The sequence below is a fragment of the Miniopterus natalensis genome, chromosome 6 (genome assembly GCF_054644295.1).
Source record: "Miniopterus natalensis isolate mMinNat1 chromosome 6, mMinNat1.hap1, whole genome shotgun sequence".
In the NCBI taxonomy this organism is placed as follows: domain Eukaryota; kingdom Metazoa; phylum Chordata; class Mammalia; order Chiroptera; family Miniopteridae; genus Miniopterus; species Miniopterus natalensis.
Window position 1 is genome coordinate 54,058,065 of NC_142086.1, and position 71,387 is coordinate 54,129,451.

The window sequence follows — 71,387 nt, forward strand, 5'->3', positions numbered from 1 at the left end:
AAGGCGTGACCTGAATGGAGAATGCCAGCCAATTCCAGAGACACACAGGGACCTCAGAACAAAGATAAGGCATCGCTGACACCACATCGGGGACGAGCTCCCAGACAACTCAGGCCGGGGAGACCAAGGCCAGGCAGCCAGGAGCACCCAAGGCAGGAAAATGAGGTGAGTGCCAGGGCAGGAGTGGGCAGGGGTGTCCCTTCAGGTGTCAGGTAGCCCTGCAGGGTCTGACCTTGCCTCTGGGCTGACTCACCTTTGTGTCCTGCGGGTGGTACAAAGGGTTTCTTATCAATCCTTGGGGCTCTGAGAGGGAGACGTGGGCTGGGCGCCTTCCCGGGACTCCGGAGACATGCAACTTGAAACGGGAGACTTTGTGCAAATCCTGCCCAGGGCTGCTGAGGCTCAGATTTCCCCCTCTGCCCGCGTAGGGTGCTGCCTGCTGGAGAATGTGATTTTCTCCTGTTGCCCACAGGCTCATTTTTTGCTTTCCTCCTCAGCAAAGAGCAACGGTTTATCTCTCCCAACACTTTGTGAGTTAGATATGTGTTTGTGTGTTTATTTGTTCTGACCGGAAAAGAAACCAGCTTCCCACAGCTCAGCTCTGTGGTTTCTTAAACCTTCAGAACTTGGCCAGTTAAAAACCTCAATTTAAAAAACTAAAAATCTGTCCCTGTTTTACAGTTTTCTATAAATTTCTGAATTTCTCACTGAAATCAGAGGCAGCTGGTGGCATGAATCAGGCTACCAATTGCACCAAATGGTTCTTACAGGGAGATCACAATTTTAAAAAAAATTTTTTAAGGAGCCTTTGGAGTTCTGAGCCTAGGACTTTAAATTCTAGTTGTTTTTATGCTCTTCAACATTTCCTGTTCCTCAGCTTATAGTTAGAATTACTTGAGCCTTGTAAATTTCCTCTGCAAGTCTCAAAACCCCACTACCGTAATTATCTTTACTACTTATAAGTGTTAATGCTGTTAAGAATACCAAAAGAAAGAAGACGGGAAAGCAAGACACTGCAAGATGTTAAGTCCCTAAACCCCTCTGCTCCCATTAATTTCCTTCTCAATTGAAAAAAGGGAGTTCTATTTGTATCTCTTTAGCAAAGTCACCTAGCAACTTTTCTGGGTCTGGGGTCAATAAGGGGCTTCCGACAGTTAACTCTTTGAACTCAGATTACCTGTGGTTCAGAGAGGTAATCAGGTCTTTAAGGTGAATTCAATCATTCTGTTCTTTTTAAACCCATTGTAATTTTAGATCTGCCATTTAACTTCATGTTTCTTTCTCCTAAAAGAGATGAAATGTATGCCATCTACATGCAATGACAATTTGATTGATCTGTCACTCTTTGAATCCCATCCTCCACCCAAATGCCCCAGTCATACCAAACTGCAGGGCTGATGAACAGTTCTGTGTCTTTGCCTTTACTCGTTCCTTAACCCAGAGCATCCCTTCCCTTTATTTTCTACCGAGGGGACCCTTTTGCTCCAGCCAGCTCAAACATCACCTCTTCTTCCCTAGCCAACATCCCCAAAGTTAAGCATCCCGACCTTTGCACTGCCTCTGTCCTCTGGGGCTACATCTCTTCTTGTCTTTGTAACATTTCCTTGTTTAAATGTCTACCTCCTCTTCCAAGACTGAATGTTTCTTAAGATACAGAATCTATGTCTTGTTCATATCTGTGTGCCCAGTATCTAGGGGAATATCTGTTTCCTGTTAGCCATTCAATAAATATTGGCTGAATTGAATTCAGTTGTTAAAGAGCACAAGTACTATTGGAAAAGTGCTCCACTAGAAGTTTTCAGAGTCTTGCCTCATACAGAAGGGCGCTTTAGAGTTTGCAAAAACACTTTTATGGGCACTGCCTCTTCTGGTCTTCAGATTTTGGATAAGGTAAGGATTTATGGATAAGTGAGAATAAAAGCACTTAACAATTTACCCAAAGACACACATGGTTTTTGAAAGACTCAGACTTAAACTTGGGTCTTTGGGCTCCAAATCCAGGATTTTTTCTACTATAGTCTACCAGACACTTCACCAAGTAACATTCTGCATGGGCAGGGCTCAGTCCTCACTGCACAGTAGAATCATCTGCAGTGCTTTAGTGCCGAGGACCAGAGCTCACTCCAGACCAATTAAACTAGAATCTGTTGAGGAGGGTCTATGATATTAGTATCTTTAAAATTTTTTTTTTTTTTTCACATAAAGCCGTGGGTTTTTGAATTATTTTCCACAGGATTAATTGCTTTGGCTAGATGCCTGGAGATATGGGCATGGACCCAGCTTCCTCTGAGAGCTTCAGTTATTCCTCTCTTCTGTTGAAGCTAATTCACCATATGGCGTTGGCTATGACATGTCACCTCTTGGGGTATCCTTTTCATCATGCGTCAAATAAGGGTGTTGTCAAAGGGATCTATACAGCCTCTCTCAACTCTTCCACTCAGAAACAGTCTGGGTGTCATGTGGGGAGTGAGTGGAGAGGGTAGAAACTACTGCTCTTTGCACAGGCACTGATCTATGTGGGCATTTGTGTCATTCCCAGTCGCCTGCTCCCACACTGGAGCCTCTGAAATCCCAGCTTTCGACATTACTTTTGACATTTTGAGCAAATGTAGCTCAACTTTTTTGATTAGCTAGAAAATAGATAGCAGGTGCCTGGAATTGTACAGCCGGTGCCTGGTGTATAAGAAGCCAAAAACACTCAGAGAGTGTGAAGGGGAATGAAAGCCGCCACTTACATCTTCTGATTTGCAGCCCCTAAAGCAAGCAAGCATATGCTCAAGCCCATTATGTGCAAGGAGATATTTGTTTCATATGTTCGACTGTTTTGAGATGCAAACAAAATAGAACAGAAAGCTTCGCAGGCCTTCCTCCCACACTAACCAGTTGTCTACCCCACATGGTCCTGGGCCTCTGGGCTGTCAGCAGCCGGCCCTTGACAGCCCCGCAGTAGGAGGCTCAGAGGCTCCTCCATGTGCTCTGGAAAAAGCAGACATGGAGAAAGTTGACCTTTGAGCCTTGCAGAGTCTGGATGTGCTATTGCAGGAAAGTTTGATTTGGGAGCCAACGCTCTCTCCTAAACCCCCTGCTTTTCGGGAAGCAGCATGATGGAGTAATCATAACTAATGTTTGCCTAGGGCTGGGCAGTTAACAAAGCACTTCCCAACCCGCCTTTTTTCTGAGGGCAGCTCTGTGGGAAGTCATTATTATCACCGAATGGATGAAGAAACGGAAACCTTATATGACATCCCCAAGATGGGTCAGATAAATGAAGTCAAAATCTGGACTTGAACCTAGTTCTTCTGACTCAGGACTAGCACTCTCCCCTCCCCAAGCAGCACTGAACTAGAACTCCCTGCCCTTGAAAGTGGGGCTGCCTGGGCCCTGTGAATGAGAGTTTCTGGACTCAACTTTCCTACGAATTCACTAGAGACTGGGACTTATGCCTTCCCTTCTCTCTGCCTCAGAGGCCCTTCCTCTAACAGATTGGTTTAAAAAAATATTGACCCTGGCAATTGGATTAAAATGTTTGGTTTCCTTAGTTGCATCCCACAAGTTGCTATTGTAAGGGCCTTGGGGAAAAAAAATTAAATAATTTTATTGTTTTCTTTTTATTGAAAAAAAGTACAAGTCCTTCTAGACAAATTTGGACATTTGGTATAAATAAATATAAAATTTAAAACACTCATATTTCCACTTCAGTGATAACCACTGTTAACACCCTGCTGATATCCTTCTAGGCCGTTTTACACTTACCTATTTACCTTTTATGTAAATATTATATGAAAAGGCTAGATAATTTATGTTTAAAGTTATCTTGTCTTTACACACTCAAAAATTTATGTATATGCATATATACACATATATGCATCTGTATACTAGGACAGAAGGTTGGGGAGAAATAGCTTCCTGATTAGCAAAGATATAACTATTAATCCTAAAATGCTGGTATAATTTCCCAGCATTAACTTTTTGGGCTATACAAGACTGTGACCCCATTTTCATTCATTCATTCATCCATTCAGTCATTCAGTCATCATCTAGTATATATTATCCTCTAACTAGGCCTTTTATATATGTCATCTTGAATGCTCATGTGAGTCTTATAATTAGAGATTATAATCCTCATTTTACATATGGGGAAACTGGAACTCAGAGAGACTAATTACCCAAGATTTCGTCACCAGTAAGCAGAAGAACTGGGATTTGAACCCAAATGCATCTGACATCAGAGGCTGTGACTCTAAAGCAGTGCAGTGTGATACTTGCTCTAATAGAAGCATGTACCGTGGAGATCTGTGAAGTGAAGGGTACTCCATAGCCTGGGAAGCTTTGAGCTGGATGACAGGGGAGAAATAAGACAATCAGGTGAGGAATGATCATGGCATATGCAAGGGGACTGAGGTATGGATGGGCATGACGTGCTCCCAGAATGACATGCCAGAGCATGGCTGGCACTGAGACGAAGCTGGGCAGGCAGATCAGCACTAGATCAAAAAGGGCTCATCAGCCATTCCAGGAGCAGATGCTTTTCTCCACAGGCACAGTAGAGCAGCATGGTTACATCTGTGTTTTAGAAAATCAACTTTAGAGGAAGATTACTGAATGGTACAAAATGGGGGCAGGAAGATCACTTAGGATGCAATAGCAGTCGTCCATACAAGAACTTTTAAATTAATTGAACATGGGAAGCAGAATAAATAAGACTTCTGGGAGAACTTGATGAGCCAGGTTTGGGATGTTTGAGTTCAAGGTCCTTAGGTCTTGCTTGGGGAGGGGAGGGGTCAATCTATTAGATGCCCGGTGTGGTGTATATTGACCATTAAGGTTTTAACCAGCCTTGGACATTCTGCCTCGTTATTGCATCAGTCACTTTGGGCGTGTTCTGTAATTTTTATTGAGTTTTCCTTGCCCTTTATCCAACTCTTTCAACAATCCATTAACTTTGATTCCTACAGCTGGAAATAAATTGTAGGATTTTGATCCTTTCATAAGAACACTTACCAAGAGGGGGAAAAATTTTTTTACTAATTTACTGATTCTTTCTTAATTCAAAATTTTGCATACCTTGATTAATTTTATTAAATTTGTTTAAGGTACTGCAGATCCCATCATTGAGTATAAACCTCATCCTAACATTACTGTTACTATTACTTACTTTTTAGAAATGGAACAGCTTATGATTCTTAAATTAAGCTGAGCTGAAGAAATGATAACTTTTACCTAATTATGAAATTTACATTTTCAACAGAAAAATTATATGTGTCAGAGTCCCAAGTGTGGTACTTGCTGGGAAAGTGGAATACTATTATCAAAACTTTAGAAGAGCACAACAGAAGGAAACCTTAGGAATCACTGAGTTACTGTCTTCTGTATTCTAGACTGGGTAAACAAGGCCCACAGGGAAGAGGTAATGGCAGAATGTCAGTGAAAGAGATATGCTGAGAACTTGGTCTCCAGGCTGCTGATTTAGTTAAATGGTGAGGACTTGTGTCCATGGTTGTAAGCAGACTTATTTATGTCTTTCAGGTGGCTCCCTCTTTATCATGCTCTGTGCTTCTCCTTGTTGAAGGCTTTGGCCCACACTGTGGAGCTCAACAATATGTTTGGCCAGATCCAGTCGCCTGGCTATCCAGACTCCTACCCAAGAGATTCGAAAGTGACTTGGAATATCACTGTCCCAGAAGGATTTCGGATCAAGCTTTACTTCATGCACTTCAACTTGGAATCCTCCTACCTTTGTGAATATGACTATGTGAAGGTGAGACACCTCCCCCCGCCCCCCATGTTTCTTAACTGGGCCAGGATCTCTACTGGAGAATCTGCTGGGAGTTAGGGAAGCTTAGATGAATTAGGTGCTGTGCTTCCCCTCCCATGGTGGCAGTCCAATGAGGGAGACACACAAGATTACAACATGATGAATGAAGATGTGGGAGGCATGCTAGGTGCAGGTTGAGTACATAAACCTAGAAAGGACCATGAGGAAAACTGAGGCTGGCAAAGTGCAACTCAGCCAAACACAGCTTCCCCTTCTTACTTCTGTTCTCAGAATCTTTAATGTTTTCACTAACCTCTGTTCCAAGGTTACCTTTAATTCAAAAAGGTAGAAAAGGCAGAGACCCCAGCATAAGCATTAATCAGACTGAGGCATATCCATAATTATGTCCAAATCTGAGGCATTAAAAAGTACTACCTAGTTCCCTAAGTAATGATCAAGTGTTTTGGAAGTAGCTGACAGTAGGAGGTGAGATTGGAAGGTTGGATTAGGAAGAGATTCTGAAGGGCCTTGAATGTATTTAATCAGCAAAGGGTATAGGCACAGGTGGGAGTCACTATCAGAAGGGAATATAAAGAAAAATCACATGGAAATGGGACAGGAAATAATCAACACCATATTCCATGGAATTTAGAGAGAACCCACAAACAAGGCCATGGGTGGGAAGCTGCTCTTTAAAAGCAGGTCTAAGAAAGGTTAGAGAAGTTTGCTCTTCTTTTAATTTGAATGAAAAAATATGATTGGAGTACTTCTGAGAGATTGCGTCTATTAAGGTTGTGTCTGGTTCAAAAAGATGAGAACCTTCTCTCTAAATTTTCTCTGGCTTTCTGGAAGGGATTCTCATCAAACTACTCCAAAGTAGACTTTGCATATTGTTAGGATTATTGGAGTCTAACTCTTCCATAGCCAGTAATTCAACAAGAGTTAACCTTGTGTTAACCAGGATTTTTGATCAACAACAAAGTAGTAAGCCTGCAAGGTGCTTTTACATCTATGATCTTACTCAACCTTAAAAACAATCCTACAAGACAGGTACTACTATCCCATTCAACAGGCCAAGAGACAAACCCAGGAAGGTAAAGCAGCTCATCCAAGGTTGTGTAGCTAGTAAGTGGTGAATCAAGGTTCTAAACTCATGTTTTGTGACTGTAAATCCCATGCTTTTTTGGCTATACAAGCTGTGCTCCACTGAGCCCCAGGATACTGCAGGGGCTTACAAGGCAACTGGAGGCAAGGGAGGCCTGATAAATGGGGCTGTGAACGCCTACTCTGCTTAAATTCATTTAATTGCTAGATGTTGTTTATTATTTATATTGGGTCTGCTTCAAAAATCTCACTTGTATCAAGGTTTCTGTGACTTAAAAAACCTTCCAAAATTGGTAGTCCATGGCAAAGTTTCTCAATTTCAGTGCTATTGATATTCTGAGCCAGATCATTCTTTGCTGAGGAAAGCTGTTTTGAGAATGATAGGATTTTTAGCAGCATGCCTGGCTTGTACTCACTAGATGCCAATAGCACTTCCCCCTCCAGTTGTGACAACCAAAAATGTCTCCAGATGTTGCCAATATCCTCAGAGAGGCAAAATCTCCTCATTTGAGAACCACTGATCTTTGGGATGTTTCCCTTATTTGAATGTTTTGTGCTAAGGACTATGAGAATTTAGGTATACAACAGATCTGGTCCCTTACAAAGAAAGTTGAGCCCAGAAAATAGCAATTGCACAAGATAGAAAAGAGTAATGACAATAAAAGACTGACAAATGGAGCCAGCCTCTCAGTGTCACAATGATCAAGCAAGGATCAGAGACCAAAACCCTAAGTGCTCATCATCCTAAATTGAAATTTCTGACAAACAGGTCAATTATGTCTTTCAGGATATATAATCTAGCCTCTGCCAGAACCAAACTTCAGAAGAAGATAGATTATGGTTGGGAGGCATTAGGTTAGCAGAATCCTCCAGCTCAATTCCCCAACTAATATTGGTCATAAAACTAAGACATTCTTGAATATTTGGGTTAGAAAGTGGACTTAACCAGAAGGAAAATAACCAAACATTGGCTTAATGAGACAGTATGTTCTATAGATTTAGAAAAGGCTAGATATGAACTTCCTAACTGCTTTTTTCTCTACTTTCAAATATGTCAACTATATAGAAATTCTGTCAGTGAAAACATTTACTTTTATTGGTAGCTGAAGCCTCACAACCACAAAAATTACAGAATTTCTTTCTTTAGCTGCAACAATGGCTTATTTTCCTCATTCCCCCCTCTCCATCCCTAGAATTGACTCTCAGTTTATATGCATTGAGCAGTAATTTCTCACAAGTTTTCCTCTTATTCAGACAGATGCCAGGCTTGACCTTGTTAGGACTGCTTAATCAAGATGATAAACACACAATAAAGAATTTAACTTATTCCTTTGCCCCAAATAAATTCCTGGCAAAGCAGATTAAGGATCTGACATCAGCTGCATTTCATAGTGGGAAAAAAATGACAAGGTGCTATTCAAGGGCAACAATAGAATCTGAAGACCTTGTCTGACACTGAATTAAGGACACTGGAATACATTTCTACCTAAAATTTGACCTTTCTGGCTGGAGAATATTTTGGAAATTGATTGATAGTTTCTATCCAGGGAGGTGAGACACCTTCCTGAAAGCCCAAGGAGATGGAACTAGACCTTCTGGAAGGGCAACATGGTCTTGGGTTCTTGCCTAGGTTTCAGGAAATGCCTGTTCTCTCATATCTGCCATTAATTCCCAAATGATTGGGAGTGGACAAGAAAATCTTGTAACACTCTGCTCCAAAATTAGACTTCTCACCAGAAGAGCAGTGTGCTTGAGGCAATTCAGAGACTGAGCAGCCTACCTGAAGTACCCTACAGTCCATGTATCTCTGATCCAGACACAGTTCTCCAAAATCTTTGGAGGAAGGGATTAACACATTGGGCAGGGAGGGCAAGATGCCTTTCTCCCTTGTGCTTGCCCAGGTGACTCAGTTCTAGGATACCAACCCAGCATTAGCATTAGCCTCCCTGCAGAGGTCCAGCAGCCATGAGGCCTGAGCAGGCCTTCCTTTGCAGGACACTGTGCCTTAGTCAGCTGTCAACTGGTGCTCCCATGGAGACAAGCCCTGTGCCCTTGGCCACACATGCCCGGCAGAGTTCCCCTCCTAGAATTAAGAACTCACAGAACGTCAGGCTGCTGAGGCCCTCTGGAGACTCACCTAGTCCCATGCTGTTGCTTGTTAGTGTTGTTTTTCAGATATCATCTCCCCAGTGAACATTTTCTTCTAAGAAATCTTCTAGTGGGCCCGGTAGAGAAAACTGAAGCGGGGCTGCTCACTTCAGGTTGAAGGTGGCAGAGTGAGCTCACTCTGCCCACTCATCCTCCTTGATCCCCTTGAAGGTCACACATTTCAGGAGTTATATCTTGACTGTTGTTTAAGTTTCAGTTGGACAGAAGAGGGGACTGAAACTCAGAATTCAGGGACAAGACTAGTACTCTGGCCTCTGAACTCACAAAACCAGAGCCTTCCACATGTAGTTGAAACCCGTTCACTTTTTCTAGTTGCCCCCCATCCCCAAAATATGTGTCTTTCCTGGCTTCAAATGAGAGAGAAGCTCTTCCTTTTCCATCTGAATGAAGTACGAGCATGCCACACCACCCCTGGATAAGTCAACACCCCTCTACAAAATTCTGCTTTTTTCCTGTTCCATGAGGGGTTGAAATGAGATGATCACTAAAGTCCCTTAAATTCCAGAATTCTAATCCTAATCCTTCTTGCCAAAACTTTCCAGATGACCCCACCAAACCTTCATTTTCCTGGTTAGAATAAGGCCAGAAACCGGTAATAATATGTTACAACAGCCAGTTCTCAAGGTTCCAGGGCCATAAGCACTCCAATAAGAGCCTACAGTCTGCTGGAGATGCCTTAGTGACATGTCATTTAAAGAAAGCTTGTAAACATATCATGCCACTGCTGCCCTTTTCTAAGCAGTTTTAATCACTGATTTCCAGTTGGTGGTTTCTATCCAGGAATGTTAGATGCTCATATAATATCCTCTGTTTTGAGGCTTTATCACTCTGTGAGTAAATTCCCTTGGCAGACTTTGAAGTGGGTTCAAAGAACCTTCCAGTTCACAGGAACCCTTTTCAGCCCAGCCCAAGCTCACAGACCACCCTTCCTACCCTGGCCCATCAGAGTGATGATGACCACACTGCTGACACTGCACATCAGCTAAAGAAGAGCAAGACCACAAAGCTGTGGTCCAGATGCTCTCATTTTATGAAAATTCCTCTCTCCGACCTGATTTCCCTCAGTCCTTGGTCTTCAAGGCACATACACATCTGCACGACAGCATCTGCATCCTTGGAGTGTGTCTGCAATGTGTGGATTCCTGAAGCTCACAGATGAGGCGTACAAATCACAGCTGGTTAATGCTGTAGGCGAGGGGCAGGGCACAAATACTGGCCAGGGAGTCAGTAGGCCTGGATTCTTGTGGCCATTTTCTACTAACAAGGTAAACCTTAGGTAAGTGACTACTTCTACAGGGAACTCTGTTTCCTCCTCTCTCAAATACAAGGAAGGGCTTGAACAAGATGGTCTCTAAGGCCAATGTAGTCCTCACATATATGCATCTAAGACCTCAAAAATCATAGTTCAACTCTGCCATCATTATGATCAAAGCCTAGGGAAGGGCAATTCATTGGCCAAGGTCACACTGAGACCAAAATTTATATCTCAAGGTTCTCAGTCTTTTTCTTCTTTTAAAAAAATTAATAGGCAGTGAAGTTCCATAATGTGGATGCTTAGGGTTTTGGGTGTGTGTGTTTTTTAAGTGTAATGTAATATAAGTATAGGCAAATATAATGTAAGGCAAACATTGTCTACAGTCAAACTTACTCAATATCTTATATGTAGTAGAGCACTGTCTTATAGTATATCCAAAAAGACTTCTCTCCCTCAAAAATGCAGCAAGTTCAGCATCAGATGAAGTGGTCAACTTGTACTTAGAAAGGAGCACTGGCACTATAGTTACTAAAAGAGGTACTTAGAAACCAGCACCACAGAGGGAATGACACATGCACACATCCTATTTTCAAATTCACTCCATGGCATCTGTTCATTGGAAAGGGAGACAATAAAAACCTGCATTCGGTTTTTATTCTCTTCTCTCTTTTACTCATTGAATGCATATAGCTCAATTAACATCTGTAAATGCTCATGTGATGTAAGTCCACTGTCTTCTGTTAACTCTATATCCTTGATGGAGTCAACATTTCTTCCCCTCTTTCCACTGTTATCGCCTCAGTTCCAATTCTTATTCTTCTCACCTAGTCTGTTGCAATAGCCTCCTAAATCTCTGCCAGCTGTCAGTCTCTCCCCATCCAGTCTACTCTATATATGTGTCCAAAGGAAAAGCATTGCTTTGATTATGCCACTCGCAACATTTTCAATGTCTCCCCACCATCTATGGAATAAAGTCCAAGAATCCTATTGAAAACCTACGATAAACTGGACACTGCATCAAAAACAGGGCCCACGAAGATGAGTAAGATAGTACCCGTCCTCAAGGAATTCACAGTTTTGTAGTGTATTATGAGACAAGTATATAATTAATAAATTACAGCTAGGCAATTAACACAAGGGGTATATAAGTTGGGGAGCAGTCATTTCTGGGTGTTCAGGAAAGGTTTTGGAAACAGTTAATGTTTGAGGTAAGCCTTGAAGGGTAACTAGAAATTCAACCGTGCAATTCCCTAAGCTTCTCAGTCTCCCTAAGCATTGGTTTGTCATCAGGACAGAAAAAAGCTTATAATGATACAGTGCTTTTCTTGAAGGTTGTGGGGGGGTTTAAATGAGATAATGGCTGTAAGTGGAATCAACACTGCAAAAGGCAGTCAAGTTTAAGGGTTCAGAAGTCAGGCTTCAGAGCCAGTCAGACCTGGGGTCAGGTCCTGCCTCCACATCTTATTGTAAATGGAGATAATAATAATGCCTATCTCGTGGGCTTCTTGTGAATGCCAAATGAGACACATGCTTTAATGGTGTCTGTCCCAGACATGTGTGATTAGCTCAATAAATGCTATTATAGTGGTAATGAGGGCAATGGTGTGAGTAATAAAGTGCTTGCTGGTATCAGTGGATGCTCAATAAATGTCAGTTTTCTCATCTACTCTGACTCTACCACTAGCTGGCTATCCATGACCTTGCTCTTGTCAGGTAATTGATAGAAAGGTACTTTGAAAGGACTGTTCAAATACAGGAGGCATATCTCCTGTGTGTTTACCTGTAGCAACACAAATTTATGGCAGATTTTAATCTATTGCCTCACTTCATTGTCATGGAATAGGAAGAGCAGGGATTATTACACCTAATTTAAAGAAAAGAAAACTGAGCACAAAAACCTTAAATGGATTTGTCCAAGTTTCCATAGAAAGCCAGGTCTCAATTCCTGGTCTTCTTACCCCCAAGTCACGATTTTATCTTCACTTGACCCCTCTCAGAACAGGTTTTATCATGAAGGGACTTTAATATGCTTCCTGCCTATGCATTTTTTCTAAGGCAACAAAGCCTGGCAGGGTAATTTAGTAAAATTTAGTAAAACAGAAGGACCTTGAGGGTCTTGTGTTGTCTAGATTTTGTTAAAGAACTCCTTTATCTCAATTTTGAGAGGAAAAATCTTTTACAAAAAATAACTGGAAATGTAGTCTGAGCTATGAAGGATGGGAAATGCTTGATTTATCTGTTTGTGGTACACAAGTTCTAATGGTGAACGCAAGTTCATTCTACTAGACTATCAGCCTCATAAGTTCAGGGCCCATGTCTGTGTTTTTTCCCAGCAGTGAGCATAGTCTTAGGGCAGAAGAGAAAAAGGCATATGTCTCCTGGTAGTGAGCATAAAGAAATGGACTCTGGTCTAGAAATCAATCACTGACTTTTGCTGAGACATTGGGCGAGTTGCCTCTCTACTTTGGTCCTCAGTTTCCCCATCTGTCCAGTGAGAAAATTGAACTAGCTGGCCTCTGCAAGCCCTTCCAGTTCCGATAGTCTGCATCCCCCAGTCTGCTGCCCCCTTCCCCAGGCCTCGCTGGTCAATCTGCATCCTGCTACATAACAGAGATGAGTCCCTACTGTGGCCTTGCTCCAAATTGACTCTTCTGACCCCTACCCTATTTCTGTGCAGAGCTGTGTGTTTACTCAGCACATACCCTCGACCTTCAGGCTGTGCCTGACCCCAGCTGCTTCAGGAACTCTACTAATTCTGTGGGAGTGGACAGGAGACCTTGAACCCTGAGAGAAAAGAGACATGAGAAATGGATATATGTTTCTCGGGAATTTTAATTGTAGTCCCTGGTGGGATTGTCTCACTCCAAATTTACTGGGTCCCAAACACCAATTCTAGTTGATTCAGGAGAATTGAGAAGTGAAAATGAGCTTCAGAAAAGTGTGGAAAAAGCTTATTTTGTGCAGGAAGTGCAAACAGCACAGGCTATGGGTGATGGGAAGCAAAAGGAAGGTCATAGTGCTGGGGCAGAGAATGTGCTCAAGTGCAAAGGAGTGTGAGGGGGGAGTGCTCCAGGATGTGGGCTCACCTGGTATGCTAATCTGTGTGCTTGTGTGTACACAGGCTGCTCTCAGATACACCTTAGTAAAACAAAGGACTTGAATTTACTTTGGTGTGCTCATTCATAGAGGAAAAAGTTAGGAAATTGGGGGTATTCATTTATTCAACAAATTTATTTATTCAGTGCCTACTATTTACCAGAATTTGGGGTATAAGCAGTAATTAAAACAGACAAAAATTCCTGCCCACAAGGTGTTTACTTTGCACTGGGAGAAACAGACAATGAACACTGAACATTATCCATAAGTAAATTATATAGTGAGTCATTTCAAAGAAATGAAATAGAACAGGGTAAAGAAGAGTCCTGTGAGTCAGGGTGGGAGTTATGATTGAAATATGTTGGTCAGGGTAGCCCTCACTGAGAGGGTTACATCTGAGCAAAGATTTGAAGAAGCTGAGAAAGTTAGCCATGTGGCTTTCTGGGGAAAAGCATTTCCACCAGAGAGAAGGCGCTAAGGTGGGATAGCGCCCAGTGTGTTTGAAGAATACCAGAGATGGTAGCAGGAGAGACAGGGATGAGAAATAGAGAGGTGCAGTGAGGAGCAGGAAAGGAGAGCCTGCTCATCAGAGGGGCTGGGAAAGAAGGTCCCTGCTAAATGCTGACAGACAGTGGCAGACTTTACAAGCTGCTTTCACACCAATGTTTCTTTCACTTGACCTCTTGACTCTTAGAGGACAGACCTAATGTCCACCTTGCATGTTTGTGAAAACTCAGCCTGAACACAGTGATGTGCTTGTTAATGATTAACAACTGGATCTGGACTGGGCGGGAGTTGGGGTGGGGGAGAGGTGCACAACAGCATACCACTCACCCCTCATATACTAGACATTAATATTTCAAGAGCATAAGTAATAGTAAAATACTAAAATAGTTAGGAGATGAGTTTGTTTTTGTTTTTTTAAATATATCTTTATTGATTTCAGAGAGAGAAAGGGAGAGGGAGAGAGAGATAGAAACATCAACGATGAGAGAGTCATTAATCCACTGCCTCCCGCATGCTCCCCACTGGGGATCGAGCCCAGCAACCCGGACTTGTGCTCCAGGCCAGGAATCAAACTGCAATGTCTTGGGTCATATGTCAATGCTCAACTGCTGAGCCACGCCGGCCAGGCAGGAGATGAGTTTTTATATAGTTTGTTTTAAATATATATTATTTATATGTAAATGAAACTTAATTTTTCATGATGGCTGTGTTTAACAAAAGGGTCACAAGAATCCCTGAAAAGTTGACAGTTGGCTCCTGTAAACTAGTACAAGCCAGCTCCAGCACACCACTGCCTGGAGAGGTTAAAGTGACACATGACAGGAGTGGCAGAGCAGTGACCAGAACCCAGACTGTTTGGTCCCTATTCCAGCTCTCTGGAAGGATGTACGTGGGAAAATTTGAGGGGGTGCACTGGGCTAGGGCAGGGCAGGGGCCTGGGCACCGGCAGAGCAGCACACCAGCTCACACATTCCTGGAAACCGCTCTGTGACACTGGCCCCTGGCGGTCCCTCTCTTCACTCAACACTTACTTAATCAGTACTTTCACTCCAGTCCAGACTGCGATGCACCTTGAGCCAGGAGCCTGGCTGTGGAAGAACACAGCAAGGCTTTGTCTTTAGCTGTCCTCCAGCAATTTTCCTGTCCTCGACAGTTTGGGGCTCAGCCTCCTACTCCCTGAAGGGATTTGCATGTGAATGGGCCTGAAGTCAGCGAAGGGGTCAGGTGGGGCGTCAGAGCCATTCACAGGCCAACAAGAGTGTAAATCCTTCCTGGCCCGCCTTCCCAGTCTCGATTCCCAGACTCTCCCCCCTCCCCACTTCCAATCCACTCCTGCTGAGACGGTGGGCACTGCCAGTTTCCCACCTGCGGGATGCCTGCTTCCCAGGCTCCCAGTGACTCCTTCCCAGCCAGCTCTTTCTTCTCCCCACGCTCCTCTTGCTGCCTGGAGACCATCCCTTTTTCTGTCCAGAGTCCCCCCTGCTGCATCAGTGGGCATCTTGGGCTCTAAGGACCTGGGAGGGTGCTGCATCTCAGGCTCTCACAGTGTAAACGGTGTCAGTATGTACACAATACCTTCTTAGGGGCTCCCCCAGCTCTGTTAGCAGGTTTTTACTCTGACTAACAAATAACTAAGAACACTGTACTGGATATTCAGTATACCTGGGCCCTGATCCGGGCTCTGCCATTAGTGGGTCATGTAACTTTGAGCCAGTCGCTTCACTTCTCTGAGCCTCAGTTTCCCCATCTAAGAAAGGAAAGAGATAGACTTACAGCCTTTAATTTCTTTTCTATCTCTGACATTCAGTGGTTCCAGTGACTGAACCAGGCCTGGAAGACACGACATCCAGAGTTTGTCTCAGGTCTGCTAGTCCCAGAATGTGTGGCCTTAGGGACTCACACCACCTCTCTGGGCCCAGAATCACAATGTCTACCTGAAGTGCATTCATTACAAGACTGCCATCACAAGTAAATAAGATAAACAAGGTGAAATATCCTGCCAACTGAAAAGTTACATGCAGAGCGGGGGACTGTTATTACTACTAGTATTGCTGTTATTTTTTATTGCTTTTATGGCCACGTGATGGGCCAGGACTGAAGCATCAACCTCCACCCCTTCTCAGGTGAGGCCACCTTGAATATTAGACCCACCAGCTATGCTGTTTGTACTTACATGGCTTTCAAGAGCTTCTGAAATACAGAATACACACTCACAGCACACAGTACACAGCACACACACACACACACACACACACGTCTTTTTTTTTAGTGCCAGGTTCTTGTCTGGCATCTGGTACTTTTAACTGGCTTCTTTTCATCATCTTTAACTGTAATTTGAACAACTGGGTAAAGTAGTAAAATGGGCTGTTAACCCCTGGCACGGTCCCAGGAAGTAACAGAGTTGGGGTGAGGCTGATCTCAGGAGCACAGAGCACCCACCTTTAAGTCAGGAGTTGGGCCCATGGCTATCACTGAATCGCTGGCCTAAATCCACATATCTTGCAAAATTCTTTGAAAAAATAGGAAAGTAAAGAGATTCTGGACTTCATACTGTTCTCTTGTGGATGGAAGCTTTTAGAGATAGATTCCATACATTACTCTGATCTTCTCTCGTAAAATAAGGGCAACGTCCTTTCCTGTCACCCACCTCCCAGGATTGTTAGGAGGTTTGTAAAGTGCAGAAATCCAAAATGGTCTAAGACGCCACCTGCCAAGTAAGGAGGCTGGGCTGAGAGGGATCTCTAAGTTCCCTTACTGGTCCATCAGCCAGGGACCTGGGGAATCTCATGAAAAGGGAAGTCTGTGCTGATGGTTTCAGGAAGATTAGGAATGGAGTGGAGCCTGGAAACAAAAACATATCCAGAGGCGGCAGTTCCAGTCTCTTAATTCCCCTTCAACCACGTAAATTACCCATGCCCTACTTAGCTGGGGTCCAAAAGCTGCCAATTCAATGGGCAGGATCTCAGTGGTCTTGTTCTTCTCACTCATTTACTGAGTGCTAACTATACTTCAGGCACCTTTCTGAATGTTTTATGTATATTAACTCGTGTTGTGTCTACAACATTCCTGTGATACAGATACTATTATTTTCACTATTTTACAGATCAGAAAGCCTGCATTCAGAGTGTATTTGTTTCCCAGGGCTCGCATAACAAACTACCATAAACCAGGTGGCTTGTAAGAATAGAAGTTTATTCTCTCCTAGTTCTGGAGGCCAAAAGTCTGAAATCAAGGTGTTGGCAGGGCCACACTTCTTCTGAAGGCTCTAGGGAAAGATCCTTCCTTGCCCCTTCTAGCTTTGGCACTCCTTGGCATTCATTCCCTGGGTATGGCAGTGTATCTCCAGTCTCTGCCTCTGTCTTCAGACTTCCCTCTGTGTGTATCTCTGTGTTCAAGTTTCTCTCTTCTTATAAGGACACCAGTTAATTGCATCGGCAAAGACTTATTTCCATATAAGGTCAAGTCCAAGGGTTAGGATTTGAACATATCTTTTTGGAGAATACAGTTCAAGCTACAATACGGAGAGTTTAAGTAATTTCCCAAGCATCTAATAACTGGTGAAGACTCGTGTTCAACTCATAAAGATGAGGTCCCACATGATTCAGTGTCAATATGGAGTTATATCCAAAAAAACAAGAAACTTAAAAACTGAAAGCAACTAACAATCAACTTACTCTCTTGAGAAATAAACAAAACAGGGCAGAGATATTCTTATCACATTCTTAAATGTTCATTCCCTCCTCTACTGATTCTATCTATATCTATCTATCATCTATCTATCTATCTATCTATCTATCTATCTATCTATCTATCTATCTATCATCTATCATCTATCATCTCCTCTTCCTACCCCCAAAAGTCTTTATGAGCTGCACACCAAGGAATTATTCTGTATCCCCTCATCCATCCACTTACACAAACCCAATATCTTCTTGTCCTGGTGACATAAGCACAAGATAACCACAATAGAATTCCCATTGAAAGCTGGGAAGAATGGGAGGCATATCACAGTTACTGCTGCATAATAGTCTGAAATACAGCCAGGCACATGTTGCCTGCTTCAGAGACCAGTGACAGGTTCTGCATTAGAGCCCAGTTCTGCTCCCTGAGAGTGGTTCCCCATCCATTGCTCTCTATGGCTTTTGCCTCTGCCCCCTCAGCTTCGCCCTCTGAGACATTCTTTTTCCATAAGAAATGGCACATTTTGCAGCTGAGTAGATCTTTCCACCCATTTCCTGTGCATTGAAACTTGGGGTCTAAAGGCCTTTTTTATTTTGAAGTGTCTCAGTCATTTCTAGTCCAAGCCGGTTGGTACATCTCTCTTTAAAAAAATTTTTGGTGTCTCATATATCTAAATATAGTCCACTCCACCAGGCCAAAACAACACCCACAGTTCTTTTCAAAATAAACCTCTCTCTCTCTTTCTACTTTGAAGAGCATGTTAGGGTGCATTGGGACAGTGCTCTTAAGATTCTTTAGTGTCCTTTTGTCTAGCTGATATGCAGCTCTAGGCACTGCCTTAAATCTACATTTTAATGAAGGGTCTTACAGCCAGAACTTTAACATAATTTTTACCCTGAGGTCATTTTTGCTTTTAAAATATTTTGCTAATATAGAGGCTAGAGATGAGAAATAGTCTTATTTTCCAACCTTACTAGTCCTGGGCCCTCTGTATTTCCTCTAATTTCTGCTTGTACACCAAAGACTTACTTTTTCCTGAAGTACTTTGTCATATGCAGCTAGAAGTACATACTGACACTTGCAACATTCTACACACAGAGTCCCTCTATCAGATCCACAAGTTTATTACTGTATATTGTTCTACCTTCTAAATTGCCACAGGCAATTTTGCCACTTGTTTCATCATTACATGACTCAGGTCACCTTTTGTCAAGCCTCCTGAAGCAGTTTCCTCACCACTGGCCATACTGAAGCCACATGTTCTAGTTTTTATCGCTGCAGTAGGATGAAGATATCATCCTAATTTGATGCCAATAATGGTACCTGTCAGAGAACAGTCAGGAAAGCAGAGCCTCTATGAGTATTGTGAGATAACAGCTATTGATGGGCATTAGAACTCATATAATTATAGGAGAAGCTGGGAAAGTGAGGGCCCCAGCTTGTCACAGACAGTTGGAGGACCATAGAAAAGTCACTAATCAGTTCTCCTGAAACCTTGGAATGGGTGGAAATGATGGTATTTGCTAAGGAATCCAAGATTTAAGCAAGCCCATATAAGGAGCCAAAGTGGGACTATGAAGGGGGAACCCATGGGGAGTGGTCTATGGGAAACTATTGACTCTGAGCAGCTACCACCCCTGTGGCTCCAACAGCAAGCATCTGATGGTAGGTTTGGGCCGCTGTTGTCATCAGGGCCAATAGTTGAAAAGAAGAGCTGAATGCACATTGAAGAGAGTGAGGCAAGGTATAGCATATTGGATACTTCTACATCTGTTCACGTCTGTATCTGATCACAAAACAACATTCAGAGAGTAAAAAAGACTGCTGTGTTCTAAACTCACACCAGTTCCTCCTTTAGCCAACACAACCCTGGAACTATACAGGGAAGGAGACTCTGGGGAATGTAGTTCCCAGGTAACTAATTGATGACAGAACAATCCAGCACACTCTCTGAAGATATGCCTAAATTAACTCTGAAAAGCTCTTCAAGGGCCCAGAGAAGATATAAGAGGGACCCCAGGATATAGCTTTTGAGCAGTGACAAGCAAAGCCTTGAGCCATTGGGTCTGTAGGACAGCCTTTTGTTGGTTGGCCTCATGCCTTAAAAGAGCTTGAGTGTCATTGGCTATGGAATCATGATGCTGCACTTGTGGACCAGGAGTCACCACCTGTTAAATAATGACCTTGTCTAATTCATTTCATCTGAGCTTCAGGTTTCTCATCTATAAAATGAGAATGATCACTCCCAAGCTACCTTCTCCATCCATTGCTACGAGAAACCAATGGGTAGCTGCCTATAAACTCTGATAACTTTATGGATATGTGGAGAGCAGCTGCAGCTGTCCTCTCACAGAAATTTCACCAATGTTTCTGTTGCACTGCTTTAGTTTTACCTAGGAGTTTTGTGCTGTTTCTGCTAAGGTAGAAAATTCATAGAGAACAGACTGGCTTCTCCTCCCTAGGTCTCTCTTCCAGCTTTCTGTCCTCAATAGAACTCTGTTGTGGTGGTGGGAAGAGAGGGGTGGTTGAGACCCTGAATACCTTCAGTCCATTGATTCCCTCTGTCTGGATGCTCTCAACCCTCCACCTACTATTTTTACCAGCCTACATCCTACTCACCTTTCAGTCTCCAGCTCAAAGAACATTTTCTTCTTCCTAAACGTTTTCTGAGTCCCCTCAACTGGATGCTATTTTTCTCCCTTTTTAACCCCCCAGGACTTCCTGTTTTTCAATGCAATAACCATACCCTGGCAATGCCTTAACACATACTCATTTGAGTCCTTACCTTATTCTCCTACTGAAGTTCACATTCCCAGAAGCAGGGGGCTTGCATATTTAGCTCATGTAACAAACAAGTAATTTTTGAAATTCTCCACATTATAGTCCAGACAGAAATTGGTGTATAAATAATTGTTGAATTAAGTTGAAAGAAAACAAACTGAGGACATGCTTCCATGAGTCAGTGCCCTAAATAACAATAGCCTGAAAGGACATGGTTGCGCCTAGTAAGATGTAGAAAAATGAAAAGTCTGTAATTTCCAACCAGGTGGTTCTTGGTTCACTATTATTATGAATTTTGCATCTTCCTGTGATAAGGTATTTCCCTACATCATGTTAATATGATGACCCTAGAAATGAGACAGTCCAAACAGAAGCCAGGGCTCAATCTTCCACCTGTACTCAGAGCTAAATTATTTTTATAGAATTTTACAGTTCATAGCAGCAGCTGCAAATATTAACCAAGGCCAGTGACCCCCTCTGTTTAGGTTATGGCTGGAACTTTCACTAAGCTACATCCTCTCTGGGAGACAGTCCATGCACTCAAGATAAGATTTCAAGAGGCCCTTGAGCCAGAAAAGTTGTTTGTCAAAGTGTCTATGTCTTTTGTCACGGACGCTCTGAGTTGGTGGGTTCCTTTCTCCAGGGTCAGAAAAGTTCCAAAAGCAAAATTGATATCAGGAAATGCTTGTGATTATCTCTCTACTCTTAAGCAAGTCACTTCCCCTCTCTAGACCTCAGTTTCCTCTAGGAGGGCAACTGAAATAGCTCTTAAAAGTCCCTCCCTCCCAGCTCTGATATTCCAGGATTCTATTCTGAGCTGCAGGCTAAATTCCCAGGGCTCCAGGGCCTTCTCTTTCCTGCTTCTAAAAGTATATATGGTTCAGATTTTTCCATGGGTCTCAGCTGGAACACACTTACCTGTTCTCTAAAATAGTGTGGCTCTGCAAGTGGTGACTTTATCTGCCATCACGAAAAGGTCCTTAAGCCTGGAATAGATGAGGAGGGAGGTTATTTATCACAGACCTTCATTAGGTCTCACCCTAATCCTATCTAACTTGGTTTCACTTAAAATTGTCCATGCTACAGGCATTATAGAAACCAAAAGACCTTGAGAATACTAAATTACAGGAAGAAGACTACTGTGTCTGGAAGTGTTAATGCTTAAGACGTCACTATTCATGAGTAATTGATTTTGTATTATATGGTTATAGACCACAAACAAGTTGAAGTTTATCATATCCTTTAGCAGGAAGCAATTTGTGTGTTGAAACTCCTGCTGACCATCTTCTAGTATGTACGGATGGATCTGTATATATGGATATGATGACTTATTAAAATAATAGTATGCCAGAATTGGAAGAGAATATAGAGCTCAACTATTTCAAACCCTTGTTTCATTAGGTGGATAACTGAGAACTAAAGAAGAGGCGTGCATATAACAGTTTATGGTAGATCAGGAATAAGGTTCAGGACCGCTAACTACACCTTGCATTACTCCAAAGCAGTGGCCACCAAGATAGTCCACTCCAGCTCAGTTACCCACTCATAGCAGAAGCCCTTTCCCAGATCCTCACTCTAAACCTATTTAGTCTTGTTATTATTAAGGTCTAGGAAAAGCAGCTTAACTTTTTCTATTTTACAACATATTTCAGCTAACAAACTCAAAAAAATACACAAAATAAGACACCACATAAGTGCCCATCAGTAGATGAGTGGATAAAAAAACTGTGGGACATTTACACCATGGAATACTACGCAGCCATAAAGAAGGATCTTGTACCCTTTGGGACAATGTGGAAGGAATATTATGCTAAGTGAAATAAGCCAACCAGAGAAAGACAAATATCACATGATCTCACCTCTATGTGGAATCTAAACAACATCATAAACTGATGAACAAAATCGATTCAGTGACATAGAAACATGGAACAGAATGACGAATCTTAGAGGGAAGGTGGGGGTGGGAGGGTGGGTGGGGAGAGATTAACCAAAGAATTTATATGCATATATACATAACCTATAGACACAGACAGACAATAGTGTGCTGAAGGCCTGGGATAGAGAGTGGGTACAGGGTGGAAGGGGTCAGTGGGGGAAAAAGGGGACATCTCTAATATTTTCAACAATTTAAAAAAAAAAAAGGAGACTTAAGAATTGCAAAAGCATTATAGTCTGGGGATAATCAATGTAGAGCAAGCATCATTATACAATGCAATATCCCCAATATGGTCGATGTCCATAGCAGTCCCTGGGTCTCCAAGGAAGGGTTAGCATGTTTCACCTAAGAAAGCAGGGATTTGTATAAAGCACTTTAAGAAGCATTACACCAAAAAAAATTTTTTTAATTATAGTTAAGTAGAACTTCAGCTATCTGGAAAACTCAGATAATGAAAATAACAGACCAGCTGTGATGTTCAAGGAACTGACATTTCAGCTGCGTGCAGATAGGCACGTTCTACAGTAATAAGTCTGGTAAAGTTTGGCTAGTATCTACAGAGAAAAGAAATAAATAGCAAAGCCATGATCTCATCTTCTGTTTACACTTCAATTCCCAAAGTTAGTGATTAATTGTCTTTGTGTTTTGTTGCCAGGGCAAATTGTTTTTCTTTAAAACTCCCACTTATTTTAAATAAATAAATCATTAGTTTCAAAACAGAAGTGTCAAATGTCAAGATACTCTGGCATACTAAACTAATGAACAAAACAATGAATTCATTAGGATCTGCTAGAGATAAGCAGCTTTTGAGAACTTTCCTTTAATGACTTTCAAAGGAAGCAGAAATCATTCTTGGTGAGAGATTTTCTTACGCATCTTGACTAAAACATCAGTCTAGAAGCTGCAAATACAAATACAAGCTTAAAAGAATTGATTAGGGTGTAAACAATAGAGTCATGGGTAGGCCAAGTATTTGTGGTCAAATAAATAATATCAAACAGCTGCCATCCTGTGATTCCCAAATCAAAACACACAATCACCACTAGGCAACCAGTTTAAGATCTCTGCTTGTGTCTCTGAATTTCCACTAGGCCTCTGGCTCTTCCAATGTAGTGAATTCTTTTAGCAAATAGGCAATTTTTACATCTGAGTCTTAGTACAAACATACACAAAATTAACTATTTCTGGATGATCTCAGTAGTTTGAGTACTATTAAGAATACCTATTAAATATGGTTCTGATGACATAACTTCCGTGTTCAAAAGTTTTCAATGTCTTCCCTTTACTCACAGAATAGTCACTTATTATGACATCCAAGGTCAACCATAATCTAATTTCAGCCTATCCTTCTAAGTGCATCTCCTACAGTCTCCCCATATTATCTGGCTTCTTACTGTTCTCAGAATGGGTCTTGTACTTTGAGTTTTTGATAAAAAAATAACTGCTCTGTGCCAGGTCCTATACCATGCGCAGAAGACACATGTGTAAAGAAATCAAAGTCTTCTTGCCCTGCAGCTTACATTCTAATGGGGACATTTCACCTCCTTCTGAGTGCATTCCCAGTGCTTGTTTCCATTAAACCACCTGTCACACTGTATAATAGTTCTGTGTATGTTTTCATCAGCCTGAACACTGTTTCCCCATGCACAGTTCTATGTCTCATTCTTCTCTCACCATCCTCATCACCTGCTTTGCCCAGTTTCAGGCACACACTGAATGCTCAATGAATGACCTATATTGTATATAAGGGTTTTTTTCTTTGGAAACGTGGTAAGTTTCCCTTGTATATAGAGTCCATCTGTGAGGTGATCTAACTCCCCTCGAATTTTAACATTGAGTTATTTTCAACCAATAAGCCATTTGGTTGTCAACAGGAATGACAAAGGTCAAGTTACTCCTGATGGACCTAAACAAAATGGTTGGAACAGTGATTGCACGCCACTTTGACTTAACCTGTAATGTGTCTTTCTTTAAACCCCGGAATCCTTAATCCCTCCTCTTTGGGTGTCCCAGGCTGCATGGGCAGCCCCCCCTCTTTCCTACTGGGGACAAGCAGAGAAGCTAATTTGGGAAGCTTCTCACCCTGTTCCCTTTCTCTTTGACCTCAAAGGTAGAAACTGAAGACCAGTTGCTGGCAATCTTCTGTGGCAGCGAGAATACAGACACTGAGCATACCCCTGGCCAGGAAGTGGTCCTCTCCCCTGGTTCCTTCATGTCCATCACTTTCCAGTCAGATTTCTCTGATGAGGAGCGATTCACAGGCTTCGATGCCCACTACATGGCTGTGGGTAAGTGAGAAGTGAGTGATTCTTCCCCAGGTCTCCCTTTCTCACTAAAGATTAAAAGTTCCTTGTGCTCTCTTCTTTATAATGAATAGCTGTATACTCACCACACAGATTCTACCATGAATGTCTTACTGCATTTGCTCTATCACATATCTATCCATCTGCTGACTGGTGACTTGGAGCATCTTTTCATGTGCTTGTTGGCCATTTATATATCCTTTGGGGGGAAATGTATATTCAAATTTTTTAATTGGATTGAACACATACAACTTTTTTATCTTTATATTTCCAATGCTTAGGACAGGGCTTGACCCCTAGAGGCAACACAGAAAGAGAGAGACAGCTTGGAGTAGAAGTGAAAAGCCCAAGCTATGGACAGGCCACCTGGATTGAATGCTCCCTCCACCACTTACTATCTGTGTGACCTGGAGTCAGTTAATTAGTGCCTCTATGTCTCATTTTTATTATCTATAGAATGGGGAGAGTAGCGGTCCTGCTTGCTACTGTCATAATTGCTAGAGGACAGTGGCACCACCGGGAGTCAGCTTACTTAGGTTTGAGCCTGGCTCCCTGTAATCTTGGGTAAGCCTCTCCCCTCTCTGAGTTCCAGTTTCCTCGTGTAAACAGAGATAATGGCCAGTTCTGGGCTTCGTGTGAGCATTAATGATGAAATGCAAATATCTCCCAAAATAGCGACTAGCCCAGGCTAAGTGCGGCGGCAACGCTGGCTCTTGTCCCGCATCCCGCACCGCCTGACTGACCGAGAGCCTCTGCCTGCCCGCAGATGTGGACGAGTGCCGGGAGCGGGAGGACGAGGAGCTGGCCTGCGACCACTACTGCCACAACTACATCGGCGGCTGCTACTGCTCCTGCCGCTTCGGCTACCTCCTCCACGCGGACAACAGGACCTGCCGAGGTGCGGCCCGGGGACGCCCCACTCACTGCCACCATGTGCCACGCTTTCCAGTCAGGTTAGGGAGGCTCGGAGGAAGGGCAGGTATGCCGCAGGAACAACTGCAAGCGAAGTCGCAGAGCCGGGCCTCTAGGTGCCACGTGGATGGTGCTATCGAAATGCCCAGCCGCCCATTCGGGCTGTCTTTCCTCCTGGGCAGCAGGAGTCCCTGCCCGTTTCTCCCGATCTCCTCTCCTACGGCAGGGACTCGATCTGGCCAAGTTAAGGAAAAAGGCTTTCCCGGTCCTCTCTCTGAGCCATGAACTAGGCCTCACTCAGTAGTTCCTTTTTCTCTTCTCTCCCGTGGCTCTTGAGTTCCTCTGTGATAAAGAGAACCCTAGTCCAGAGGAAAGAAGAGAGAGGAGAGAGGCAAAGACAGAGAGAGCAAGAGAACATCTCCTCCTTGCTATCTCTGTTTTCATCTCTCATCAACATGCCTATTCCGCCGTAGCCTCTGGGCTGAGCAGAGGTGGACAAGCAGAAGGGTTTAGCTACTTTCCATGAAGACCATCCTGGCTACTGGGAAACAGCCACACTAGCAAATGATGAAAAGTAGTAAGTGCTGTACACGAAGCGTGGCCACAGCTCCATCAGACCTGAGTCTGCCTGAGGAGTGGGCAGCACGTCCCAAAAGAATAAGAAAAGGAACGTTCCAGGCAGAGAGAACAGCTTCCACAAACCTTCCAAGGCCTTGTAGAATTTGGACTGTCTGGGGAATTACCAGTAGAGTGGTGTGACTGCAGGGTAGGCATCTGTGTTCTAGAACAATCCCTTGGAACTGAGAGGGATCCTTGGAGGAGGACAGGTTGGAAACAAGAATTCCTTTCCTTTCTCCTTCAAAAGCTTCTACGTGCTCCTGAATAAGGTCCCTATATGACCCATCAGTAGAGAGCAGGCACAGACAGGAGTTTTCTTCTAGAGAGTTAGACTTTCTATGGTTTCCCTTCAGTAAGTTCTTGAGTATCTACTATACACTGAGTACAGTGCAGGCTAAGATTGAGCAAGGTTTCTTGATCTCTTTTTTCATGTTTACCTGTGCCTCCAGGAAATTTTTAAAACATTATCTTCCTAATCTTCTTAATATCTTCCCCTGAAATATTAACAAAATTCCCCATGGAATTTTAATACCAGAAATACACTGTATATATTGTTCATGTACTGCATGCCTATCTACGTACCATTTATAAAACGGGTAAGACTTTCCCCCACCAAGAACCAATTTTAACCCCCTTTGGGTCAATATCATCACCATGAGAATGCGTACTGTAGAAAATGAAAACAGATGGGAATTCAAGTGACCTGGATTAAACCTTGTTCTACAGCTCAGAGGGTTGGAGCTTCAAGTTAGTCACGCCCCCTTTTCTGGGTCACAGTTTACTCATTTGCAAATGAACAGGATGAACAGGTGCTTAGAAAAGATTGACATCTAGACCTAGCATGGGTGAGCCCAAGGCCAAAGGTTCAGAGGCAAATAAAAGGACCTTGGCAGAGCTAAGCCACGGCCAGGATCCCAGGATACTGGGTTGTTGGTGCAGCAATGCAGTGGGGACAGAGCAGAATCTCTGAGCTCAGGGGACTTACAGTCGTGTGGGGACAAGAAAATCCACAAATAAATCTATCACATAGTGGCAAGTAGTGGTCAGCAGCATGAAGGGAAACAAAGCAAGGCCAGGGGCCAGAGGTGAGGGTGTGTGGAGCGATCAAGGCAGGCTTTGAGCAGAGACCTAATGGAGCTCTGGGCTGAGGGGAGAACAGGACAAAAGCAGTCCAGACATCCCCCTCCACCACAACTACTCCATCTCAAAACCTTTCCACCTTAGACCCTGCTTCCCCTACCCCATACCTGAGAATCTGATTAGAAGGCTTATCACACTCATTGTCTTTGAGTTTTGACTCTGCAAATTACTAGGTGTGTGGCATGGGTAAATCACTTCCCTACTGAACTTTGGTTTCTCCATCTGTGACATGGGGATAATGATTCCTTTCCTGCTTTCTTCTCGGGACCACTGGGAAACCAGAGTAACATGTAAGACTGGAGTTTCTGGGCCATGGTGTGGTGTGTCACTTTGCTCTGGTATGTTTCCCACAGTGGAGTGCAGTGGCAACCTCTTCACCCAGAGGACTGGTGTGATCACCAGCCCTGACTTCCCCAACCCTTACCCTAAGAGCTCCGAATGCTCCTATGAGATCAGACTAGAGGAAGGTTTCATGATCAGCCTGCAGTTTGAGGACATTTTCGACATTGAGGACCATCCAGAGGTGCCTTGCCCCTATGACTACATCGAGGTAAGCCTACAATAGACCTTTGCCCTGGGGGGGGTGCTGGAAAATCTTGCTGAATTGAGAAAATTTATATTCTTGCCCTCTACCTTCTCCCAGGATAGGGGGCCAAGCAGCTTACTTCCCAAAAAGTTATTATTTAAAATAACATCTACCAGCCTAATCAGATCCAGGCTAAGGATCTTCCCTGATCCAAAACTAGCTGCTTGGCCCCCAGAGAAATCCCTTTTGCCACGTAACATAACATCATCATGAAGTAAGATCAGGGGTGAAGGTCATGGGGACCACCTTAGAATTCTGCCCACCACACAAAGTTTTTCAGGAACTCTGTTGTGACCCTTATTCAGGTACTTAACCTCTTGCAGCTTTATTTTTCCCCCTCTCCACAGTAAGGGTGACAAGATGCAGATATCACCCAGGGGTGTAGAAGTCACTAAATGAGGGTTCAGGAGTTCTCATCCTCAGAGATGGAAGGGAAAGAGTTAAAGGCATGGGAAAGACCCAGGACTGGGGGTTGGGAAATCTGGATCAGTGAATAGTGCCTATTCCCTTTCCTCCATCCCACTGCCTCTATCCTAGTCCAAACCCTGTTATCCCCTTGTCAACAGCAAAGCTTCCTAGCTGGTTTCCTAGCTTCTACTCTTGGCCTACACAGCCTGTTTTCCCATAGCATCCAGGCTGATCTTTATAAAAGTTAAATAGGATCAAGGTTGCACTTGGAATTAAACATAAATTCCTCAACACGATGTGGCCCTTGCCTGCCTTTTCAACCTCATGCCATGGCACTCCCTCTGTTCCAGCCACACTGGTTTCCTTCCTGTGCTTAATGCTTCCCAAGCTCTTTCCCACCTTTGGCCTTGACCTTCACATGTGTTGTTTTCTCTGCCTGGAAAGTATTCTTCCCTCCCTCTCCAATGACAAGCTCCTACTCATCCTACACGTCTCAAATCCAATGTCACCTCCTCAAAGAGACCTTCCCTGGCCACCTATTTAGAGTTATTATAGATCATATTAATGGTGAATTATATAGGTCACATAGATTTTACTGCATAAACTATAAATGTATAGCATATATTTATTGTTCGATATCCCAACAAGACTGAAAGTTCTTTGAGAACAGAGGCCTTATCTATCCTGTGCACGTGGACAAGGTCTGCCCCTCTCTGAGTCATAATATGTTCATCTTTGAGCAGAGGATTATTAGTTGCCTTGTCCACTGTCAGGGCCATTGTAGATTATAAATTCGGGAGTGGAGATGTAACTATCTAATGAATGGCAGTGTCCACTAGAAATGTAAGTGAATATTATGGTTCATACGAAGGCTTCCAGAAAACCCCAGGTGCAGTGTAGAGGTGGTCACTGCAGCACCCACTGCTGCTCTGAAGTGACCCCCTTTTTCTTCGTCTTGCCCCTCACAGATTAAAGCCGGTCCAAAGGTTTTGGGACGCTTCTGTGGAGAGAAAGCCCCAGAACCTATCAATACCCAGACTCACAACGTCCAAATCCGATTCCGCAGTGACAACTCAGGCGAGAACCGGGGCTGGAAGCTCTCCTACAGTGCGACGGGTAACTTGGTCATCATGGTCAGCCCTCACGAGCGGTGGCTGAGGGATGAGAAGGCACAGGTCTGGGACTCCTCTGGGACTGTGGCAGGACTCCCAGTTCTGCCACGGAGTATATACTAAGGCACATTCTCTCTTCTGATTCAGTTTCTCATCTATAAAATGGGGTGAAGGGCAGCAATGATGGTGTGTTTGAACTTGCTGAACTTCAGAATCACATGGGGAGATTACAAAAACAAAACTTTGTTTTTGAACCACAACCCCTCCCGCTGTGATTCCTTGAGCTTGGAAAAGACCCTTCCAGCTTCAGCCTTCTCCTAGTCTAAGGCAGGAATTTGGGTGTGGGCCTGTAACTCAAAATATTCCATTATGACAGTTTGCCTCCATGTGTTTTCCCCAGACTGGCAAAGCCCACAGGTTTCATTCCCCAAAACCCCAAGTCAGCCAGTCCCGGTCCAAACACTGACAGAGCCATTTGACCCAAGGGATATGCAATAACTTGAAAAAGAAGAGGGTGGACAAGACCACAGCTGGGCATGGCTAATCCAGTTCAGATTCCAATATCCTGGCCTGGCCTGGCCTGCACTATCAAATTCAGTGCCCAGTTCTGGGGAGAAAAGTGAAAAAAATATTAACAAAAGAGATTTTGTCCAGGAAAAAAATGTCAGGGATAGCCCCAGGCCTAGGAATCCTGTCTGCTTTAGCCTTTTGAAGAGAGGGCTCAGAGCATATGATCACAGCCAACACTTTGAGACATGGTTTTGGGAAGAAAGAGCAATTGGAGTCATCCTGAGTTCCCCAAGAGGGCGAATATACCTGATGGCAAAAACAAAGGTATAAATTACAGTTGAATAGGAAACTACTGTTCCTTTAATCAGATGAGTCCAGTATGAAAGGTCCAAGTTTGGGAGGTTTTGAGCCCCCTGTCACTGTAGGAATACAAGTAGATGTTTGATGTCTACCATGGAAGATGTTATTAAAAAGAAAAAAAAGCATCAAAGCACTCAATGACATTTAATATGCTATCCAATCTTGAGTTCTGATTAAATCATCTGGTCAATCACCTCATTTTACAAAAGAGGAAATAGAGGTCCAAGTTGAAAAGTGATCTGCTCAAGGTTCCAGTAAGTCTTCCTCAGGGCTTATTAGGTCCAGGCCCCTAGTCCCCAGTTCTGTATTTTCTGCACCTCCATCCCTCCTGGCAGTCTACAGGCTGGCCTCTCTCTGCCAGACTTTTCCTTGTTTTCTCACCTGCTGTTCTCCCATTGCTCCCCACCAGGGGAGGAGTGCCCAGAGCTAAAGCCTCCTGTCCACGGGAAAATCGAGCCCTTGCAAGCCAAGTATTTCTTCAAAGACCAGGTGCTCATCAGCTGTGACACAGGCTACAAAGTGCTGAAGGTACAGGGTCCTACCTGGGGAGCGGGAGCCACCAAGCCAGAGAAATTCTCCAGAGCCTCCCAGAACAGACGGGCTTCCAGAGCTAGTGATGGTCCCACCAGAGTATTTTCTAGCTTCCCCATAATCCTCCAACACACTCCAGAAATTCCAGTCTTCTGAAAATTCAAAGCATGTGTCCCACTTCTGGAAATGGCACAAAAGTCTTTTACCAGAGCATGGGCTGATTCGAATTTCAAAAAAATATAGATCTACTCAGTCCTACAATCAGGACAAACAACCTTAACAAATTTGAGTCTTACTGAAGGAAACAGGGATGCAAAGCAGAGATTGTAGAAGTGGCAGACCGGTACGGCTCACTTTCCCACCCTCAGAAACAGTGGTTCTCCTAGGAATCACCTGCTTAACTTAAAAAAATGAAATCACCTCCGGGGCCTGTCTGACTTAATGACAGCAGAATCTCTGGGGTGGTGCCCAGTGATTGGTTTTTCTGTTATGTTGCCCAGGTGAGTCTGATGTGAGCCAAGCTAGAAGACCACTGCTCTCAAGGAATGGTTCTCGAAGTGGGGTCCCCAGTGCAGCATCATCTCACTTGTTATAAAGGCAAAGGCTTGGTTCCCAGGCCAGGCCCACTGAATCAGGAACTCTAGGGACAGGGCCCAGGAATCTGTGCAAAAGCCCTCATGGATGCTGATGCTCGCTCAGGTTTGAGAGCCACTGCTTTGAAAAAGGAGTCAAGGGTATAGGTTTCCCTTCAGACACAGTTGCCCAAACCCCTTCTCACGCCCAGCCAGGGGAAAGAATGGAGAATATGAACTCAGCATCTATCTTTCCCATATCTTCAAGCTTGCCCTTCGAGGTCTATGGTTGGAAAATCTCATGTTAGGACACCCAGGTTTGTTGTTTGAGCTGTTTATACTGGAAAACCACCACCAACCCCACCTCTCTTCTCTCTCCCCACATCTCCTTCATGCTTCTTCCTAGGGTAATGTGGAGATGGACACATTCCAGATCGAGTGTCGGAAGGATGGCACATGGAGTAATGAGATCCCCACCTGTAAAAGTAAGAAAACAAAATCGGTTGATTATAAAGACCATGAGCTCCCCAGCACTGGTGGGATTCGAGCAGAGACCCACACAATGGGAACAGCTTGGTAGGCACACTTTAAGAGAAAAGAGGCAAGAAGTCAGCAGACACATGAAGGTTGGACAAAAAAAAGGCCATTAATGTTTCTTTCAGTAACAAGACATTAGGATTCCAAAAGAAACTTTTGTGGGTCCCAGTTTACTTTCTAAATACTAATTTTACCTCTGCCTGCAGACAGATTGCCAAACTTGCTAAAGGAATAACATGTCTCCAGGTTTGAAACCAGCTCTGGCAACAGCTAATTCAGGAAACTATTTTGGCCTCATTGCCCAGAGCCAAGTGACCTTGCCAGTCTTGATGTGGCCGTCAGCCATATCCACTAAGTCTTCTGGGATAGCTTATACTTTAGGGTTGCGGGGTCAGCTCAGTGGACGTGTGTGAAGTGGGGGACACAGTTTGGGGACCGAGTTCTTGCCTTGTCTCAGCTCCTAACCAACCCTGTGACCATGGACAGGATCCTTCTCCTTAACTATAAAATAAAGAGTTTGGACTAGCTTTAATATTCTAGAATATATCCTGGTGGTTCTAACATAATGTAGTCCATCTAAATCACCTAGTGAGCTTTGTAAAAATACAAATTGTCAGTCACTACCTCCTCTCCCCCCATCCAGGTGATTTCAGTGCAAGACTTGTGAGGACCACAACTTTAGGAAACTCATCTAGAGTGACAGAAAAGGAACAAAAAGAAGTGAGGGAGGGAGGAAAGGAGTGTTTGCTTTAGGATGGAAAGGTCAGAAGTCAAGAATCAGGATTGGTCTCACCCATCCTTAATTCATGACTTCATGTAAGCTTTGGAGTGATGTCCTTGCCCCACCAGATCCTAAAAGGCTCAGATCCATTGGTCTGAGGTCCACTCCCACTGCCCCAAGGGGACTCTGTCAGGGTGGGAAGCCCTTGAGGCAAATCCCAGGCAGATCTTTGGAGCAGAGGATGCTTGTTTTAAATTTTCCTTTTTTATATGAAGATGTGGCTGGAGACAGAGCCCAGCATGGGAAAAGGGAGGGGGACATGTCATGACTTCAACAAAAAGCTTCAACCGACATTTACTGGATGCCTGTGCAGAGGTTTATAGGGAACTCAGATGGAAAAGACAAGGTCCAGACCTGCAGGAACTCAAATGCCAGCAGAAACATTAGCCACCTCCTCCGCATTTGGCTAATATGTGTAGGGCTGTGGCTGAGTTCCACCCAAGCGATGGGGGGTTTGGAAGGAGGAGCTAAAGGAGGGTGTGGGATACAGAGGACAGAATGTGGCTTTGGAATCGGAAAGTTCTAGATTCAAATCCAGATTCAAACAGATGAAGGTCCCTAAGCAATTTACTCAGACCCCTTTGGCCTCAGTTTCCTACATTCTTGATTGCCCTGGGGACTGTGTTAATGTATATAGCGTGCCTGCGGAGGAGCACCAGGAGTAAATAAAAGCTCAACACAAGCTTGCTTCTCCCCCCACCCAACTCCCTCACTAGGAGGAGGTTTTGTTTCTCTCATTCAAACTTTTGGAAAGCAGGAGGTTTTGATAATAGTGTTATTCCCTGATGAAATGCACACACTTTTTATTGTAACAGAAGTGTTAATAGAATTAGGCACTATTATATCCGATGCTACTCTTTTATGTGACTTTTGTCATATACAAAAGAATGCCTGTCATTTTGTGCCACAGAAAAGAGGAATATTTTTCTCCCTAATATGACCTGGATCTCCCAGCACAGGCTGGATGGGCATTATTAGAATCCTTATTTAAACACACCCAGCATCTCCGCTCATCCCTGAGTAGGTATTTATCAGGCATCTCTCTGTCCTGGGTATGTGCCAAGTCCTAGGGGAGTGAGATGCAAAGATGAACAAGACTGAAAAGTTGAGAGTCCCCAGATCTTGTGGGGTGAGGGGGTGGGAACCTACAGGAAGTGTGTGCACTGTGAGAAAACCTGCACCAGAACAAGAAGTAGAAATTATGTCGTCCTGGCCCTGCCACCACCTTGCTGTAGTGACCCCGGACAAGTTCTGCTCCACTCCGAATGCCATCTGTCAAATGAGGGTCTGGGTCAGATGAACACAAAGCTTGCTCCAGGGCAGAATGTTATAATCCTCACGAGCCTGCATTTATGACTGTGCCAATTCTCTAAATGGTACAAATTTCACAATCCCAAACTGTCCTTCACCCTGGCTGTGCCTAAACTGTGCGTTCTTAATCAATTCTGGTGGAGCAATTTCTGCATTTCCTGCATAAACTGCTTCTGCTTAGCTTGCTAATTTTTCTCTTTCTCTTCCCTCTCTCTCCCTTCCTCTCTCTGCTTCCTTTCTCTGGACCCACTGATCCCTCTCTGATCTTCACCATGGTGACAGAAACCGAAAAGGATGTGGAAAGCCAGCTCCAGTCAGAGCAAGTGACTGAGTGAATGACGGGACCCCACACTTTGCAGACACCCAGGAATGGATCACTCACAAGACCCCAGGGCCCCAGAGCTACTCTGCCCCTCCTCACCCCGTCAACACTCCATTCCCCATTTCATTGTGGATCAGAAAGGACACTAAACAAGGAAGCACAGTCTCAAGCAGTTGAGACTCCTGCATGTATGAGAACAATTCTCCTTTTGAGGATTCACCCATTATTCAAACATTACTTTAGAAAATAATAAAAAAAAAGATGGGAGATTTATTTATTTATTTATTTACTTATTTATTTTAGCACCTCTAAGTGGACTGTATTCTTCTCAAAAGAAAAATGATTTTGGCCCTAGAGACGCAAGATTTAATAATATACAATCACATGACCTTAGGTCGACCAGGTCAAAGTGGGCCCTGGTTTCCAATCCACTCCACTCTCCAAGTTTAAATGGGCCAGAATGCCTGTGACTTTATGGCTTTAATATTCTTACCTGTTGCTACTTTCTTAACATGAGTAGGTGAAACTAGGAATACCTCATATAGCCTGGATATTTAGGGAGTCTAAATATATCCTCATGCCTAAAAGTTTCCTTTCCATCCATACCTCACACAAGGCTGAGATCCCATCATCAGGGGTTCTTTCTTCTAGGGCTTACATGTTTTGAATTTCTGAAAATTCACTAATTAAAGTTTTTCAAAAGATAGGTATCACATTGAAAGCAGCGGTCCTCAGCTTGGGTTCCCTGGGGCATCACTGGTCATAAGTAGTGATAAGGGCTATGGAGTGGCAGCCAGCACGGTAAAAATCTATGCTTCAGCCTGAACAAAATCTGGACACACATATCAGAGCAGCCTTGCACTGCATTGTGACTACCCATCAATTTGGTGATGAATTGGTTTCTGGAGGAGGGCAGAATCCTGCAAGGGTAGACAGAGAGCAGTCGGGAGACTGCAGTGCCAGCCTAGGGCAGGGGTGCCCCTCAGACAGGACATGAGATGGTCATTAAGTACAAGTGTCAATTGAATCAATATTTTTAAGCCCACAAAGTATAATAGATATTGTACTCAGTGTGATAGAGAGAATTATAATTTAGGCAGAAGGCTTGAAATGAACCCAAATAATTGTAATACCAGGCAACATAAGATGAGAGAGGTCGATAGACCTCTCTAGTTAGAAGAATGAGAACAGGCTTTCAAGAAAAAGCAGTGTTTAAGGCTTCAAGGGAAGCCAGAGCATGGACACAGGATTTCCCATGTGGGGAAAGCAGCAGGTGAGAGAGAGGCACAGGAAGGGGTCTTCGATGCTCGAGCATAAATAATCCTGGGGGAAGGATGATGGGGGGGAGGGTTTCATCCCTGGGTTGAGCCAAGTGTGAGATCTCTAAGAAGCCCCCAAATTAAGAAAAAGTATGCTAAAGAGAGCATGTCAAGAAAAATGTGCCTGAAAGAAAATAAATGGCAGCAGAAGGTGACAATGGAGACAAGACATGGGGTGGTACATCCTATCCCAGAGAATAAGAAGAAAGGGAGGAGTAGGGAATGGGAAAGAGAAGGGCACTTTGATTCCAGAGTGTGGAAGTAGCCAGAGGAAACATTAGAGAAATGGATGAAGCTCTTCCTAAAGCAAAGAAGACAGACTAGCTAAGGAGGCAGGGTCTGAATACAACGTCTTTGATGGTGCCAGGCAGAGCTGCTCAGGGCCTCTCAAAAAGGGAAGTTGTCTCCAGGCCACGTAGAGACATGGCTCTTTGCTTGCCTCCATAGCTTGGGGAGAAGGCACACCCCTCCCCTGCTCACTACTAAAGCTGAAGTAGCCTCCATTTTCCACTATGTATCACCTCCTCTATATGGTTGTAAGACCAGCTTTAGCAGTGGCTAGTTCTCTGGAGTGATGTGAAAGCAGGCCCTCTACCCAGAAAATTTCTCACCAGTGCTGGCAATGTCACATAGCCTGACCATCTCACCATGTCTAAGACCAATCCTGGAATTCCTCCACCTGGAACTAGGTATCCTTGAGGCTACCCTAGGCAAAATGAACTGCTGGACTGAAGTTAAGGGAGACAAGAGTCATACCAAGATCCAGGCACCAATCAATGGTATTTCCTAAAAAAGGAAGAAAAATCTGCTTTGAGACTCAGCAGGATAATACATTTAAAACTGTTGATAGCTTTCAATAATAAATATGATTACCTCTTGTCCTAGTACTGACATCCACATACTTTCTTGCAGAGTAGAAGTGTATCTACTCTGAGTGGTCAAAACAAATGGGAACAATTTGTCCAGGTGGGTTAGAGGTCAGGACAAAACACTAAACAGTTCTCCTGGCTTTTGCCATCCTAGCAGGTAGGAGGGACCTACATTTATTCCCATCCTTAGCCCTCTGCTCCATCCTGGAAAGCCTTGGAGTTAGATGTAGTTTCATTTAACAACACTTTGTTCAATCAGATTAATTTGGAGCCCTAAAGTTAAAAGTCACAATACCTAAGTAGCATCTCAGGTGTAAATTTCCCCCTCTCTGTTTCCCAACGTGAGAGGGTCAAATTCAGAATGAGAGGAATTGGAAGTTCTCCCAAGGCCTTGGAATGCAGTCCTCTAAAATTATCAAAGATGGACAACTAATGTCCACCATTACCCAGCTAATACTGATTATGGGTAGTTTCAACTAGAAAACAGATCCTTAAAAACTGTCAGTCTGGTTTATTTTTTAAAAACTCTCAATTTAAGATCAGGTCTAGTTCCCTGACCATAACTTGCTGTGTGACCTTAGACCAGTCAAGTCTCCTCCCTGAGCTCATCTGTAAAGTAAAGAAGACATTCTAGGTCACCTGCCTTAACAGCCTTTTGCAACTGTGAAGTTCTGTGATTCCTCTATGGTTCAACCCTGGCAGGGGCTGTTAGGCCTAAGATTAGGATTTCCTTAGAAATGAACACCACCCGCTAATGGAGACCGATGAAGAGACACTGCCAATTTGAGTCCTCAGCCTCTGACCTAGCTCCTGGCAAACTTGTAATGGACTCTACCAGTTCTGGAAACTTTCCTGAGACCTGGATGGACTTGCAATCTCCCCTAAGACCACCTCTGAGGAACAGGCATCTTTGGTCTTATCCTACAGCCAGCCCCAATCTCCAGTCATCAATGACTGGAGAAAATAAGTAGGTCCACCCTGACCCCACCTCCTGACTTCTGTTTCTACAGAGAGCCAGCAGGGTGGGGCTATGTTGGATTTCTTCCTGCTTTCCTTTTTTCTTTTTTTTTTTTTCCAAGTTCCAATGTGAGCACACTAATGTCTCTTACTCAGCATGTGGTTGGGTCTGGAAGAACTGAATATTCTTTGGTTCTTGTCAGCCAGAATTTCTTGCTGAGCCACAGGCTTCTAGCTTGGGCGGAAGAAGCAAAGAGGATTGCACAATAGATCTAGATGTCAAGGAAAGGACCGTGGTGGGGAAGAAAAGGGTCTGCTTAAATCTCAGCAAACCTGTCCTTTCCCTGAAGTTGATATCAGGCTAGGTGAGTTGACCACACAGCAGGTGGGAGAGACCTCAAAGCAAAGCCACTGGTGATTGCACAGTTCATGACCTCCACAGTCCCTTGGGGCATCATTCTCATAGACTATCATATGACTTACTGAAGTTGTGTGCAGTGCACAACCCACACTTCTATATGGGACAGACCTGCCAGATGGCCCCAAGAAGAGCAAAAGGTAATTGAGGGATATCACTCTCTTCTCTCTCAGTTGCAGACTGTGGAGCCCCGGCAGAGCTGGAACATGGGTTGGTTACCTTCTCCACAAGGAACAACCTGACCACATACAAATCTGAGATCAGATACTCGTGCCAGCAACCCTACTACAAGATGTACCACAATATCTCAGGTGAGCCCTGCAAGCTAAACCAGCCCCATCCCACCTCACACCCTCTGTGTCTCAGGGTTAGGTTGAGGGCTGAAAAAGCCAGTCAGTTGGCCACAGTTTGGTAGGAATGGGGAAGAAATATACTTGGAGACATGTCTTGCCCCTCCCTGGCTCAGGCCTGCACCCCAAGAGCTAGGTCACATGATAATCCACATATCCACACTCACAGCCTCCCACAGAGAAGGAACACTCAGGGAGATGAAGCTGATCAGTTCTGCCTCTGCCTCAGACTAGCACTAAGAAAATTCTCCTAATTTCTCAAAGCCTCTAAGTTCTCACTTAAAAAAGGGACCAGTGATGTAGCTCACAGAGCTGTTGTAAGACTCGGATGAGATGGTAGACATGAGTGTGGTTCATTAAAGAGTTTGTTAAGTGGAAAAGGAAGAGAAGGGCAACTGTGCCACAGAGCCCCTATGTGAACCAAGGCCCGTATGACTAATGACAAGTGCCTGCCAGGGGCTGGGTGGGGCTGGACAGAGAGGGAGCAGCCCCCGGACAGGTAAGAGTAAGGTTGCACAGAGCCTTGGACACCATGCTGAAGCATGTGGTGTTTGTTTTTGAGGGCAATGAGGAGCTATTGGTGATACTGAGCAGAGGAGGAACATGGTCAGATTCTCATTTTAGAAAGAGCCTTTAGGTTGCAGAGAGGACTGGCTCATGGGAGAAGGCATCAGCAAGACAATTTGAAAGATTTGCAATGATCCACAATAGAGGAATTAAGAACCCAGATCCATTTTCCATGTGCTGTAAATCAACCATTTTCTCCCTTTTCTTCAATCTTTCCTCACTCTCTCAGGTATATATACCTGTTCCGCCCAAGGAGTCTGGATGAATGAAGTGCTGGGGGAAAACCAGACCACCTGCCTGCCAGGTACCTCATTCTCAAGTCCTCTGCCTCAAAGTCTCCTATTCAAGGCCATAGGGCCACAGGTGCTCTAGCTGTTAATAGAGGGGGGAGTTGGGGGCATGGTGCTTAGATTGTTTTTTAAGATACCTTCAGATGTTCAAAACTCAGAGAAGCCCAGCCCCACACCTGTTCAAACAAACTAGCCTCTATACTCACCTGTTCTATCAGGCCAGGAACCTTTCTGCCTCCTCTCTCTGCAGTTCAGCAACCTTTGCACCAGGTTTTTTATCCTACACAGTTTGTGTGTATCAGAAAAATCAAGAAAGTAGGCACCCCACCTTTAAGTCCTCACTGTGCTGTGGAGGAAACAAACAACATCAGAGTAACTTCTTTCAAAAATCAATATGTTCACATCTTACTGACTGCTGCCTCCCCATGGCTCACCTACTAAACCAATTTAAATTGAAAAAAGACTTGCAGTAACAAGGAGTGTCACTGTGCATATGGATTTAAGAGATATTCTGTGGATAGTTGCGTTAGCATTAAAAATATGGATTATCTGCATTGCAATCATGGTTCATATATGTATATATTGAAACAGACTTATTAGAAAATTATAGCCCTAAATGCACACTGTAGGGTTAAACAAATAACCCACAAAATTATTTTTAATATTCAGAAGGCAGAAATTTATGCTTTTAAAAAGGAAGCAAGAATAGCAGTAATTGAAAGACAAAACCATTCAAGACAGCACTGAGGAGCAGTACTGATTCTGTCTGCTCATTTGCTCCAGCAGTAGGAGTTTCACAGTATGGTGAAGTGGTGGGTGGCATTTGTATTTTACTGAGTCAAAGTGTTAGGTAGACTGAGATAGTGTTATTATTTGACTGCTACATTTTAGTAACCCTCAATATCACTCAGTAGACTCCTAAATGTTAGATTGAACATTAAAATGGAAAAGCTATGGAGCCATCTACCATTAACCTTAAGAACCGGAGAAAGTATCAGCATTTGGGAATCAGTTTTGGTCATCACAGGAACTATGAGACCCCAAGGAGGAGGAAGTCACTGCCTGTGGTTGTCTGGGAGTGGAGGGCTGAGGAATGGTTAGAAAGACTTCACTTAGGGGGGCTTTATGCTTAAGAAAGAATTCTTGAGAGAGTAAAACAAGGAAAAGGTCAATCCACCCACACTCTACTAATCCCCATCGTCTCGTTTAGGCTTAGCCAGAAAGACAGCCAAGGCTTTACGAAGTTGGTAGAGTCTCAGAGAAAATGGGGAATGGTGGAGCTGTGACAAACTGGAGGGTCAAATCTGTATTTTGCTAAAATACCATGGGGGTCAAAGAAAACAGCACTGCAGGTGGATTCCATCCTGGGCAGCCATGTTGCAACCTCTGGAAGGGGAAGAGGCACTGAGCTGGGAATCAGGGGCCTGGGTCCCAGTCCTCGTGCTGTCATTTCCTAATTGTGATCTTTGGTAAGTAATATCACCTCCTTGGTGCTTAGGGTTCCATACCTCAGAAGTGACAGAGCAGAACCATGTGATCCATGACATTCTATAACTTTTAATGGGCATCGTCCTCTATACTTATACAAAACATCTTGGATACAATGAGTCATAACATTATTTTAACACTTGGTGTTGGACAGAACCATGGTATATCACTGGACTAGGCCAGAAATTTATAAATTCTCTCCTCCTAAAACATTGAGATTGGACCCAGAAGCAAGCTAGAATGGAGAAAACCATTTCATCAAATATTATAATATCCACCTTTCCAAGAAAGCTGCTAAGCAAATATTATTTTCCTCTTATTTTACACATGAGAAAACTAAGAATCAGTGAGATATGATTTATACAAAGCTACCCACAGAAAGTTAGGGGCAGAGCTGGAAGGTGAACCCAAGACTTTTGATGTCAACACAAGAGATGCTGAGTCATTCTTGATTCTGATTATATTTTATGCCATCTTCATTAACCCAAAAGTTTAGAATACCACATTTTTGTTTTAAAAGTGCTCCCTCAGTACCTCCAGTCTTCTAGAGGTCAAATCTGGCTTCAGCACAGCTGAAGCTATAGTATTTCAAGAAGATTCCTTTCTCCCTAGAAAGACTAGATATAGAATGGTGTCAGCCAAAAAGAATGGCCCCATTTTCATGAAACTTCTCAAAGGTTTGTTGCATTATTCAGCCTCTCAAAAGTACATGAGCATATCAAGAAGAAAAAGAGTTTTTTGTGTGGAGAAAATGGAAGTAGAGTCACAAGAAATGGGCTCTACTTCTGGCTCTGCCTCTAATGACTTTGACTATGTCACTTGCCTTCTCTGAACCTTGGTTTCTCCATCTGTAAATTAGCTGTTCTCCAAGCTTCCCCTACTCTGACGTTCTGTGACTTGGGTTATGCCATTGGCACCTTGGTTGGAAAAGGGCACCATTCAGCAGTGGCTTTGTTGTAATCATGCACTAAGCCACAAGCATGTCTTTTACCAGATGAGGGCCTTTTGGCACTAGATGAGTCATTGTACAGGGCTCATCACAGACCTGTCTTGAGCTGTCACCTTGTAGGCTGCTGCTTGTAATTGGGAGTCTGGCCTTCAACTGTGAAATGCACAGAGTTAGCAAAAGGCCAGCTTACATCTGGCTGGGGTGAACAACAGGGTAACTCAGGATCATGTAAAAAACATTTGGCATCAGGAAGAAGAGCATCTGAAAAGCATTAGGTTTCTGAAAGCCTGGCTTCCTAAAGTTGCCAAGAACACTCAAATGCTCTTTGGTCTTTAAAGGATTGTTGATAGTTTCCAGGGCCAAGGAGTATAGCCTGGCCATTTGCAACCAAGAGGAGGCCCAAGCTCCTACCAGACTTACCTCCCAGGCCTAGGAAACATGCTGGGAAGTGCCCATGTGAACTTGTTCTTAGCCAGTGAGGCCTGGTACTGAAGACTCTCTGCTCATGAGCCAAAGGTGTTTGGCTGCAGGAGGCTGGTGGTGCATGTGCATGCTCAGGGTGCAACTCAGTGGAACGAAGTTTGAGCAGACCTTTCTTCTTCCCCTGAAGGTATACAGGGTTCCTGGGTGCAATGATGGGTGGCTCAGAACAAGGCCCATGCATCATTGCTCGTAGATTATGCCACCTTTCCCTATCCTTAGATGCCCTGGGGTAGTACTTTATGCTAGAGTAGAAAAGATTAGAGGGTCCATCACATAATCTTTACATGTAATGAGGCATTGTGGGTTTTAGGACAAGATATTCATCTGAGAATCTAGTTAAACCCCGGCTACTTATCTTAATAGCCATGTGACCTTGGGCTAGTCACTTAACCTCTGGAGAGTTTTACTCACCATAAAATGGGGGTGACCAGAGCAAATGAAATAGAAATTAAAGGAATTTGGGATTTGAAAGATCCTTGGAGATAATCTTGGTCAACTGACTCATTTAGCAGATCAAAAATTAAAATCCACAGAGGTCAATTTACTCACCCAAAGTCACACAGGACATAGGAGAGAAAAGCCAGGTCAAGTTTTCAGGTGTCTTGGCTCCCAGTCCAGTGTTTTCTGTGACCTACTAGACAGTCTTTTAGTTTTTTTTTCATCTCTCAAAGCCCATAACCTACTGTTTTCAGAAGTTTTCTAAGTGCCCACAACATGGACTACTTCTGCAATATGAGATGTCTTTCTAGAGAAGGAAAAAGAAAAATGGAGAGGCGATCACTGTTATAGACAGGCCTGGTTCAAGATGGTCTAGGCCAAAAGTGATCCTGGCTAGATGTGGTTCAAGATGGTAACGGTCCATGTGTGAAATGGTCTGGTCCTAGCTATAGAAGGTCCAGACTACAGCTCAGTGAGACTAGAAAGACTTAAGCCAAACATGACCCCTCATGGGGCTCTCCCAGGTTAGTGTGGCCCCATGATGTAGAGTGGGGTCCTGTGGTGGCGTAATCTACAGTGGGTGAGATGTGAATTTCTCTTAGTGCCTCTTTTCACATGGCTGACCTGACCACTCCCTCCTTCTCCTTACAGTGTGTGGTCAGCCCTCCCGTTCCCTGCCAAACCTGGTCAAGCGGATCATCGGGGGCCGGAATGCGGAGCCCGGCCTCTTCCCGTGGCAGGCCCTGATAGTGGTGGAGGACACCTCAAGGGTGCCAAATGACAAGTGGTTCGGGAGTGGGGCTCTGCTTTCTGAGTCTTGGATCCTCACAGCAGCCCACGTGCTGCGCTCCCAGCGCAGAGACAACACAGTGACACCAGTCTCCAAGGAGCACATCACTGTCTACCTAGGCCTCCATGACATGCGGGACAAATCTGGGGCTGTCAACAGCTCAGCTGCCCAAGTGGTGCTCCACCCAGACTTCAACATCCAGAATTACAACCACGACATAGCTCTGGTACAGCTGCAGGAACCCGTGCCCCTGGGACCCCATGTCATGCCCATCTGCCTGCCAAAGCCAGAACCCGAAGGCCCAGCACCCCACATGCTAGGCCTGGTGGCAGGCTGGGGCATCTCCAATCCTAATGTGACAGTGGATGAAATCATCAGCAGTGGTACACGGACCTTGTCAGATGTCCTGCAGTATGTCAAGTTACCTGTGGTACCACACGCTGAGTGCAAGACCAGCTACGAGTCCCGCTTGGGCAACTACAGCGTCACAGAGAACATGTTCTGTGCCGGCTACTATGAAGGCGGCAAGGACACATGCCTTGGAGACAGCGGCGGGGCGTTTGTCATCCTTGATGATTTGAGCCAAACCTGGGTGGCCCAAGGCCTGGTGTCCTGGGGAGGCCCTGAAGAATGTGGCAGCAAGCAAGTCTATGGGGTCTACACAAAGGTCTCCAACTACGTGGACTGGGTGTGGGAGCAGATGGGCTCTCCACAAGGTCTGGGGGAGCTCCAGGTGGAGCGGTGAGCTGACTGACCTCCTCAGGGCCCGCCACCCTGCCTCAGCCCAAGTGAGGCTGACCCTGCACTTCCGACAGCACACTCCACGTTACTCACCAGACCAGACGGAATGGAACATGCTGCTCCCATCCTCCTGAGACAGGCCCAGGACCCTGAGAGGCAGCAGAGTGGTACAGGGGAAAGTCTCTACACAAGAGACCTGGGTCCATGGCCCTGGGCAAGTTCTTTCCCCTCCCCAGCTTCACTCTCTTCAGCAATACAAGGGAGCTGGACGTCTGGACCAGTCCTAGCATTCCTCCCCAGTACCACTTTACCCCAGGGGCCTTATTCATTTCTATTCACTTACCAAATCCACTGTTGGTATAACTGGGCCTGATTGTTAGAAAATGTTTCCTTGCATTGAGCTGAACTCCGAGTCCATATATTTTCCCAGTTCTGTCCTCTGGGCACAGGCAAGTCTAGTTTGTCCTCTAGGAGAAAACCATTCAGGTTTGGGGAGATGGGGGCCACACCCTGAGGCCCCCCTCTCCTAGTGAAATCCCTACAGTCCTCTTATCCCTGAGGTTTCTCTCCAAAAGCTTCTTGCAGTCCAAGCCTTAGCCTTTAGGTTCTGTTAAAGGGATTTCAAGGGACAAAGAGAAAGCTGGGAATGTTTGTGTGACTGGGGGAGGAGAATAGCAGTGAAAGGCTCCCCAACCCTGTTAGATTCCTATTGTCAACTCAGAACATGTTATTTGGGACCACATGTCACTCTCTAATACCAGCTAACAACATGGGATGCTCCAGACAAGCATGAAGGAACTTTCTAGCTTTGGAATGTATCATCTGAAAAGGCTACCTGAGTACCTGAGCCCCAGCCCCAGGCATAGAGACTCTTCTGGATTGCTTGGAAAAACAGAATGCCCAGGCCATGGCCCGCTGTGCTTCTGAGAAGGAAAATGGAAGGGTGGGCTAAGGACATTAGGAGTGATCTCTTCCCACCAGGCTGCCCAACATGCCCAAGGTCTGAGTTCTTCAGAAAACCCACCCATTGTGAATATTCAGAGGGAAGCACTCCTCCAGCTTCCAGGAGCCAGAGTAAAAGGCAGCAGAGACTTGCCCGTGAAAGGCAGTGAGAAGAGACAGAGAGCCAAGAGTCCTGGGCTCCAGCCCCAGCTCTGCCCCCTGACTGTATAACCTTTGACAAATCACTTTCCCTTTTTGGGCCTGTGTTCCCATCTGTAAAAGGAAGGAGTTAGATCTCCTTTAGGGTCCTTCTAGCTCCAGCACTCAGTGCTTCTGATCACCAGCAGTCTTTTCCTGGCCCTCACAGGGCTGATGGTCTTCCTGGGATTTCCCACCAGAGACAGGCAGTCAGAGAAGACCCTGAGAGGGATTCCAAGAGAACAATTGGGAAGTGCCCACTTTTCTAATGGATTCATGAAACCACACTCCTGTGTCTGTGAATGCTGCATATAGAGGATGCTATATATTGTATATTTTATATCACAAACTCACTACTCTGTAAAGTGCCTCAGCACTCTGTTTCTCCTGTCAGGGGTCTAAAGTGGAAATAAAACCTCTGTGAATAATCAACAGCCTTCATTCGGGGGTTTGATTATTGCTGATATTTGTTTTGACTCTTTAAAACAAAATTTCCCCTCATAAAGCCAAAACCTTTCCCATTACAGAAAAAGTACAATATTTGTCACCTAGACATCATCCAAGAAAAGGTAATGAGGAATAGGGTTGGTTATTGACATGTGCCCTCTCAGAGGCTGTGCATTTCTTCATTGCGTGGTCTGCTATTTAAGTCCTTGACTTCACAGAATTCAAACTAGCATGCAAGGCAAGGTCCTGTGCATCTAGGGCCACACTGGCAAAAGGAGTTAAGTGTCGTAAGAGGAGTGGAGATAGTAGTATTAAAGGAACTTAAAAGGAGCAAGAAGTCCACACAGCTGAAGGGGGGCTGGGGAGCTTTGCAGAGAGTTGCAAAGGCTGCACTGTGAGATAGAAGGGATGGGCAGAATGGGAAAAGGTCAAGCAGGAAAGTGTGGGTGAATAGAGTGGGAGCAGTGGGGATTAAGGGAGAGCAGAAAGAGTCTTAGAAACCTCGTTTTGCATCCTGTCCTGTAACTAGTGACTCTCTAATTTGAGGTATATCATGATCACCTGGGATGCTTTTTAGAAATGCAGATTCCTGGGTCTCCCCTGGGAAATTCTGAATCAGCAGATCTGAGAGTGGGCAGCACAGTGTGGAAAGTGGCTTGTGGGAAGGAACTGACCTAGAAAAAGAGGTTGGAAAGCTACTGCAATCGTTCTGGAAGGAGATGATGAAAACCCACCTAACCTAGGACTATGATAGCACAGATGTGGGGGTGGAAAGTTTAAAAACATTAAAGTAGTGGATTCAGCAGGGCTTGGTGTCTAAGTATAGAAATAGTGCAGGTGCAGAGTATGGGGTTAGCACAAGCTAGCCTGGTGGTGAGGGCTCGCCCTGAAATGCACTCATGCTGTGCCTTTGTTTGGAGTTTGCATTGTAATGACAATGTCACGCTTTTTACACCATTGAGAACTGAAACCATTCTAAATTATGTTTTACACTTTATATGTAGCTGGTTTCAAGGATTACCATGTCTTGTATTCCATTACATTTCAGATTTTTACTTTCTCCTATATATTTGGGCTGTGTTGTGGCGTATTGAGACACTGAGGGGTCATGAGGTTATGTGGAGAGCACACTGTGATATGGAGTGGGAAAGACACATTACTCTCTGCTTCCACTGGTGATTTTTTTACTGGTTTAGTGACTGAATATGGGGGTGAAGAAAAGGAAGGCAACAAAGATGAGGCCAATGCAGAAATTAAATGCAGACATTAACAGACATCTGAATAAGAAAGAGGAGAAAGCTGGTGAAGGGTAGAGACCAGGGCTTGGTTTCGCTGTGGTTAAGGGATTTATGAGCACACCCAGCGGGCAACATGGAAGGGGATATTTCAGAGGAGGGGCAGATTGGAGACACTGATTTGAAATTCATCAGGGTATAGTGGTGTGATGGCAGGGGAGGAGATGGTATTATCTACCATTAAGTTTACAGGAAAAGAGGTGGGGAGGGGCCAGGGGCAAAGACCAAACAAGAGAAATACCAGTATGGAAGGCACAGAGAGAAGAGGAATGAGACAAAAGGGGGTATTAGAAACATAGAAAGAGAAGTGCTTCAGAAGTCAAGGAAGGAAAGTGTCAAGACACATGAAAAGTGGTTAACAGTGCAAATGCCACAGGATAGTCCAGAGGAACTAAGGCTGGACATTCCCCAGGGACAGGGACCCAGTCTCTATCTCGGTGTCTATTGTCAACTCTGAAAGAATGGCCAGGGAGCAGGCCCCATGCTGGTGTTTAAAGTAGCTAACCCTCCCTCTCCCCTCTTCCTCTCTCCTCCTCTTTCTGTCTTCCTTACTGGGTTTATAGCCAGTAGTTTAGCAGCCGCAGCAGAAAAAGGCCTTCTCTCTAATATGCTTGGCAAAACTCCCAACTCAGGCTTTCATTGGCCTGGCCAGGGTTCCATTCCCATCTCTGAGCAATTGCCCTGACCAGAGGATGAGAGATGTTAATTAGTCAGGTCTGGGTCACATTCCTACCCCTAAAATCAGAGGTAAAGTCATTCCAACTCAGGGTATATGGACTGGGAATAGGGGAAGAGTGGATCCCAGAGGAAAATTGATGTGCTGTCACTGAATGGGGCAATGGATGCTGGGACATCAAAAAATAACAGATGTTCCTAACAGGGAGCAATGAGCTGGCAGCTCTGGCAAAAGGCAGGATGGAGCCAAGAGTTTGACGTCTTTCTCCCTTCCTCCCTTCTTCCCCTAGCTGGAGTGTGTGGGCTCCCCAAGTTCTCCCGGAAACTGATAGCCAGGATCCTCAATGGACGCCCAGCCGAGAAGGGCACTACCCCCTGGATTGCCATGCTGTCACATCCGAATGGGGAGCCCTTCTGTGGAGGCTCCCTTGTAGGTAAGGAGAAGGTAGAAGGGGTGGGGAACCCAGGGCTAGGGGCCAGGATGAAAGCAAAGGCACCTGACCCTCTTTCTGTAGACTGATCAAGTTTTCTCCATTGAGAACAACTGTCTACACTAGAAGCAGGGCCCAGAAGTACAGTGTTGTAGAAAGAGTCCTTAGCTGGAGCCACAAGACATGTGTTCCTGTTCTAGATGGCTACTTTAGTCAACAAACACCACTGAATCCTGGTCAGTCTCTGGCACTTGGAAGGGTCAGAGAGTCAGCCCCTCAAACATGGATTACAACACATGGCTCAAAGGCAGGATGTGCCAGGGCTGTAGGATCAGGGAGAACCAGGAAATTCACCTTGGAGAAGTTAGGGAAGAGAGTCTTACAAAAACCTTGAATGCCCTGCTCAGGAATTAAGATTTTATGCTGAACACTAATGCAGGTTTATAAGCATATTCTGGAAAGTTCTCTCCACAGGCAATGTGAATTGAAAAGGAGGGTGACTCAGGAGGCCAGGAGTTTAGTGAGGTGGCTATTGCAGGAGTGGGGAGGGAAGTCATTAGCTTCAGAATAAGGACAGGGGATGAGGGAAGGAAATGAGGCAGATTCTAAAGCATTGGGAAACAGAATAGTCAGAATTTTGTAATGGATTAAATATGGTGGGAGTAGGAGCAAGGGCAGGACAGGAATGGTTGACAGACCTTCCTGCCACAATTGGGTCCAGATGATCTAAGGTCTATTCCAGCTCTGACATCCTAAGAAAAAGTAATAGCACCCTGGAGTCTGCTGCCAATTCCTGATTTGATCCCATCACAGAGGAAGAAGGTCTGGATGGGTCCACATCTGCCTGGATAGCTCCTGAGGCTGCTGGCCCCTCCTCTCACTGACTCACCTCCTCCAGGGGGCAGTCAGGTGAGGACAGCTTTCCATGAGGGATCCCTGAAGGGAAGCACCAGGCCTGGACCAGGGCTGCAGGCTGGACACCCCGGGATATATGAAATGACAGCCAGGAGTCAGCCCCCCTCTGTGAGGAATGGATCCTTACATTCCCACAAACACAAAGATGAATGTTCTCACCCTATGGAGCCTCCCAAAGGGACATGGGGAGTGAGTACAGGTGATAGGGGCAGCCCTGTGGGGAGCAGACAAGGGAGAAGACCAAGGAATAGAAGGGGAGAGAAGGACCGAGACAGAGCTAGAAGGACAAAGATAGAGAGGACAGAAAGAGAAACAGAAAACATGAGAGAGGCCTGGAAAGGGAGAGAGTCCTGGAAAGTAAGAGAGAGGGAGCTGGACAGAGATAAAGGAAAAAATAAAAGTAAACAAAGATGACAAAAGGAAGAGGGACTGGCAGGGCACAAGATAGCCAAGAGAGAGGGGAAATCAGGAAAGAGAAGAGCAGAGAGGAACCAGAGGTGAAGAAAGGGTCAGAAGAGAGGCAGCGGGATGGTGAGGAGGGGTGGCCAGTGAGCACAAGGTGTTTTGTGGATCCACCTTGAGCTGTCTGGAGCTCACCAGTCCTATGGGTTTAAGGGATCCCTGAAACCCTTTTTAAGATGCTCAGCCTTGGCTTTGGTTGGAATAGGCAGATAAAACCACAGATTTCACTCCTCATCTTCAGATTAGGATATGAGTGCCTGACTTGGGGCTTTGAAATGCCCTAGAGTGGTCTGGAGGCCTTCAGCTTGAGACAGGTGGGGCAGTGCAGGGCAGTGTGTGTGCACAATTCTGTTCTCAGGCCCCAACTGGGTTTTGACCGCGGCTCACTGCCTCCACTATTCGCTCGATCCAGAAGACGCAATCCTCCAGGACTTTTACAAGATCAGCCCTTCTGATTTCAAAATCATCGTGGGTGAGTGAGAGGCAAGCTGATTCCTGAAGTCAGTTGTGGTTCTGGGAATGGGGTGTATCCACTCACTCGTTCATCAGGGCAGGACACCTGGGATGAGAAACCAGTTGGGACTGGAGTCCAAGGATCTGAGCCCAAGCCCAAGGCAGTGATTTCCAGGTGCAAGGACCATGAGCAAGTCATTCAAGTCTAGGCCTCAGTTTTATAATGGGAAAATAAAGAGGCCAGTCTGGATAATTTCCAAAGATGCTTCAAGTTTCTATGAATCCATGGTCCCAAGTGGATCATACACATACAATCCAAGCTTCCCCTCCCCAAGACCACCAGCTGATTCAATTTCTTACTGACACTATGCCAGGATTTAAGGACACAAGTATAATTAAGATCTTATTCCTGCCCACAAGGAGCTTAGAGTCTAATAAAGGAATAAAATATAAGTGCAGAGGCCTCTAGTATAAGAAAAAAGGCAGTAAATTCTGGAGAGAAACAGATAAATTGTCTTGGAAGTTCAGAGGGAAAAGATTTCTAACTAAAGACTCTAGCTCAAAAATTGGAGAGGCTTCATGGAGGAGGCAACACATGATCCAGGTACTAAAGGGTGATACATGATTTGAACATGTGGCAATGGGCATTGGAATGAGTATTATTAGCAATGAGATCAGCTCATGAAGAAAGATAGAGGTGGAAGCCCATGCAAATATGTGGGGAAGGATTGCTGGGAAAAGGTGTGAAGGGAAGTAAAAAACTTAAGGCTGGAAACCTGGGCCGGATGGGACAGGGGGCTGACAGGGAGCAAGATGTGGCCTTATCCTCTGTGCCTGCATACCTCCATGTGCCATCTTCTTGCCCAGGTAAGCATTGGAGGCACCGGTCAGATGAGACTGAACAACATCTTGGGGTCAAACGAATCTTCCTTCATCCCCTGTATAACCCCAACACATTTGAAAATGACATGGCTCTGGTGGAGCTGTCGAAGGACCCAGTGCTGAATGACTTCGTGATGCCCATCTGTCTGCCAGAGGGGCCCCCAGAGGAAGGTACCTCTCTCCACCCCTGGTCTCACCTTTGAACAACAGCAGGTGGCTCCACAGAGACTTCTCCAGTGTTGGTGAGGTTCTGGTGCCAATGAAGCCAGCTGATGGTGTCTGCGTGATTACTCAGCTGCCCTCCTAAAACAGCTTTCAGAACTGGTTCCAAGGCAGCACATAGTAAGTGGGCAGGCTTGATCAGCACTGTAAGTGCTATATCAACCAGAGCCCAGATAGGGAAACAGAAACCAGACTAGTTATTATAAAAGAGAGAATCGAACATAGGGTATTGGAGGACTGGAGAAGTAAACGGGGAATGCTGACATATAGGAAGAAACCACCACTCCTGGGGCTGAAGGGACAGAGGGAAGAGGTTGGAGTTATAGATCCTAGAAACTTGGACAGGGACCCTGTGGAAACAGAACTCAGGCTCCTGAGGAAGAGGCCCTGTGCTGATTGGGCTAGGGAAACAGCTGGAACCGACCGCCACTGCCGGCTGATGCCAACAGTATTGGCAAGCTTTCCTGGAAGTGCCCCCTATTTTCAGGATCCTCCTTGAAATAGCAGAAGTGCTATTTCAGAGTCTCATCTGTAGGGCTACAAAGCACAGTACAGAAGGATAAGTTTGGAGCTGAGGGACAATACATTAATCACCAGCATAGACTCAAGTTCCCATGCTGCCATTTCTTACCTGGTTGACCTTGAGGAAGTTGTCAAACCTCAAGTCCCTTACCTGTACACTGAGGATAATACCCCATGGGGTGGTTGTGATATTTGAATGAAATACTATACTAAAATATATCCAACATAGAGTGAGAGTCCAACCAGGGCAGTTGGCTTCCCTTTTATTCTGTTAGAAGTTCAGTGGTGCCATGTCACAGCTAAACTCCTTTAGTTCAAAGAATTTATAAAAAATGGCTGAATGGAAGTTGAGAAGTATTTAGATGGAGCAAGCCAACAGGAAAGGCATGGGTGTGGCTCTGATTCATCATGTACAGTTGCTTCACACTCAATAATTTATTTACCACTTATGAAAGCCTTTTGAAGTGGTACTGTAGTCCCGTTTTCCAGATGAGAAAACTGAGGGTCAGCAAGTTGAAATGACTTACCCAAGATATAGCTTTCAAGAAGCAGATCTGGGGCTAGAATCCAGGTTTTTTCATCTTAAAGCCCAGTGCTGTTTTCAGAACCCAGGCTTTTTTCAAATAAAGAAACAAGTACTCCATCAGTGCTCAATCCACTTCCACATCACTCCGAGATTTGCCAATTTCATAGACTTCTAGAATATCAGAGCCTGGGGTAGGGGGGAGTTAGAGAGTACCAAATCCAACCTCTACATTTTATAGACAAGAAAATTGAGGCTCAGAACAGGAGGGAGGAGTGAGGGCTTGCTGAAGGCAGCATAACATATCGTGGACTAAGCTGGACTTTTAATTTTTTTAACAGTTATTGACTGAGCACCTACTATGCACCAGCACTGCTGCAGGTGTAGGGATACGTCAGTGAACAAGACAGGTGAAATGACTGCTCTCACGGAGCCTAGGTTCCATGCTAGTTGAGAGTGGGAGAAAACAGAAAACTAAACAAACCAGCTACTGATACTTAGAAACAAATGCTTAGACCTCTGCAGCAGGTAACGCCCAACCCCGCAGTCTTCCTCCTCACCAAGCTGCCTTTCTCTGAGGGGGCAAATTCAGCCCTTCCTCCTCAGGCAGAGGATGAGGGGCTGCAAGATGCAACCTTCTGAATACCCCCAGACAGTCTCTTTGCCCTCACTGTGTCTTCTCTCTTCCAGGCACCATGGTCATCGTCAGTGGCTGGGGGAAGCAGTTCTTGCAAAGGTTCCCAGAGACCCTGATGGAGGTAAAGTTCAACTTATGCCCCACAGAGAGTGGCACCTCTGCCCTGCGTGGGATCTTCCTGCTCCATATTGTCCCTTAGGGACTTGGAGGCTGGGGTAAGGGGTGGTTGAGAAAGATACCAGAGGCTCACACTCACCTCAGAGTTCACTGAGACTTTGAATCCCAATAAGTTTGATCTCTTTGTCCTGCATGTCATGGGTCTCTAGTCTCTAAACATTGTTGACTGTTTCTGTAGCTTATTAAAGACTCAGCTCATGGACACCCAAAAGGAAGATCCATCTATACATGATAAAGATTCACATAGCAGATTAAATAAAAGTGAGCCAAAAAATAGGCTCTTGAGAGCTGCAGTCCTTGCAGTAATGAACTTGACTGATGCAATTAGGATTTCACATTCATATCATTACATAAAAGAACACTGAACTAGAAATAAGAAGTCCTGGCTCTTACCAACTTGCTGGGTGATCTTAAACAAGCAATTTGCCTACCTAGACTATAGTATAATGTCTCAAGATGCAAAGTCAGGGGCAACCCTCGACGTCCTCCAAGACCTGCCTGGCTCTGACATTACCAGGTTCCATGGCTGCCACAGCTAGTTTGTAAACCCTTTAACATATGTTATTTTAATATACTTTCAAATTTCAAATTTGCAACAACCATTCATCCTTCATTCATTAACACCCAAGCATTTATGTGGTGCCTCTCATGTACTAGACACTGTACTAGCTACTAGGTGTGCTGGGGCATAAAAGGACAGATCTGGTCCCTGGCCTCTTTGGGCTGATAGTCAAGTGGGAGATACAAAAAGTAGTTGCCAATGTGATAAATGTGATAATGGAGAAGTGTGGAATGCTCTGGAATGTATAACAGGGATCTGACCTCATATTAGGGGTTCAGGAGGGCTTCCCAGTGGAAGTGACACCTGAACAATAGATAGGGGTTAATCAAGCACTTGATTGTTTGCTGAGGATATGTGCTTACAACCACTCTGGCCTGACTTCCTCTCTCCACTTATCCATGAAGGCCATGGCCTAAGAGGGACCTGAATGTCCTCTGGTCCCCTACCAGCAGAGGCCAACAGGAGCTGTACTTTGGGCCATATGACCCATTCAGTTACTGATTTGGCTGAATTAGACTCATATGTTTCCTTGTTTTATTTCAGACATCTGCGCCAACATTTAGCCCCAACCTGAATCAAGGGCAATGATAATGACAATACCTTACTTTCATACATCAATTTATCGCCTCAATGTAAAAACACGTATATACTGACTATGTTCCATGTTATGTAAGATAGAAATGGACAAGATACAGACCCAGTGTCTGAAAGCTCATACTGTAGTGAGGGAGAACGTAAATTAATGCTTGCCTCAATGCGAGCACCAGTGACCCTACAGCACCTAATATTTATGCAGTGTTTGTAGTTTACAGGCAGCATCCGCTCTTTGTACAAGCCTGTATGATTAGTATGTCAAATATTGTGATTTCCATTGTTCAGATGAGAAAACAGAGTCTCAGAAGTCTGGAAAAAAGTGATTAAGCCATATGCCTCAGGCCCCATAGCCAGTAATGATAGGGATGGGGGGAAAGAAGACTCACCATAGGTTTTTTGCATACATTGCCATATTTGAAATAATGCATGTGCTAGGCAAGTATTATTATCACCAGTTTAAAGATGAGAAAACTGAAATGCAAAGAGGGCAAATGACTTGCCCAAAGTCACACAGCAAGTTCATGACTGAGACTGTACCTGATCATGGATCGTCTGGTTCTCCATTCAGTATTTCTCGACCTTCAGCCTAGGACAGTTTCTGAGATCCGGTCTAATGTGGTCCCAGGCTCATCCAGAATGGGGATGGGGAGGAGCCAGCCTTCGGGGGTGTCAGAACATCAGGGACTCCTCAGCCAGGAGTGGTGACCTATAATGGCCTTGTGTTTCAGATCGAAATCCCAATTGTTGGTCACCACACCTGCCAGGAGGCCTATGCCCCACTAAAGAAGAATGTGACCAGGGACATGATCTGTGCTGGGTTGAAGGAAGGTAAGTCAAGAGGGTGACATATAATAGCACACCACCAGCCAGGAAGTGGTGCAGGGCCCAGCAAGTGAAGGGCTGGAGACCTTAGAGTCTGCTAAGCTGAACAGTGCAGGAGGGGGAGGAAGGTCATGAGAGGAAGGATTCTCCTGGAGAAACTGCATCAGAGAGAAGAGTACTAAGAAATTTCCATTATTCCCTTCTCCAACTTTGACTTTTCACTATGAAACAAGACGGTCCGGAACCTGCGCTTTCTAAAATCACTGTGCTCTGAGGAAGCCTCACCTAGAACTGCGCAGAGCCCATGTTTGAGTCAAATGATCTGCTTGTGCCCCCTCGTGCCCAATTCTCTGAACTACAAGTCAGCGGTGGGGAGAAAGAGGCTCCTTTGGACTTGGGGCTAGGGAAGGGAACAGGTTACTGTAACCAGCATCTCTTTTTTACATCTAGGGGGAAAGGACGCCTGTGCAGGTGACTCTGGAGGCCCCATGGTGACCCTGGATAATGACAGAGGCCAGTGGTATCTGGTGGGCACGGTGTCCTGGGGCTATGACTGTGGAAAAAAGGACCGCTATGGAGTATATTCTGACATCTACAGAAACAAGAACTGGATCCAGAAAGTCACCAGTAAGAGAAATTGAATTCAGTTTTTCACGACCTGTCCATGGTCTGTCAGCAACAGAGGATAATTATCTGATGCAAGACACCCTTGCCTTGCACCCGCCGCATTCAGCCTATCCATGCCCGGCCAATAATGGGGCATCTCAGCCCCCTTTTCATTCTCTTTTAAGAAGCAGAGTAGTGAGTGATCAGAACACAAGGCTGAATCCAGCGTCTATCACTTACTAAGTTTGCAACACTGGGCAGGTGACTTCACCTCATTGAACCTCAGTTTCTTTGCCCATACTCTAGAAAGGGCATACCTTACCTACCTCATAAAGTTTGATGAGGATTAAATTAATTAATATGTGCATAGCACTTAGCACAGAGCAGGCATGAAAGCGCTCAATAAATGTGACTTAGCAGAGAACCTCAGTGTGTCTACCAGGCAGGTAAAGTTCTCTTACAAATCCTGGCTGGGCCTTAGGTCTGATCAGTGTGTACCCTTCCCCTCAACCTTGACCATCTCTTTCATCTGCTCCCAAATGCTACCATGCACCTTTCCCAACCCCAATCCCTGTGCCCCATAAAAAAGTAAAAGAGACAGGTTCTTATTCGTATAGCATGTCCCACAGCAATGCATGAGCTAGACACCAAACTGTGAGAGTGTCTGCTCAAAACAGGGCAGGAAAGGAGACTAGGAATGGCCGACAGGGAAGCCAGGCACCAGGTTCTAGAACTAGCTCTTCCTCCAGCTCCCTGTGTGACTCTAAGCAATTCCCTTCCCCTCATCCCAGTTCTGACAATCTAGGATCCAGTGAAGCCATTTTTCCTTGATGACATGAGTTAAAGCCAAAGCAACCAAAAGGAAAAAAACTACCTTAGGGCTCAATAGAGTTTTGATGCAGAGAAAATACTGCTGCTGCAGCAACACCCACCCTCATTCACCAACACCCTAGTTCCCAAAGATGTAGCCCAGGCGAAGTGCTAGTCAAGGAATCTTCCCTTATTCCTAAGCAGAGCATCTGCTCTAGGCCCAACCTCCTTCCCTTCCTGAGAACCTGAGCTGCACAAGGTCAGCCCTGATAGGCTAGACTCAGGCCCCTGAACCCTCCCTCCCTGTGTCCACAGTGGACCCCATGCAGCCATTCTTCCAGTTCCTCACCCCTGTTCCTTACCCTGCACGCCCTAGCCCCAAACAGTCATGTGTTTCCCACACAGAATTCCCTTGGAGAGCCATCTCCTCTCTCAGGAAGCTCCCAGAGACCTCATCTCCTCTGAGATTTAAACCCTTCAAGGGATCAGGAGCCCCAAATCCCTATCTGGTTCTATCAAAATTAGTCTTCACATTAGATTTCAGTACTTGACCTGCACTGCTGCTGCAAGAGTCACTCGGGGTCTCTTGCTGAAAGAAGATACAGGAATGAAACTTATGGACACTAAGCCCTAGGCTGAGCGCTCAGGGACAGCAGTTCACAGCCTGCTTTGAGTTCTGTGAGGCAGTCATTCTACCTCTCTGTGCCGTACAATTTATTCTGTAAAGGGAAGATGATGGTGGTACCCAACTCCAACATCAAGCAAGCTGGAGCTCTACTTATACACCTAAGAAGAAGTGTGATGCAAAGCTTGGGATTGTCCTAAGACATTCCAAACGCCATGCCTTCCTGATCCGCAGCACTGCCTGGGAGTCCCCAGGTACCAGGCTGTGCTGAGTGCTCTGGAGACTACCGAGGTGAGGGGAGCACGGCTCCTACCTTCCAGAAGCTCCAACAGGGGAACTGACCCACACACAAGGGACCACCATGATCAGAATGAACCCCATCCACTGCCATGTATTGGAGCAGCATGCAGGCATTGGAGGTGGAACATCAGGAAGGCATCCCAGGCCCTCTGATATTGGAGCTGAACCTTTAGGAGGGTGGGCACTTCCACAGGTAGGGCGGGAGGCCTTCCAGGTGGAAGGAGAACAGAGTAAACGTTCCCTCCGGCTTTCCTCAGATTACACTATCTTCTCTCACAAAAACGACATGTCTCATAGACCAATGTTCTGATTCTGGAATCAGAACCAACAATTAAGGGGACTTTCTCTTTAAAGCCAGACAACAATTGGACTTAGCCTCAGGATTTGTATACAAATATGGGTTTCCCCTCCGCTAATCAAAAGGAGAGGGTTCCTATGGAACCTCTCATAAGCCAAAATTGTGTAAAGTGAAGAAACAATTACCTTAGGACACATCTTGTGAACAGATGCACAAAATAAATCGATCTTCACAGACACAGTTCAAAGCTATGGCACCTCAATGCGGAGATGCTGAGTGCGGTTCCTGGAAGGAGCTTGGGGGGTCACCTGTGCTACTCAGGGTGCACGTTGCCTCTAAAACAGCTGTTAATTTTGCTTTTCACCTTTTTTCTCAAAAGTGAAAATCCTCCTGATTTCTTTTGGTTAGTGAAACAGGTGCTAATGTAGGTCTTTTGTAAAAGTGAAGTGAGGTAAAGCAAACTTTCAAAAAGCAGGGATATCAGTACTGACTTCCAGCTGGACACAGTTTATCCCTTCCCTTCTCCCAGTTACAGCTTCTCCCCTATTCTAAGGAAATGTCTGGCTGTGCTATGGAAGGGTGTATCAGCTGCTGCTCAGGTCCAAGAAACCGAAATCTCTCACAGTCATAAAGGCAGAGGGCTGGAGTGTCTGTTAGGACCATCTTGTCTAACATCATGACCTCTTTCTTGAACGTATCTGGAGATGGGAAACTCACTACCTCCAAATGTAGCCCATTCCAACTTCAAATTGAGCCACCTCTTACAAAGGTCTCTTCTACTCAACCAAAACTCACCTCTTTAGATGATAGTTTTTATATCTAAAGCTATGATTTCATACCATGAAGGTTGTTATTATCAATAACGAGCATGCCAGTTTCATTAGCAACAGAAGCTGTTGTTCTTGTGGGTGACTACACATTTGTTTCAATAAACATCTGCATTGAGTCAGGGCATCCTGTTTGGCTTGTATGTTTCTCATGCACTGATGATCCTGGTGAGCTGTATTTTCACTTATCAACATTTCTCTGTATCTGATTAAGATCACTGTATCATGAAGAGAGAGACTATGATGAGAAGATCACATTATCTACACAATAGTATGTCTTAAGTTTTGCAGGTCAATTCTGATTAAAAACCTTGTCCTGAGTTTCCTGCAAATTATCAGAATATCTCAGGATGCTAATTTTTCAACATCCAAATTACATTTCTTGATTTCATCCAAACCCAAAATAGAAAAAAAAAATTTTTTCAGGATAATGTGTTCAGTAGTTTGGTTCAGAAAATATGGCACCATGTCTATAAGTGGCCTGTTACGGGTTGGAGTACTTCTTTTCTGCCATGAGTTAATAATTTCTGGTGACGGGAATCTAAGAATCAACACCACCAGGAAGTCCTTCAAGCAAAAGTAGGCAAGAATCAGGAAGGGCAATTCCATACCACTCAGATGGCAGAGAGGGTGGCCAACCTGGGTCTAGAATGGATCTTGAGACCAAGACACTTAGGTTCTAAAGTAGCATAAGTTGACTTTCTTATCCACTTAATTCCTCCATCTAAAAATTGGCAGGCAAATCTTTGCCTTGCCCTTCTCTGAGGGTTGTTGCTTCAGAAAAATGAGCAGATAGGAAAGAACTTTGGCAACTAAACTTAGGTCACATGTAAGAAATTCTATGGAAAATTATCACTAACATTTTTGAGCATTTACTATCTGATTGAGACTACATTAAGCTCTTACACAATTCCCTAATTTAATCCCCACAATAACCTGTGATGAAAGTACTTTTATTATCCCCATTTTACAGGTGAGCAAACTGAAGCACAACAAAGTTAAAAATATGGCCCAGCCTAGAAAGAGCAACACCTCGTAGCAATAAGCACACTTAGCGTTCAAATTTTGGTGTCAAATACTATTCTCCAATAAAAGAAACTCCTTGAAGAAATGGCTGATTCTAGGACTAGAGCAGGAATAGTATGGGTATTTTTCTGGTACAAGATGAGCTTAGAGCTTCTTGTTTTAGAAAGTAAGGAAGTCAAACACTGATAGAGGTATGCCAAAGGGACACAGGAGCCTACTGGAAGAGCTCCAATGGCCAAAACTGGAATAATTTGAAAAACAAACAAATAAAATAGTATTGGATTATAACCCATAGCATAAAATAAATATCCATGAGCACGTACTTACATGAATAAATCACTAGATAAATAAATGAATGGGGGAGAATAGATAAACCCCCATGGAGAGTGCAAAATAATTTATGTAAATACTTTGCTCTAAAGAAGTTGGAATAACTCTCCATCCCTTAAGTGTGGGTTGCACATAATGACTTCCTTCCAAAGAGTACAATATGAAAGTGGGGGAGGGGGGAAAGTAACTTCATAGTAGAGAAACCTGACTAAACATTACTTTAACCAGGTGACCACAGTTAATATCAACATTGATGAGTCATGTTGATAGTATGTGACCTTGATAGTATGTGACACTACACCTTTGTGTTTTCCTTCTTTCCCAAATCTCATGACCCCAGTCTAATCATGAGAAACATATCAGAAAAAAAAAATTTGAGGAATATTCTAAAAATATTTGACCAATGTTCCCCAAAATTGTTAAGGACATCAACAATAAGGAAAGTCAGAGAAACTGTCACAGCCAAAAGGGGGCTTAATAGGCTGAATTGTATCCCCTTAAAATATGTTGAAGTCCGAATCCTCAGTACATCCCAAAGTGACCTTATTTGGAAATAGGGTCCTTGCAGATGTAATTAGTTAAGGCAAGGTCATACTGGAGTAGAGTGGGCCCTTAATTCAATACGACTAGTGTTCCCATAAGAAGAGGAGACACGAAACACAGACACAGGAGGAAGAGCACCATGTGCCAGAGATGACAAACTCCAAACACGAGGAACAGGCAAGGAAGGATTCTTTCCTACAGGTTTCAGAGGGATCCTGGCCTTGCCAGCACTTTGATTTCAGACCTCTAGTTTCCAGAACTGTGAGAGAATGCCTTTGATTGTTTTAAGCCATCCAGTTTGGGCTGCTTTGTTATGGCAGCCCTAGGAAACTAAAGCAAAGCCTAAGGAGGCATGCTGACTAAATGCAATGTGGTGTCCTAGATGGCATCCTGGAACAGTAAAAGGTCATTAGGCAAAAATGAATGAAATCTGAAAAAAGTATGGACTTTGGTTAAGAATAATATACAAATGTTGGTTTATTGATTGTGACAAATGTACCATACTAATGTAAGATGTTAATAATAGGAGAAACTGGATGCAGGTTGTATGAGAGCTTTATTACTATTCTAAAATTAAAAGTTTATATTTAAAAAGTGTGATCTCTCAGCTAGGAGGTAGAGGGACCAGGATTTGAAACCACTTTTGATGGGCTCTGGAGCCGCAGCTCTTGTTGCATTGGTTCTACACCAAAGGTTCTCAAAGTAAGCTACATACAAAAGTCACCTGAGAAGTTAAAAAAATACTGATGTCTGGGCCCCACCCCCAGAGATTCAGATATAATCGGTTAGGAGCAAGGCCTGAGCATTGAGGTTGGAGGGTTGAAGTTCCCCAGATAATTCTAAGGTGCATACACTTTGAGAACCACATTTCTAGGCTGCCCTGCTGGTGTCTGACTCCTAAAGAATGTTGGTAGCCTCCATTACCCAAACTCAGGCCTTTGACTCAGGTCACACAGTCGGTGAGAAGCAGAGATGACGTGGGCACCCTGCTGCTCTAGGCCATGATCCAGAACTTCCCTGTAGCTCTCAGCAACAATCCTGCTCAGAAATTTCTACATTTGTGTTTTCCTGAAAAGAAGAGTCTCTTTCACTTTGCAGTGGTAAACCGAAGAAGGGGAAGGCATTCCAGGCTTGGGGGGATGGCATCTGTGAAAGCAAGGAGATAAAAAGACAGTGGTGTTTGGGAGAAACTGAATGACTTGGTGTCTTTGGAGAGCCAGACAAATTGGGAGAGAAAAAGAACACCATGTGGAAGAGCTGAAGTCTCAGCCTGGGATGTGCAGCTTGGTTTTAGAAATGGGGAGACATTTGAAGTTTGGGGACCAAGGAGAGATGTAATAAATGAAGCATTCATGCAGAGTAAGCTGAGGGCGAAGAAGTTCAAAGTAGGGAAACTTAAGATGGCCTGTGAACATCAGGCAAGGGACTCCGCTGGCCCTGAACTAGGCCAGGCCTGTGGGGAGAGAGCACAAGAATCTGCTTCCTGTGGCTCTGAGAACCTAGGGCTGGACCTTAAAAGGCCAGTTTTAACAGATTCCCAACCTCTGCTAACACTTCAGGGTGAATTAGTAGAGAAGTAGAGAGGAAACAGGACAGGGACCCAAACCTGAAGGTGGTAATGGTTTCCAGGCCCCTGATCTCTCTGTGGCCTGCTGGCGTCACTGTTTGTCTCCAGAAAGGAAGGAACAGGGTTCTCTGAACTTGAGGGAAGGAGACAAACAAGGCCTTTTATAACCATCTCCCGCATCTGGTATGTGTTGGCCTTTTTTTTTCAAGATAAGAAAAATGTCATTTGGATGCAAAAACACAGGCTCAATTCCCAGCAATGAGCTTCTGATCACAGGAAAAAGAGCCAAGACCCTTTCAACACTTAGGCAGATCACAAAGGCTCCAAGGGAGTTCCCTCTGGGGAATGGGGTGTTAAGACAAGACAGTGTTACAACAAGAAGGTGTGTCAGGTCTGGACCATGCCCATGCAAGCATGCTGAATGATGAACAGATCGGTAGGGGGACGGGGGGGGGGGGGGGGACATATCTCCCCCACCAACATCTGCCAGTCCCAGTGGAGGCCTCTGCAAAGTCACAGGTTCTGACCCCAAATCCATACCAACAGGCCAGCACCAGCCAGAGCAAGCTCCGGGGACCTGAGGGGTATGTATAGACGCAGTCCAGGCCCAAGTCTCAGAAGATGCTGACCTACTTTGGAAGTGAAGACTCTCGTCTCCCCTTGAGCTATTTATCCTGTGACATTATTCCATCTTGCCCATCTCCTGGGACTGTCTGGCTTATTTAATCTTGCTCATTAAATGTTCACACATGCCCCAGGCCTGTCACCGGGATGGATCCAAGACAACAGAATCTTTCCTTCAAACAACATCTCCCTTTGGTCTCAGTTTGCATGTCCGATGCCTAAATCCATGTTGGCAGTCTAGGCCTCCCACTAGGTCTTTAATTTTAATGCATTTAAAAATTATTAAATACTTCAAACACACTGAGAAAAATGGAAACGAAAATCCATGTCCTGCAGACTTGATGAAACCACATGTCCCAGGCAAGGGACATGGACAGAATTCCAATCCAAACAGTAAGTTGGTACCATGAGAGAGAAGGTGCTTTGGTCCAATGGAAAGAGCTCTGAACCTGACTGGAGACCTGGGCTCTAGTCCAAGCTCAGCTGCCTAATGGCTCTGAAAGCTCAAGTGAACCATGCTCTCTGTGCCTTAGTTTCCACAGTTTCCCTGTGGGATTCTCCTTCTTCCCAACCTCTCTACATGGAGAGCCCCAGTGCTCTGAATCAATAATCCTACCTAGCCTCATAACATTTAATATTATATAAATGTTGATAACTCCAATTTTATCTCTAGCTTGGGCCTCTCCTCTAACCTGCAGGTGTGAGCAGTCAACTGTCACCTTGGCATTTCTCACATTTAATGCCTAACAGAATGCCCAAAACACTTCTCAAATTTTACATGTCCAAAACTGAGCTCCTCATATTGCTCCCAGATCTTTTCCTACACAGCCTTCCTCATCTCAGAAAGTGGTAACTGTATTTATTCTTCCAATTGCCCAGGCCAAAAATACTTGGGGCCTTTGATTTCTCTTTCTCTCTGACCCCATGTCTGAGTCATTAGCACATCTTCTCAGCTTATCTTTAAAATAGATCCAGATTCAATCCCAGTTGCTATCACCCTGGTACAGGTCACCACCCTGGAATACACCTCTTTCATTATTCCAGGGTTCAAACCCTCCTGTGGCTTCTTGTCTCATTCAAATTAAAAACCAATGCTCTGACCCCCATTACCACACAGTAATGACTACTAAGCCTGAACTGTACTCCAACGAGATTGGCCTCCTCACAGTTGAACATTCCAACTGCTCTTACCTCAGGGCCTTTGCACATATCATTCCTCTTATTCAGTTCTTTCATCTTTTTTCAAATGTCATTTTCTTAGCAAGACCTTTCCTACTTACCTAATCTAAAATTGTAATTCTATCCCCTGCCCTTCCTATTCCTTCTGCCTACTTTATTTTTCTCCTCACTACTTAACACCATCTAATATACCACACATCTTACTTATATTGTTTATTGTCTAGTTCCTCTACTCTCCATAAAGTCAGTGATTTAGTCGTGGCTCTTCACTATATCCCCAGTGCCTAGAACAATGCCTGGCACATAATATATACTCAATAAACATGTGTTGAATAAATCAATCTTGGAAATAGGTAATATATTATGTCCTCAAAATATTACTATGACCCTATTAAGACATGTGAAAATATTGGGCTTATTTTATTTTATTTTAATCCTCACCCAAGGATATTTTTTTCCATTGCTCTTCAGAGAGAGTGGAAGGGAGGGAGAGACAGGAATCAGGCCTGCAAATGAGGTACATGCCCTTGACCAGAATCAAACCTGAGGCCCTTCAGTCCATGGGCTGATGCTCTAACCACTAAGCCAAACCGGCCAGGGCTATTGGATTTTATTTCTATTTATTTATTTATTTCTTTGTTTGTTTAATTTATAACATGTTTTTATTGATTTCAAAGAGAGGAAGAAGAGGGAGAGAGAGATAGAAACATCAATGATGAGAGAGAGCCATTGACCAGCTGCCTCCTGCATGTTCCCCACCTCCCCGGGGATCAAGCCAGAAACCTGGACATGTGCCCTAACAGGGAATTGAACCGTGACCTCCTGGTTCATAGGTCGACACTCAACCACTGAGCCAAGCCAGATGGGCTGGGCTTATTTTAGAAATCAGGAGATAAAATAAAGACTGACATTCCATCACTACCACCCCAGTCCTTGTATAAGGCAGTACCTCCCAAGGTAACTGCCTTTCAAAATATAAATAACTTTAGAGGAGTCTAATCAGAGTAAGATTTATAAAAGTTTGTTTCCAGGAAGGAGGAGAAAGAAAGATGTTATGGCCACTCGGTTAAAAGGGTCAAATTCCAAACCGATTTAAGCAGACTGAAATCCTACGGTAACAACTAGATGACCTGCTAGAGGAGTCAGGGTCAGGGCACCACCTCAAATGCTCAAGGACAAATAGGGCTAAGCAGCAGTCTGTGACAATGGTCAGAGCTAGCAGGGATCCTTCAGATCACCTTCCCTCTTTGCTTTACAAATGAGGAAACTGAGACCCATGGGAAGGAAAAGACTAAGTCACCCAAGATAAGCAGCCTAGATATCTACATAACAGCAAAACCAGGGCTGAAACCCAGGTTGCCCAGCTCCTATATTAATCTCACCCACCCTCACAAAGAGGCCCTATGACCAAATACCATACAACAGGAGGATTTCATTTCCCTCCTGCATGTGGCAGTATCCACAAATGCCAAAAATGACTCCAAAGGAAATTCCTTAGCTGGGAGTCCTACTGAGAACCAGAATGGGACTTGGAAAACAGCTAAATTCCTTCTGGGGTATTTCAGCCAATGGAGTAGAGCCCAGAAATCACTGGTGTTTTCTGTTTGGGGAGATTTTTTAAATATGTCTTTGAAGAATGAATAGGGGCTACAATGTTGCTAGAAAATGAAGTCATTGCTTTGAAATATACATGAAGGGGGGGAAAAAGACTCTATGTATATTAAAATAGACCAGATCTCAGCCTTATGCTGGGAAATTAACTTATGCCTTCCCTTTTTTTTTTTTTTTTTTTTCCTAAAGCATTTACCAGCAGAGCTTAAACCACAAAGAGAAAGAGCCCTTCAGGACTCAAAATGGAGAGAGGCTGTCAATTGAAAGGGAAGGGGGAAGAAAGAAGAGGAGGAGCATGTGCTCTTATCAGCAATATCACAGACAGTGTATGATTTATTCCCAACTATCACCCTCCAAGGCAGATAGCATTATTTCCATTTTGATGAGGAGGGAAATGGGGCTCGAGGAGCTTATGACGTACCTTGCCTAAGGCCATATAAGTGGTAAGTAGGAGAGCCTGGAATCAAGTGTTTCCTAACCCCAGATTTCATGATCTTCCCTTACTTCATGCTGTACAACCATGGTCTAGTTCCTACTTTCTCTAGGCTTTAGTTTTGATCCATGACATAAGGGCCCAAGATCAAGGAATCTCTAATATGTCCTACAGCTCTGATGGTATAAGGTCTATTTGGAATTCACCTTAGTGATTTTTTTTTCCCAATGCTCCTGACCCTCAGGAAGAATTCTCCCATTGGGCTGGTCTCTGGTCCCAATGAGTCTGAGAGAAGTGATCAAGGTAGCACTTCTTGCTGACCTCACACTGAGGATTTCAGCCTCCAGAACTATAATTCAGTGCCTGTAGGTCTCCACCTGGCTTGAACATCAAGACCAGTGCACAGAAGCTCCACTGGGAGAGGCCTGGGATCCTAGAATGTCCCCGAGTTCATTTATAGCACGTAGGGTACATCTTACAAGTTCATTGATGTGGCATGTGGCAATGTGTGCAAAGAAAGAGCTGTCACAGAGAAGTCTTTGCCAAGACAGGGCTATGCTGGTGAGCAAGCCTAGAATCCCCATCTGTAGCAAGTATAAGGGACAACAAGGGAGACAGAGGGGCCTCCGTAGATTGTAGACATCTTCCTACAGAGCAGGAAGAGACTTAGTGCTTTAGGAAAGAGTTCTGGACTAAAACTAAAACTAAGTCAGTGTTGGACTCCTTGCTCTGACACTCTCTGACAGTGGGATCTGGGGTAAGTCACGTCCACACTGGGGTCACGTTCCAGCAGGGAGGATAGCCATAGACAAGTAATTATAACAAAGTTTGATAAACATCCTGCAAGGTGGTAGAGCCAAAAATGGAGACTCTCAGAGCAAGATAAAGCCAACATTGCAGGCAGGAGCTGGAAGGCTTGAGGAAGGGTCATGTCCCCAGGGGAGGGAGGGAGAGTGAGTAAGGAAGCTGATCCCTAGTCCTAGAGAATCCAAGGCAGGTTGGCGGGGAAAACCTCAGGGCTCGTTATTATAAGACCAGCTGGGGACAGAAGCCTGTTCCTCGGTTCGAAGGCAGTATACCAGGCAGCACAGGTGGATCACCTGGGAGTCTTATTCTAATTCAGATGCTCGGGACCCACGCCCAGAGATTCTGATTCTATTGGTCTGAGGTGGAAACTGGGCAATGATATTTCTTTAAAAGCTCCCCAGGATTTTCCACATGCAGCCAGGGCTGAGAACTTTTGCACTAAGTAGAGATCTCTGAAAAACAGGGCCCACTGGATCCCAGCACCCCAAGTCAGGGCTTTCCAGATAGAGGGCACTCAGGATATGTGGCCTGAACAAAGAGATGGATGCTGTGTGACTGAAGCAAAGGAAGTCACCAGTCCATTACTAGAATCAGAGCAAGGGCAGGACTAAGACTGACCTTATACTGGTTCCCTGACCAAGGGCTGCCTGCATCCCAACTGACTATGGGCACAATTGGCCCAAGCTTTGAAGCTGGAGGAAGATAAAGCCTAATGTGGGGACCCCAGAAAAGAGAGCGAGGGGATGAGAGGTATCCAGCAGCCCATTACAGATCAGGAACAGTATGGTGAATCTGAGACACACATTAATGACTACTAAGCCTGATTGAAGATATCCCATCTTTATTAACGTATCCCATATTTAGATAAGTGGACTTCTACCCTCCACCACCATAGATGGTGGTGACTTTCCATTAAAAAGGGGACCAGTGGAGAAAGGGAAAAAGGAGTCCAGTTATTAAGAGAGATGAGGTAAGGAACCTCAAAAGTGCAGGGAAGCATCCCGCCTCTCCTTTCTGCCTCCCCCCACACCCCTACCATCAGAAGTCTTCTCTCTTCCCACTCCAAACCATACTGCATCCCATTTTAAAGAGATGTAAGGTCCTCCCACATATCTCTGCACTTGTTCATAGGCACATCTCTAATGCTTCCTCTCTTACTAATGACCCCCATCCCTGTGGTTCCAGGTGGACAGCTGATGTTTGGTGAGAGGGTCCATGCATGGCCCATGTGAGAAGACCTCTCGATGAGGGTTTCGGCAAAGAGCCCAGGAGACCAGGCTCCTGCTCCTGTGTCCCAGCCATCAGAACTTCTGAGAATCACACTTGGTCCCTGAACTCTGAAGACGCATTGTTATAATGGGAAGTCATTACATTTGTTTCTTAGGTATTTTGTTATGCTTCTAACACTCTACCTTCTAAACCTCCCCTAAATTCTCTGCCAGTTCAAAAACACAGGGTCGGAAGTCTAGCTCTACGGGACTCCACCCCAAGCAACATCTCTAATCCAGGCAGACCCCAGAATTCTCCCTAAGCAGAGGGAAGCCGGAAGCGGGGACCCCGTGGACCCAGCAGCAAAATGACAGCCTAGTACCCCCACCTCTCTCTCTTCAAAAGGAACCTCTGCTGTGTGAATCAAGGCAGAGCTGTGGCTGAGGCTCATACACTAGACAGAGACTAATTTAGGCTGCAGCTCCAAATGTGGGAGATAGTGAGGGGTAGGGGTGGGGCTTAACAAGAAAGCAAGGATGCACGCCTAGCTGTGGGAAGGCCTTTTGAGATCAGCTAGTCCTGTGATTTTCGAATGTTATTTAAAGCAGTTGACCTTTTTCTCATATGAATTTTTAAATGGAACACCATCTAAGGTGGAGCTGTTCTGATTAAAGCAGCAGGAGGAGGTAGGAGTTGGGGATGGGTGGTTTGACCAGGATGAAAAACCCACTCACTCAATCTACCTTCCAAATCCAAAAGTCCCTGAGGCTCTTAAGCAGAAATTTGGGGACCTGGGTTTCACTTTGCAAAACCAATGGTCTAGCCCAAACCTGAGATATCATAGGTGGAAAAGCTGGGTGGTCTGTCCCGGGAACCCGCAGAGTCAACGGCAACACCAGTGCTAGAACTTAACCCCACTCCCAACCCAACCCAGGTCTCTCTTCCCTGCTCCCACTAGCTGGCTGGGTCCCTGGCCTTGGTCCCCACCAAGGACTCTGGGGACCCACCAAGGGAATCTTAGACTGAGCTGCGGAAGGAGAATTGCAGGTAGATGATCAGCAGCAGGACCGTGGCCCAAAACAAGCACCAGGGGATAGAGCAGAAGTTGGAGCCAGAACCCATCTCAGCTTGCGGTTTGGAGGGGCTGGGTGCCGGCTTGAACGTGTAGGTGGTCGCCTCCTCCTGCAGCAGCTTCTGGCTGGGCTTCCAGTGCACGATGCCCTCCTGGCAGGCCTCGCAGAACTCGCCGCGGTGCCGCCGGGTGTCCTGGCGGCCGGCCACGTGGATGCGGTACTGGCCGCCGCGCTCGCCGTAGCACTGCTCGCGCAGGCTGGTGACCAGGTTGTCCACCAGGCCCTCGATGTTCTCCTCCAGCATGCTGGACTCGTCCAGATGTGCCGTGCCGCACTCGTAGCACAGCTGCTTGAAGACGCGCATGCGCACGGAGCCCGCGCGCTGGGCGCGGTCCAGGTGCATGTGGAAGAGAATGACCACGTGCGGCGACTGCCAGGTGTGCCAGCACCAGGAGCAGTGGAACCTGCGGGGGGACGGGGGGAGGGAGGAAGAGAGGAAGGAACTGAAGTAGTGGAAACGGCCTCAGGAAGCGGGGAGGGTCAACAGGCAGGGCGTGGAGGCGGTGTATTTGTGGTCCCCTGGGTTCATTAGCTTTCCCCAGGTGGCTGCCCAGCCTGGCCCTGTGTGTGCGCCGCTAGGCCCAGAGCGAGCCTTACGATACACCTGGCATCCAGCAATGCTCTGCCAGTCACCAGGCCCACCTCCTCTGTGCTCTGCAGAGGCCTCGGTCCCTCCATCCCAATGCCCTCGGGCCTTGCCCCTGGGCCTTTGGCTCTGGGGAACTTTCCTCATCTGTAAAACATGAGGAAAGTGCACTAGATGAGTGGGGATGGCCTGCATCATATAGGAATCTCATGAGCTATCCACATATTCTTACCTATCAACACTGACTGTGAAAAGGCTAGGCCCAAATCAAGAGAAAATATTATTATAGCCTCTCAGCCTCCAGCCAGAGACAGGATTAATGTATCACAAGGCCTGGAAGTGCAGGCAATCCATGCCCAGAGTGAGCTCACTGGGGCCAGCTGGGGATCACAGGTCACTGGTCACCAGCCGGTCGGGAGGAGCCACAAGCCCTCTCCACTTAGAGCAGCAAGCCTTCCAAGTCTTGAAGAAGCTCCTGGGTCCTGCCAGGAAGTGTCTAGCCTTTTGCACCCCCAGCAAGTGTCCAGCTGTTTGCACTCCTCCCATCAGCCAATTTAAGGGCTTCACAGTTTCATTCTCATCTCTTCTCTTTTACTCATATCCTTTGAGGACTATTTCTCCTCTTTCAGACCAAACTACAAGACTTGGATTAGAAAATATCAAGACTTTAGAAATTACCTAATTAACCCTTTGTTTTACTCCGAGGCAGAGAAAATAAGAAAGCAATCCATATACATGTAGCTAGTTAGATGCAGAGCCAGTACCCAGCACAGTGCAGGTGCCCAATAGAAGTTTCTTGAATTGAGTTGAATAGACTGAACCAGGGCAGGAAGGAAGGCCTTGCTTCTGATCCTCAGAGACCCCCCACTCAGCCTCCCTATCTTATGTCCCAAAGGTAATTTTTTACATAATAGACCTACGGACAAGAGTGATGGAAAGTCATCTCAGATATTATTGTACATACCTAGGGGTCTTTATTGAAATGAAGATTCTGACTCAGAAGGTCTAGAATGGGGTGCAAGTTCTTCATCTTTAACAAGTTCCAGGTGATTTTGCTGCTGCTGGTCCATAAAGCACAAAGCAAGGATCTAGGCTAACCCCTCCTTTTGCAAATGGGAAAGTGAGGTCCGAGATGGAAATTGAATTGCTCAAGGGCCATGGAGCTAAGAGTAGAGCCAGTTTCTAGCACACTTCTTGTGTTCAGTATTTTATATTAAGTCAAGCTGAATTAAATAGACTGAAATGGAACTCTCCCAGAACCAGAGCACTTGACCTCTAATAGACCTCAAGCCATCCTTCTCTTCACCATTTCAGATTATATCTGAAAGTATGTAAAATGTCAGAGTTTAGGACTAAAGAATATATTCAACCTCTTTTCTAGAAGGGGAAACTTGGACTCAGAGGGGGAAGATTACCCAGGTGCTCAGTGGAAAAACGGGAGTCAACTTCAAGTGCCCCAACCCCCAGTTAGGGGCCCTTTCTCTGCCTCCAGTCTACACAGACCCAAGAGCAAGACTAACTCTTAGCGCCTGGGTTCTCCCTGTCTCTCTCTTCTTGGAAGGTGTCCCAGCTGCGGCCTGCAGGGCCCCTGCTCACTGGACTACTCACCTGCCTGAGGCATGCAGTTCCAGGTACTGCTTCCAGCCGGGGGCCAGCACATTGTGCTTGAGGTTGGGGTCTATAATGAGGTCCCAGCTGTCTGCCGGCTTTGCCACCTCCATCTTCTCGTAGAAGGCTTTCTTCCATTCACCTGTGGTCACGCTCTTACACATGGTCTCGTCAGTGGTGAGGGAGGGCAAGCTGCACCTGAGCGAGAACACAGAGAGTGAGGGCAGGTGCAGGGCAGGGCAGCGCAGTCTCCACGGTCTAAAAATCCTCATCTACAGGACCAGGAGAAGCAGGACCCAACTCCCTCCTTTGTCCGCAGTGGAACCTGTTTCCACGGCAACCAGGCAGGGCGCCAGAGACAGAGCTTGGGGAGAAGGAAGTCTCCAGAAGAATGCTTCAGGGCCCTGGGGCTGCGGAGGCAGGGTTTGTGTGTCTAAGTGACCCAAGACAGAGTGGGGGTCCTGAAAGGAGGCTGAGCTTCAGACCATCTCACTCTGGCCTGCGAAGGGCACGCGGAGATGAGGACCTGGGAGCTCGCTCAGCTTCACCTTGCGGCCCCT

The 71,387-nt window shown here is 45.1% G+C and overlaps 2 protein-coding genes across 3 annotated transcripts; one reads left to right on the top strand and one right to left on the bottom strand.

Annotated features, from left to right (window-relative positions):
* The first annotated feature begins 5,515 nt into the window (after positions 1 to 5,515).
* On the top strand, positions 5,516 to 55,506 carry MASP1 (MBL associated serine protease 1). 2 transcript variants are annotated; one of them, XM_016200072.2, is made up of 15 exons: positions 5,516 to 5,758; positions 24,395 to 24,572; positions 25,354 to 25,485; positions 27,611 to 27,807; positions 29,220 to 29,367; positions 30,643 to 30,761; positions 31,743 to 31,821; positions 38,024 to 38,161; positions 38,997 to 39,071; positions 47,800 to 47,937; positions 49,670 to 49,783; positions 50,632 to 50,817; positions 52,604 to 52,671; positions 54,612 to 54,711; positions 55,156 to 55,506. In XM_016200072.2, exons 1-15 carry the CDS (start codon positions 5,516 to 5,518, stop codon positions 55,344 to 55,346), a joined length of 2,106 nt encoding a protein of 701 aa, XP_016055558.2. In that variant the 3' UTR covers positions 55,347 to 55,506. The 2 variants fall into 2 exon arrangements, with proteins under 2 accessions (XP_016055558.2, XP_016055556.2); XM_016200070.2 differs by lacking the exons at positions 47,800 to 47,937; positions 49,670 to 49,783; positions 50,632 to 50,817; ... (1 more) ...; positions 54,612 to 54,711; positions 55,156 to 55,506 and adding an exon at positions 43,067 to 44,471.
* Positions 55,507 to 68,517: 13,011 nt separating this feature from the next.
* Positions 68,518 to 71,099, bottom strand: RTP1 (receptor transporter protein 1). Its single transcript, XM_016200179.2, has 2 exons — positions 70,828 to 71,099; positions 68,518 to 69,037 (listed from the first exon to the last, which is right to left on the bottom strand). Exons 1-2 carry the CDS (start codon positions 71,097 to 71,099, stop codon positions 68,518 to 68,520), a joined length of 792 nt encoding a protein of 263 aa, XP_016055665.2.
* Positions 71,100 to 71,387: the final 288 nt, after the last annotated feature.

Bases quoted from the DNA above. Each gene is read 5' to 3' on its own strand.
- MASP1 (XM_016200070.2), top strand. From the start codon at position 5,516: ATGTCTTTCAGGTGGCTCCCTCTTTATCATGCTCTGTGCTTCTCCTTG. The intron at 30,762-31,742 runs GTACAGGGTCCT...GCTTCTTCCTAG, and splicing joins CAGGCTACAAAGTGCTGAAG to GGTAATGTGGAGATGGACAC. The intron at 39,072-43,066 runs GTACCTCATTCT...TTCTCCTTACAG, and splicing joins CCAGACCACCTGCCTGCCAG to TGTGTGGTCAGCCCTCCCGT.
- RTP1 (XM_016200179.2), bottom strand. From the start codon at position 71,099: ATGAGGATTTTTAGACCGTGGAGACTGCGCTGCCCTGCCCTGCACCTG. The intron at 69,038-70,827 runs GTGAGTAGTCCA...GTCCCCCCGCAG, and splicing joins GAACTGCATGCCTCAGGCAG to GTTCCACTGCTCCTGGTGCT.